The 72,089-nt window shown below is 37.9% G+C and overlaps 1 long non-coding RNA gene across 1 annotated transcript; it reads right to left on the bottom strand.

Moving 5' to 3' along the window:
• Window positions 1-41,035: 41,035 nt before the first annotated feature.
• LOC113912191 lies at window positions 41,036-60,383 on the bottom strand. The gene is made up of 3 exons (XR_003516741.1): window positions 59,998-60,383; window positions 42,737-42,795; window positions 41,036-41,378 (listed from the first exon to the last, which is right to left on the bottom strand). It is a non-coding gene; the product is annotated as an uncharacterized LOC113912191 (long non-coding RNA).
• Between the last annotated feature and the right edge of the window lie 11,706 nt (window positions 60,384-72,089).

The following is a 72,089-nucleotide window of genomic DNA, read 5'->3' as shown; positions in this document are numbered from 1 at the left end:
GAAGGAGAGTGTGAGATAGTGAGATATTATATATGAATAGAAGTACAAATGAAAGATTAGTATTGATAAATTCTATTAATTACTTTCCCTATATTTGGAGAACTTTTAACCTCATATCTACTTTCTATGCCATTAGTCTTTGCTTTGGTCTCCACCTTAGTGCAGTGTGACTTACTGTCTAAACAACTTCATCTTCTAATTCATGATTTGCTGCTTGCTTCTGGCTTGACCCAGTTTGACCACACACAACTGGACTTTTTGTTAAAATTTCATACCCCTTTTAGTTAGATGTCCCAGTGGGAAGCCCAATAAGTCTTGGTCCAAGATACCTCCACCTGAGCTCCAGCCTCAGGTGGATCAGCTGTCAAATAGGATGGAAAAGCAAATAAAATCAAATAAACATTGGTTATCACAATCCAAGTATCAGATAAGTCACAGATTCAAAATATCCATTACCAGCACCTCATTGTTCTTGACATGAAGATTTCTGATTGATGACCAGATTACTGCTTAGAATTTTGCAATTTTTACTAATTGGTTCACTCTTTTCCCCGCTACAGCAATGCAGGTAATAGAAGGTACAGTCTTAACCTCTCAAGTATTTCATTACATTTCATGTAAAGAATGGTTAGGTCTAGACAGCAGAGCTAAACATCCATATCTGCCAATCTAATTGTCCTACACTTTGGTCAATCACATTAAAAATGATTAATTTTTAACTCCTTTTGTAGCTTTATTTTTCTGTGTTTTTATTTATGGAGTGAATACGTAAGTTAAATCTTTGGTTGCAAAGATGACCTGGGGTGCCTGGGTGGCTCAGTCATTAAGCGTCTGCCTTTGGCTCAGGTCATGATCCCAGGGTCCTGGGATCCAGCCCTGCATCGGGCTCCCTGCTCAGTGGGAAGCCTGCTTCTCCTTCTCCCACACCCCCGGCTTGTGTTCCCTCTCTCACTGTGTCTCTCTCTGTCAAATAAATAAATAAATAAATAAATAAATAAGACCCATGAAAAACTGTACTTGGGATATGGAAATCGGTCAAAATATAATTGGTGGGTTTCCATTCCAGTGTTAAGAAAAGAAAGCATGATCCTGGACCAAGACAAAACCATAAAAATGATAAAAGTAGGAAATTTCAGGGTTCATCATTTCTTTGTTCTATTAAAAGAATCACCCGCACCCCTCTATGTTTTTCTTTCTGTCTGGCTTTCTGTTGGTTTTTAGAGTGGTGGGGGGCAAGGGACAGAGTGAGAGGAAAGAGAGAGCTGGAATAATAGATTATTAAAACAAAAACACAGCAGAGACAAGCACTGAGGAATGAGTTAAGTCCTCTACAGATAATGAATTGAAAAATGATTCACCTTCACAAAGAAACAGAGGTCTTTCAACAACATTAAATGTTCTTAGAAAAGTCATTTGCAATGCAGTTTAATTGAAGGGAGTTTAATTTTAATTGTTCATTGCATATTAGAAATAAGAGTGTAATAATAGAGTAGACATTATCAGAGGGACCGTTGGAAAAATACCATGGTATGTTTCCATTGGTTTCTATCATTAGGCTACTATTTCCTCCCTATAATATATGGAGGCATTAACTTATATCCCAATGTGCATTTGAGAAAATTTCTTAACCTGGAAAGTAGGAAAGCTACCTCTCTGAATTGGGAAAAAATAAATAAAATAAAATACAACTCTCTTACAACATTGTTGCTACATAGAGATAACATTTAAATGACTTGATTGATTAGCAGTATACTGGATGACTTTTGTTATTTATTTGACCAAATGAATTGATTGTTTATGCCTAGGGTTAGCATAGTTTTAAGCTCCCTGGTGACCACTCCTATGTGAGAATTCTACCCACTTGGTAGTCCTGCTTTCCCTCAGAGGAAGGGTAATACTGTACTAGAACACATTTTTTTTTTAATTTGTCAAACTTTATGGAAAATTTGTTATGTATAAACATCTCTAGAGAAAAAATTATTCAGTTGGATTACCATAGGATTGACTCATTAATAGCTTAATTTGAATAATGACTAGGTTACCCTTTAGCATGCTTGACTGTAGCAAGATTATTAAAATATCACAGAGAGCTTCGTTTTCCAAGATTAAATCAAAGTTTCCTATTCTTGATCTTATAGCTGTCAGGAATACTACACATTACTAAATTTTGTCTTCTAATTGCAATGTTTTTTTCATGTCAATGATTACATCCAAATACTTAAATGACAGGATATTCATTTTGCTTAATAAATTTCTACCAGTATATAAATACATATAACAAGTATATAAATGCTGATAAATGAGAGAAGAATCCAATGTGGTGAATACAATACAATAAGTGTATGTATATCTGGAATAATCTAACAAGAAAAGTGGCAGAAAGTCCTATAGGTTGATAATATCAAAACATAACAGGGTTACAATGAATAAAAAATAGGAAACAGCCTCCATAATTAAGATGTTAGGAGAAGGTAAGTAAATTAGACATATCTACTCAATGGAATATCACTTGATCATTTTAGAAGAGGTTTTATACCTGAGAAAACCTTTATATCTAAACAGATTTTAAGGAGATGTAACAAAATATTAGCCATATGTGATCATTTGATGATCAAAGCATGGGCATTTTTCTGCCACTCCTTTTAGTTAAAAAAATAAGAAGGAAAAATACAAAGACAATAAATGCTATGAGAACAGATACTTTTTGATCTGTACTGATCACTGCTCTATTCCCTCAAAAAGTGAAAAACATATTTTTTGAAATTAGATTTTGCTAAAAACTTCTTACATATAAATTTGGAGACCCCTATTTTCTTATCTTGTGGAGAAATTAGCATAATGTTAGAAGGACAATGTAATCAATGCAATGACTAAAGTTTAGTTGTATTTCCAAATCTAAGCTTTTTGTTGGTCAAAAAAATTAAAAAGACAGCTGCCAAAGTTATAAGATTAATTTTGAACGTAATGAAAAGATTCTTCTGGAGAAGCAGGGATTTACATAGCTTTTAGTTTTGAAAAATCTTCTCATGTGACACTTCATAGAGAGAAGGGACACAGGGTGATATAATGAAAAAAAATCATGCTCCAAAAACTTCCCTATATTAAATGTCAAGGTAAGATTCCTATAGTGTTTTACTATAAGATGGCTTAACAAAAGCCTAGGACACCATACAAAGTATCTTGGAGAAAGTGATCTTATAGAGGGCCCCAAATTATCATTTAATGTTTAGCTTCTTGGGATACCTTAAGACAGACACAGTGTCTATTAAAGCCTGAAGGGAAAATAGACTCTATATCCTTAATTAAACATAGACCAGAAAAACCAAAGCCTTTGCAGGAATGGAGGGCAGTACCAATAGGGAATTCGTTTTTGAAAAAAATATTGTGAACTCTACTAGAGCAGGGAATTATTGAGGGGAGGCAGGAAGAATTTCTAAAGATAGGTATGGGTCTTAGTGGGATTGTCTCTGCATAGGTTTTCTTCGAGGGCAGAAAATGTCTTAATTGCTGTGTGTTTATTCCAATGCCTTGCATATAACTCATGGTTATTGTTTGTTGTGTTAAAAAAATCAGGGAAAAGAAAGTGTTTATACTATTGATACTTATGAAGGAACTTTCTATTTCACTCTGGAAAAGTCATATTAACAGAGCTGACTGCTCATTTTTCTTACTCAGAAAGTAGAAATTAATATTGATACATTTATTCAGCAAACATATAGTGAGTGCCTGTAATGTACCAGTCCCCTTTGTGATACAGTGATTTATACCACAGAGTCCTTGTCCTTAGGAAGCACTTACCCAAGGACTTCTTCAAAGCTTTGGGCCACCCTGTGTAGAATCAGTGAAATCTTAGGCAAGAACTCTGATATGATTTGTCAAATTTAAAGTGCTGAAAGTAAGCCATAAGAGCAGACTGAGCCATCTTCTCTCAGCAAGAACGTAGCCCAAACCCCAATCAGGGTAAGTTTGAGTATTATTGAGAGACTATTTTTGCAAAAAGCACATCAGAATATCTCAAAAGGCATTATAATATTTGCATTCAGCAGTCTCCAAAATGGCAGCTTTGAGACTTTGAAATCAATGGAGCTCCACTCAGAGGGAAGAATCACGTTGTTGAGAACGTAGCCCAGCGTATCATCTACTGAATGATACCCAACAGAATAAACATGCATTTGAATTGTCATTGTGGTTTGTTGTCTTTCTTTTTTAAAAATAAAACTGAGGAGAAGATGAGATAATGCAGCTAACACTGCTCAGAAGTGCTACATTAGCTCCTTTTTTTCCCTTTTTTTTCTGCTTCTCTTGTCATATGCATTTCTGTTTTACCCACAGATTTACTACTCAGTTTTTAAAATGTAGATATTAGATAAGTAGACTTTTTCCCCAGGGTGCATTAAAATGTTTTTGGAATGCTTTGGGAGACATATTTCCCCCTTATATTATATCTAGACTGAAGACTGTTAATGAAAGATAAGGGATGCCAACTTGTTTTTATTGGACACAATAATTATGTATTTTCTTTTCCCCTTCATTTGTTCATTTGCTTGTCATTTTTTTCCTTCCTTTTTTTGTTTCTTCCATCCTTTTTTTAAATAAGTATTTATAAATCACTTTTCCAGGTACTGGAAAAACAGACATGAAAAAGATAGGTATGATTCCTGTTCTCATAAAATTTATATTTTACTTGGAATAGGGAAAGTAAGCACATTTACAAAAAGAAGTAAGAACAACATAGAAAACAAAACTATATACAATTATAGGGAATGATTTGGATGAGCAAAATCCTGTCATATTTGTTCCTGGGAAAAATATCTTTGATGAACTAATACTAGAAGTGACAACTGAATAACACATAAGAAGCAAAGATCAGGGGTCAGGGAGGTCCAAGTGGAGGAAACAGCAAGTTCAATACCCTGTTTGATTTGTTCAAGCAATAGTAAAATAGTTCACATAGGTGAAGCTGATAACAAAAAAAGGAAAGCATTGTATGAGAAGTGGGAGAGCTAAACAAAGAGTAGATCCTAGAGATTCTTGGAGGCCTCATTGAATGTCCAGATTTTATTCAAATGGGAAGCAATTGAAGAGTTAAGGTGTGGTCACCCTGCATGGTGTGCGGAGAAAGGATTGTTATTTACTGTAGTGGTGAGGGATGGCTGTGAAGATAGATTCTAGGTAAATTTTGGACATAGAGCTCAAAGGACTTGCTAAGGAAAAGAGAAGAAATTAGATCAACTCCTAAGTCTTTGGCTAGAAAAACGAGATGATTGTTTCTCTGAGTGTGGAAACCAGGAGAGAAATAGATTGGGAGTAAAAGGGTTGGTGAGGGCACATAAAAAGTTCTGCTTATGGGTATGTTAAGTTTGAGATGAGGAATAGATATTTAGGCCGAGATAACAAGGATGCGGGTAGACATATAAGGCTGGGGCTCAGGGGCAAGATCAAGGCCGAAAATAGAAACTTTATCATAAATTCATGAGACTAATCACCCTCTTCTCACTTGGGAAGGTGGCATACTTATCCTCCTCATCTTGTCTCTTTTATGATTAGTGGCAGAGGACTGGGGAAAACATTAAGAATGCAGCCTACAAAAAAATCAGTACTTTCCAATGACCGTGACTTCATGAGTGCCATATTATTAATGCTTTGCTTTAGCTCTTCACACAGCAGAAATCACTTACGAATTCCCTAAGGAGTTCCTATCACACCTGCTGGGAACTTACACCCAGATCTCTGCACACAATTTGTAATCTAGTGGGAAAAGAATGGGCAGAGCAATCATGAGTGTTCAGAAATGTTTAAACCAGATCCATGAACAAATTTAGAATTTAGACTAAAAGATCTAGCTTGCTAAATCACTCTTTCTCCCACATACATCTGGGTTTATAGAATTATGCCTCAATTGATCAAGAATTTTTTTAAATTAGTCCACATAGTAATGTGTATAAAGAGATGATCTGTGGAGCTTCTTTTTGAAGGGGTAACCAGAGCCATTAGTTTTTCCTGAATGGAGGACACTGAATGAATGAATGAATGAATGAATGAAATGTAACATCTAAACAGCTACTATTGAAATTTGGGATTTATATCCAAACCTGGAGTTTCTTTTTCTTTAAAAAACATAGGTAACCAAAGATGGATTGAATCTATAGACTCTAAGCTCTATGTGGACGGAAGCCATTTTTAGCTTGTTTAGTGGGTTTTATTTTTATCTTTTGGGGAGAACTAAAGGCCCCTCCACATCAGGGCTTTTACCTATGCTGTTTTCCTTTTTCTGAATTCTTTTCTCTCTTCCTGCTCCTCTCCCCTTTTCCTTTAATTAATCCTGCCAATTTTTTAGAATTCAGCCTAAGCATCACTTCTTCCATGGACTTTTCTTGATCTCACTGAGAAGATCTCTCTTCTATCACTTGATAATGCTCCTATAGAGAAGTTATTAAAATTTCCAGTTATACATTTGTGTCATTGTTTAACTGAGATCTTAATTTTCCATTATAATCTTAACAGGTCCGTTTTGCTCACCATAGTATCTAGGTGAGGACAACAGTAGGCATTTATATAAATCAAATACCTTCATGATTTCCAAAGTGACAAGAATCATGGAATCTCTAAAATGCAAGAAAAAAAAAAAAACAGGCTGTTTTATTCAGGCTGATGTTTAGCTGTACCAACAGAAATTAATAAAACTATCCATGAGATTTTCCCCAGAAAGAAAATTTCATATATACTGTGTCTTTGAAGAAATTAAAGAACACAAAAGCAGCATTTCCATATATCTGTTTTTAAATTGGATTATTCAAAGATTCAAACTGTATTTAATACAATAAAAATCTAGGACACCATCAGCTTCCAGAAAATCTAGATTCAGTGGTTGTACTTTACCCCGTGCACAGAGGGCATGCAATGGCATCTTGGACTTAGTCATCAAGGCACATTCATTTCAAGAGAGGTGAGGTCACTGCTTTCTCTCACTGCACCTTATTCACATGATGTGGGAAAAATATTCTCATACCTGCTCATGAAAAATCTGTCTTTCCCCGCATTGCCTTGGAAATTCACCCTCTGTCACACAGTTTTAAAGGTGTAAGATTTATCCTGTTTCCATAAATTAGTTTTTCGTGATTTTTTTTAATTATGTTGAAAAAGGAATTAGAGGTCTAATTTCCATACTTGGGGGCTTCATTCTTCTAAGTAAAAATGGCTAATTAATAAGTGCCTTTTAGTTTAATATGTATAATAACTTACAGGAAAATGATTGTTATTCCACATTTGCTAATTTACTTTCTTATTACCCCATATTTTTTATAACGTTTTAATGTTTATCAAGCACTTTCACTTCTTTGATTTTCACAAGAGCATTCTGAGCTATGCAGAGATTAATATCCTCATTTTGTAAATGAATGAATTAGGGCTTAAGGAGTTTAAATAACTTCCGAGACATAATAGTGTTTAGTGAAAAGGGTATGCACATTAGAGTCAGGAGAGCTTGAATTTATATATGGATTTTATTAGTAACCGACTTTAGGACCTTAGGCAGCTTACTTATAAACCCCCCTCTCACTCCCCACTCCTGCCAAACTTCATTTATTTCAACTGCAAAATGGGAGTGTTATTCATCTCGAATCATTGTTGTACAGAACAAATAACAAGACATATCTGAATTTAAAAATATATATATTTAAATGGTGCTAAGAGATGCGGAGAAAGGGGAACCCTCCTACACTGTTGGTGGGAATGCCAGCTGGTGCAACCACTCTGGAAAACAGTATGGAGCTTCCTCAAACAGAAAATAGAGCTACCATATGATCCAGCAATTGCACTACTGGGTATTTACCCCAAAGATACAAATGTAGGGATCCTAAGGGGTATGTGCACCCCAATGTTTATAGCAGCAATGTCCACAATAGCCAAACTGTGGAAAGAGCCAAGATGTCCATCGATAGATGAATGGATAAAGAAGATGTGGTATATATACACCATGGAATATTATGCAGCCATCAAAAGGAATGAGATCTTGCCATTTGCAACGACGTGGATGGAACTGGAGGGTGTTATGCTGAGTGAAATGAGTCAATCCGAGAAAGACATGTATCATATGATCTCACTGATATGAGGAATTCTTAATCTCAGGAAACAAACTGAGGGTTGCTGGAGTGGTGGGGGGTGGGAGGGGTCGGGTCGCTGGGTGATAGACATTGGGGAGGGTATGTGCTATGGTGAGCGCTGTGAATTGTACAAGACTGATGAATCACAGATCTGTACTTCTGAAACAAATAATGCATTATATGTTAAGAGAAAAAAAAGAAGAAGAAGATAGCAGGAGGGGAAGAATGAAGGGGAGTAAGTCAGAGAGGGAGACGAACCATGAGAGACGATGGACTCTGAAAAACAAACTGAGGGTTCTAGAGGGGAGGGGGGGGGGGATGGGTTAGCCTGGTGATGGGTATTAAAGAGGGCACATTCTGCGTGGAGCACTGGGTGTTATGCACAAACAATGAATCATGGAACACTACATCAAAAACTAATGATGTAATGTATGGTGATAACATAACAATAAAAAAATTATAATAAATAAATAAATAAATAAATGGTGCTAAGAATTTTTTTTTTTTTACCAAGCCCAGTAGTTTTTCTATAATACCATGCTATATAACAATAAACACAAGAGTAAAAACTGTTCGAGTTACATCCTAACAAATATACTGGAGACTCTGAAACAAACAGCTAGTCAAAGAGTAAAGATGAATGCCTTTAGTAGATCTAGCACAGTAATCAACTGAACGTAAAGGAGCCTAGAATGAATATTTACAGGGTTGGCGGGGTGGGGAGGTGTTGTATTTTCAGATGTGGGATGTTTGCAATCTGAGAACTGAAAGAGAGAAAGAGTCTGGAGGCCTGATCACAAATATTAGTCTCTCCTAGTCTGTGAATGTAAAGCACAAGCCAAACAATAAGGCAAAACAAGAACAAGCCCCGAAGACTCAGTGTTCTTCCTTCTGGCTAAAGGGGAGGGCCAACTTGGGAAGGCAAGTCTTGCTATGTTTACACCTTCTCAGAAGGTCTTTGGATGTGAGGAACTATTATCTGGGCATCTCTTAGACAAAAGAGCTTTAAATATCCAGCAGCTGAGATGAAAGGAGATCTGTGACTCTTAATGGGCTTCAAAAAGAAAACTTTCTTAATGCTCCCTTGAAGACAGACTGAAGCATCCCACTGAGATGTTTAGGAGGTTTCTGTCAGAAGAGACTCTACTACACATCGGTCTGTAACACTGAGAAAATTACCAAAGATTCCTTCACAGAGAATTGGATGTGACCCTCTCACTTCTTTCTCCTTAATCTTTTTTTGCTTTCGAAGTTTTTCAGTCCCCCCTTCAACAAAAATTAATTTTAAACTTAGGAAATGTGCTCAAGGTCATATAGTAAACAGAGGAGACACAAGTTGAATCCACACCTGGCAAAAATCCCATATTATTTTCATTGATCAATGTAATCTGAGAATCTTTTTTTTTTTTCCACTGAAAGGAGATAGCATTTTGCAAGGGATAACCTAAGCCTCAGTGAAATTTTAGGGTGAATTCAGAATGTTTAATTTTTTAATGTTCCTGTTAGAGATGACACCATTTCCCTTAGTTCATTTTAATCGAAATGAGGAAAGCCATTGTATAAATACTAGGCATGGGAGAGAGGGAGGCATTTGAGAATTGTCCTGGAGTGCTACCTCAAGTCCTTCTATTTCTACCTAAACTGTTACCCAATAGACTAATTTCATGTCAGTTGGGAAGCATTTGGTCAAGATTCCTTAAGCCAACAATGTTCATATCCTACCCAAGATAGAAAGAATAATACCAGGAGAGAAAAACACGTCATGGTGGCAATAAGAAAACATTTTCTTACTTTTGTACAAGATGGGGCTCCTAGGCAGTTGTCAATGTTATCTGTATAAATGCAGAGCAATTGTTTAATCCAGGGGTTACCAAGACAGTGACAAGGTCAGGCCAAGAGGGAGTAGGTCACCATTCATTGGGTAATGGCAGATAAAAAGCAGCCCTTATTGCTCTCAAAACACCTGTGAGAATTCAGAAGCTGTGTGTGAGATCCGGCAACACTGCTGGCCCAATGAACCTGCTTCTAATCACCTCTCTTTTCCCAGGAAAGGCTCTGCATGCTGTTGTTTGCAGCGTACTTTCTGGGGCTGGAATGCTTTCTTTCCCAAATGTCAGCTGACGTTCCCTCTATGGACGGCTACAGCCCTTCACTTTCATTGTCTCCAACCAGGCACCTGAAGTACTTGGTAATTGACTTTTTGCGCCATACATCCAAACAAGTTTATAGAGTATGAGAATGCATACATACATATTTGCAACTTAAAATTGCATGCCAAGTTTCAACTAAATATAACTTGAAATGCATAAGACATCAAAACTGGGATTTATTAAGTCATAGCAAAAGGTTGTCTGCTGTAACAGTAAGTAGCAAAGAACATTACCGAGGGTAACTGTGAATGTCTGGCACATATTTTTTTTTTTCCTAATACAGTTGCTTTTGCTAAAATCTATATTTTACATCTTTAAAATCTTTCTGAAAAAGAGGAAGGGAGGATAGTGATATTTGTGACATAGCCATGGGTTACGTGCTATTGAATATTCTGCCTTTAAGCAGTTAAATCAATCAGCAGACAATTACTAAGAACTATCTGGTAAAAGGCACAGGGTTAGTTGACCTGAAGAATACAGAAGTACACAAATTTCTGTGCAAAGCTCACAGCCTGCTTTTTTTAAAAATTTTATTTTATTATGTTACGTTAATCACCATACATTACATCATTAGTTTCTGATGTAGTGTTCCATGATTCATTGTTTGCATATAACACCCAGTGCTCCATTCAATACGTGCCCTCTTTAATACCCATCACCAGGCTAACCCATCCCCCCACCCCCTCCCCTCTAGAACCCTCAGTTTGTTTCTCAGAGTCCATAGTCTCTCATGGTTCGTCTCCCCCTCCAATTTTCCCCTCTTCATGCTTCCCCTCCTGCTATCTTCTTTTTTTTTTTAACATATAATGTATCATTTGTTTCAGAAGTACAGATCCGTGATTCGTCAGTCTTGTACAATTCACAGTGCTCACCATAGCACATACCCTCCCCAATGTCTATCACCCAGCCACCCAAACCCTCCCACCCCCCACCACTCCAGCAACCCTCAGTTTGTTTCCTGAGATCAAGAATTCCTCATATCAGTGAGATCATATGATACATGTCTTTCTCTGATTGACTTATTTCGTTTAGCATAATACCCTCTAGTTCCATCCACATCATTGTAAATGGCAAGATCTCATTCCTTTTGATGGCTGCATAACATTCCATTGTGTGTGTGTATATATATATATATATATATATATATATATATATACCACATCTTCTTTATCCATTCATCTGTGGATGGACATCTTGGCTCTTTCCATAGTTTGGCTATTGTGGACATTGCTGCTATAAACATTGGGGTGCACGTACCCCTTCGGATCACTACATTTGTATTTTTGGGGTAAATACCCAGTAGTGCAGTTTCTGGGTTGTACAGTAGCTCTATTTTTGACTTTTTGAGCAACCTCCATACTATTTTTCAAAGTGGCTGCACCAGCTTGCATTCCCACCAACAGTGTAGGAGCGTTCCCCTTTCTCCGCATCCCCGCCAACATCTGTCGTTTCCTGACTTGTTTTTCTTTTCTTTCTTTTTTTTTTTTGAAGCAAGATATAAGAATTCACAAAGGGAATTATGCTGGTTGCCAGTAAGGTTAGTGGGAAGGCATTCTGGGAGGGGCCAAGAAGATGAGAGGAAGGACACAGTTACGCTTCAGCCTTTATTCTTTCCTTCATTCAGTCAATGTTTATTGAGGCTCTACTCTGTTTCTGGTAGTGCATTAGGTGTAAGGAAATACAGTGTTCAACAAGATCTACATTTTGGTATTTGAAGTGTGAATTTACAGAAGTAGTTAAGGATATGATTGATTAGGAGTGTTGGCTCTGGGGGAAAAAGCAGAGTCCTAGCTTCATCAGTAGCTTGTTAAGTGACCTTAAGCAAGTTCCTAATTCTAATATTTATTTCCCCTATCAGTGAGGTAAGACTGGCAATTGTAGGGGCACCTGGGTGGCTCAGTCGGTTAACTGTCTGCCTTTGGCTCAGGTCATGATCCCAGGGTCCTGTGATGGAGTCCTGTATTGGGCTCTTTGCTCAGAGGGAGTCTACTTCTCCCTCTCCCTTTGCCTGCCGCTCCCCCTACCTATGCTCTCTGTCAAATAAATAAATAAAATCTTTATTAAAAAAAAGACTGGCAACTGTAGTTTCCCTTTAGGGCTGTTATGAAGATTAAATGAAATAATGCATGGGAAGTACTCACACAGTACTTGGCTTATAGTATGTGTCCCATAAGTGTGAATCTGGTCTGCTGGACTCCAAAGTCCCTTTCCCATCATGTTATCTTCCACCTTCCATCTTTCTTTGGTGCTACTTCTCCCCCTTTCAACCCTACCAGTTTTCCAACACTCCTTCTCAGATTACTCATGCTATACAGGCACATGTTTGGCCCTCTTCTCTTACTCCACATATTTTATCCTGGGACACACTCTTCCTTTCACAATGGTTTTAACTACCATCAGTTCACTGGCAATTACCAACTGCTCATCTGTAACTTCATCCAAAACTTCTCTTGTGAGTGCCAAAACCACAGCATCCCTGACATGTTCACACTGTCATCCCAAAGCCATTTAAAGCACAGCACATCCATCTTTTTCTCCCTCTTGGGTTTGAAGACACTGTTGCCCAAGTAAGCCTTCAGGCACCAACTTTGGAGTCAACCTAGACTTTTTCCTCTTCCTCATCTTTCCACCTCCAATCAATCATCATGTCCTGTTAAATCTTCTTTTACATATTTCTTTGCAAATTCACTTCCCTTTCTCTAGTGTTCTTGCTGCTTCACTTATTAAAGCTCTCATCGTCCCAGAAATGGTCATTTGTAGAGGTGACGTGGAGCCCAAGAATCCACATCTTTCTAAATTCAGGTGAGTTCAGTGGCCCAGTCATCAGAGCCTCTAACCTAGACTATGGCCCGTCTCCTTCCAAACCTGCTCCTCATAAATCTGCCCTTGTTTTGGACAACAAGTCTGATCATGACATTCACCTGCTCAAAAATCTTCAAAGTCTCCCTAATATTTATAGAATAAAAGGACCCAGTTTAAACTTTCCATCATGCCAAACAAGGCTCATGATCCTCTCATCTTTCCCTGGTAGTCTAGTCTCAAGTATTACTACTGGCGGTATGGGTGGTGCCTAAGTACGAGGGTCTGGCAGAGAGACTACCTGGGTATAAATCCTGGCAAGTAAAGTGAGGTTAATAATAGCACCCAGCCATCAGGTTCTTGTGTTGATTAATTCACACACACACACACACACACACACACACACACACACACACACACACACACAGAGAGAGAATATTGCCAGATAAGCAGTAAGCAATCATTACACATTGGCTCTCAATACTTCTTCCAACCCTCTTTGCAGCCCCCAACACTCAAGTTCCACCATTACTATCTCTGAATATTCTAAAAACATTTGTTTATCTTTCTATCCCACTCCCTAACCTGATTTGTTTACTTGACTAAATCCTTCTATTCCTATTAAACACTAATTTAAATGTCATCTCATTTTTGAAGCCTCTCTTGACTTAACCAGTCAAATGTAAATACTCTTTCCCTTCACTTCCACTGCTGCTGCTTTAATTCTACTAAATTGTTTGGATGTATTTCTCCTTTCTACAGGGAAAGGGTCTAGATGACTAGAAGAAATGGCTATGTACCAGACAGGTACATAAGAGGCACCAAAAGAGTTTTAAAACATCACCACTTTCTCACATGGCACATCTTCGATTGGGAGGAAGGGCATACAACAGTAACACGCAACAGTATGTAACCACCACTGGTTTTAAGAATTTAAGTTATTGGGGCACCTGGGTGGCTCAGTTGGTTAAGCGTCTGCCTTTGGCTCAGGTCATGATCCCAGGGTCCTGGGATCGAGCCTCATGTCAGGCTCCCTGCTCAGCAAGGAGCCTGCTTCTCCGTCTCCCTCTCCCTCTGCTTGTTTCTCCCACTACTAGTGCTCTCTCTCTCTCTGTCAAATAAATAAAAACTTAAAAAAAAAGAATTTAAGTTATTACTATGAAATCCAGCAGAATTTTTCAAGTTTTCCAAGATTATCTTGTTGGGCCCACCCCCACTGGGGATTCTAGTATTCCTTGGACCCTCCAGAACTAGCACACTGCCTGACCTACAACTTAAACTATTCTTCATAGTATTGAGGCTGCTTAAATTCAAGTTTTTACAGTTAAGGCTTAAACCTGTTGTACAAAGTTGTGTTTCAACTATATTAGGTGGAGAGGAGAAATCGAGTATGACTTGCGTGTATTTTGCTCGATGTTGTGTCGTTCCAGTGGAGAGGTTGGAGGTCAATACACTGCAAGAAGATTTCAGAATCTGAAACTCAGGTATGGTCCAGCAGCATGCTCATGGGTGTATTGAGACTTTGTCCATCAGGTATTTGCGATGGTGAAAATTCTGCTCCATTGCCAGCAACTTCACAGGGGCGTCCAGGCACCCATAATGGGGCACCGGGCTCAAGAGTTCAGCCAAGAAACGGCAATTGGTGAGAGCGAAGCAGGGCAAGCCAGAACCCGGGACACCTGCGTGCACCTGGCGCAGACCTTTGCTGTGACTCTTTTGTCTATGCAACCTATTGAGGCTGTGCCTTTGAGGTTAGAAGCAGCACAAGCCTTTGGAAAAGACGCGCATGTGCCTGTATGACATCTTTGCTGCCATTCTCTGGCTTTTGTGTTTTGGCTACCTGCCACTGCAATGAATGGCTTTCAAATTGTTTCAAAAGTGAAATGGCACTTTTGTATAATTTCACAACAAGGGAGCCACTTTTAATCTTTTTAAACTGACTTAGACACTTGTCAGTTATTTGAAGGGGTTTATAACTTTGTCACCTATGCAGTCATTCAGGTTCTTAAAAAACAAGTGCAGTCGGTAAGAGGAATACTTTTTTTTTTTTTTTTTTTGGCAGAAAATGTAAGCCCTAAAAACATGATTTGACTTGAACTTGATTCTGAGCATTCAGCACCTTTCCTCTAGGATGCAGACCTCCTTCCACCAAACTGAAGGTTTTACATGCTGGGTAAAGGACATCAAAGACTTTTCCACAATTAATCTGAACTCAATTTTTTTCTTTGTGCATTTGTCAAATACCTTGTTCATTTAGTAGGATTTCATCATTTGGTTTAATATCACCAGATTGTTACTTATCATTGGTCTTTAAAATTCATTTTTATTTCTCATCTTTATCATAACACATCTAAATAATTCTGGAATCAGGTGGGCTTCCTTTCATCATGGTGTGGGGAGCAGATTCCTCCATATTATCATATTTTTAAATAAAAATATTGATGGCTCTGGTGCAGAAAAATAAAAAGCTTAAAGGTTTTAGTTTTTGTGTACTTTGGAAGGTACCAGCAGTTTTAGAAACACTTTTAGTGCAACAGGAAAGAAAAGAAAGGGTAAAAAGAAAAAAAATCTCAAATAAATAAAAAACATCTGGTCTGACAACTTGTATAAGTTCCAGACTCCTGCAACTTTAAACTGCCAAGCCTTAAACCTCTGAAAGTCGAGATTTGTAATGGAAATGTTAAGTGACCCTTAAAAGGCTTAAGGGACACTGTCAAATAATTTAGGGTCAAATTTTGACTGAGCTTTAAGTTGTCATAATCTGGTGGGAAATATGTCCCAGGTTTAAAATATTTTTATTTTTGTAATCCTACATTTAGTCATAAAAATCAATGAAATCATAATGGACATTGTTATTTAGAACCATCCTTTTGAGTCATAAGTCAATAAAAATGAGCAAATTTCTTCTTTCCATGATCAGAGAGATGCTGACAGAAAATCCATGCTATTACTATAAAATCAGGTAGACTATGCTCCGGTGCTTTCTTTGTATTTCCACGCAGTCAGTCCCCAAAATTCTGTTAATGAAGTCCAAACTGTCTTAGAGTTATGAAAGGAATTCTATAGTCAAGTGTTGGCAATGGCTTTCTTCAATATTTGATGTTGTTACATCGGCTTCTTTACCAATTATTCTTTAGGTTCAAATCTTGGCAATTCTTTTTAAATTGCCTCCAAAGAAATTTTTGGTAGTTTTTCCTGAAATTCTTGAGGGTCCAGTTTAATCTTGGCTTACAGGAAAGAAATGTCTTACAAATATTCACTTGAATTGACATCAAATATCTTCATGCAAATTTCTGATAGCAATAAGCACGTGTATTTTTGTCAGAACATTCTCAGGTAGGGTAAACAGTGCATGATTTAATACAGCCCAACCTATGAGAAAGTGGTGAGCGGCAAAATTATACCCATGCATAAACAAAATCAAAGAGAGTTATTTGTCACTTAGTATTTTTTTTTCTTAGAAATTAATTCCTGAAAACACAATCAGCTTTTCAACAGAGGTAAATATCAACACAGGAGGAATGAAAGAAAGGTGCAAAATAAATTGTAAGGTTGCCAAAATATTTCATGGAATATTCAAATGATACTTTCAATAATTATTTTAAATTTGATATGGACAGGAAGGTGCAGGGGAACAAAATAAAAGAGCAGGAGAAGACAAGACTATAAAGTGCTATCCTAAGTAGGGAAGGAGTATCTAAAGAGTGTTTGTAGAAAGTATTTATTTCTTTTTTTTTGATCCCCCCTCCACCTTCTTATGAAACATCAGAAACTGGTCACTCCCAGAAGCAAGGTACAGAAAAAGATAAATGTGTGGTCTTATCTGATATGGCAAATTGGTTGTTTCTGTAGTTTTCTTGTGTCTGCTTCCAGTCAAGCATGGCCACGCTGAGGAGAGAATGCTTGGATTTCCTGAATGAATGAAAGCTGGTGTGTGTGTGTGTGTGTGTGTATGCAGCTTGCAAAGCATGTCCCTCTTTAGCATCTCCTTCTTTGCATTTTTTTTGGAGAGGCTGGTACAAGGAGAGAGAGAGAAGAGAGAAAGTGTGTGTGTGTGTGTGTGTGTGAGAGAGAGAGAGAGAGAGAGAGAACGTGAGAGATGGAAGCTTTTAAAGAGTTCAAAATTCAGAGCACTGATATCACCCCTACTTTTCTGTCATTCTTGTCATCATTTAGTTCCTGGTTTTTCTTCTCAGGTTAGCTGTGTGCCAAGCTGCTCTGGCAACCAGGTTAAAAAGAAGTGAAAACAAACAAGGAAGTTTACACCACAAGACATGAAGAGAAAGATCAGCTTGTGACTGAACACCATATAAACAAAGAAATTCCCTGATAGGAACAACCAGCCATCACGGCCTTTGTCCAGCAGCATCTGGTTACAAGCAGCCATCTCTTTAGGGGCAGTGGAGTGAGGCCCTGTGGAAGGGCCTGGTGCCAAGCTCCCCACCATGGTTAATGACTTTGCTTGCATTGATTTAAGCCTAACCCTAGCTATTGGGAGGCAATTTTGCTCGGGTGCCATGATTCTTTCCAAAACAATCAATAGTTATGAATACACACTCGTAAAACTTTTTCAGTGAAGAAATAAAAAATATATGGGCTAAAATGTAATCAAAAATCAGTGTGACCGTTTGAATCTCTCGGAGTATTACTGCATATTACTTCCATTGGTGCAACAAAAGGTCATGCAGTTATATATTTGCCTTTAAAAGCCAGTGAACGCATAATAGTTTTTGCTACTTGGAACAAAAATGATTAAACAAATTCATAAATCAATGAAGCATACAGATGCATTACTTTAATTATTATTTCTGCTCAGATGGTTGGTTTATATAATGTAATTGTTTACTGTTTCCCAGTATTACACTGGAAAGGCTTGGTTGGGCCACTTCATATTTCATACTGTGCTCATTTAAAAAGTTTTTATTTTTTAATGACAGGGAGAAGGCATAGTCTTTGAAAGCTATTCACTGTGCACCCTTTTTGTTGTGGCTGTTTTTATTGTTACTTGCTCTTGGGTTTTCTTTTCTTTTTTTTAACATTTCTAAAATCTGGCTTTCCAACTCAAGAATTTGCATCTCACTTCTTGCTTCTTTTAGCCAGGCTCAGGGAAATCATCGCAAGTTTTTAATCAAGTTGTCTTTGTTATACACTAACATAGGAATTATACCTTTTACTATCAGAGAAGTGGAGCAAATGTAAAGGAGGGGCGACTTTGATGAAGTTACGGTTTCCATAGCAGTTAGAAACATTGCAGTCCCAAAGGATGCTTCTGTCCCGATCCCATTTTAAAACACCACGAATAGCTGAACTAAGTCAGCGAGGAGTGTGTGTTTGGTAACGGTGATGGTAGGGTGTGTGTGTGTGTGTGTGTGTGTGTGTGTGTGTGTGTGTTTTAGAATCTTAGCTATAGAAGGTAAAAATTTGTTAGACTCCAAGGCTTTAATCCTTTTGGGGGCTCTGCTCTGTTCTCTAGGCCCACTGGAGTGGCTGAGACACCACCGTGGCACCTCCATGGCTTTGCAGGGTGGCCCCACCCCTTAGGTTCAGTGGTGGGAGTGGCAGCACGAATAATCTCTGAATGCTTCAGGGTTGTTTTTACTTTGTCTTGAAAAATGGCATGTTTTGCAGACAAATAGCCCTGTGGCCTGGTCCTAGAGAATCCCCGAAGTCCAACAGCCTTCCTGCATTGAGTCAGGCATTCTCAGTGCCCTACATTTCCGACTCACAGTGGCTCTCTTGGTATAATCTTTCTGTCTGGCTTCTGCTCAGACAGCTGCAAGTCATGATTTGCTCTCATGATCTCTGTATCTAGTGGTTGTTCAGCCACGCACTTAGCATTTTCTTCAGCACTGAGAAAATGAGAAAAAATGAGAAGACGGAGAAAACTGAGATCAAACTTTCTTGGCTTTTAGCAATACGGATGAGTTGAGAATTTTCCACGTCTCTCAAGTTATGGTTCCTTTCGTTTAACAATTCCTTCTTCAATCCATCTTTTTCTTCTTGCATTTTTCTATCAGCAGTACGGAGAATTCAGGTCTCAGCTTCAACACTCTACCTAGAAATCGCCTCTGCTAGATATTCAACCTCACCACTCTCATGGTCCACCTCCCCTGAAATACTAGAACACGATTCAGTCAGGTCCTCTGACATTCTATAATAAGGATCACTCTTCCAATAACCAATCATCCAGTTTCCAATCACCTGTTCCTCATTTCCATCTGAAACCTCATCAGAATGGCCATTAAGGTGCATATTTCTACCAACATTCTGTTTCTGATTATGCCTGCATTCTCTAAGTAATGGAAGTTTTCCCTCCAGCTCTCTTCTTTTCCTTCACCTCACGTTTAACATCCATTTTCCTACCAACAGTCCCTTCATAGACATCTCAACTTTTTCGAGCATGCACCTCAAAACTCTTCCAACCTCTCCCCCACATCTTGTCTAAAGCCAGTTCCACATTTTTTAGATATGTTATAATAACACCCCACTTCTCAATAACAACATCTGTCTTTGTCTCCTCAGGCTGCCACAACAGAATGCCACAGACTGGGTGGCTTAGACAGCAGAAATTTCTCACAGTTCTAGAGGCTGTAGAGTCTGATTATCAAGGTGCTGGCCAATTTGGTTTATGGTGAGACCTCTCTGGTTTACAGATGCTGCTTTTGGGCTGTGTGCTCATATAGCAGGAAGACAGAGAAGGGGGCAAGGAGAGGTTTCTTTCTCTTACTATCAGCCACAGTCCTTCCAGTTGGATTAGAGATCCTTATGACCTCATTTAAACTTAATTACCTCCTAGAGACCATATCACCAGATACAGTCACACTGGGGAGTAAAGCTTCAACATATGAACTTTTTTTTATTTTAAAGATTTTATTTATTTATTTGAGAGAGAGAGAGAATGAGAGATACAGAGCACGAGAAGGAAGAGGGTCAGAGGGAGAAGCAGACTCCCTGCTGAGCGGGGAGCCCGATGCGGGACTCAAGCCCGGGACTCCAGGATCATGACCTGAGCCGAAGGCAGTCGCTTAACCAACTGAGCCACCCAGGCGCCCAACATATGAATTTTAGGGGGACAAAATTCAGTCCATGGCAGTCTCTGATGCTGTTGTCATAGAATCTGGAATGTGGAGTATGCAGAATTTGAATGAAGTTCGTATCCTTGAAGTAAAGATGGTTTGCCAAATTGTTCCTTCTGATTATGACATTATAATGCCACAAATGTGGAATGGGTGTTTACGCTAGCCAAAGGATTAGAACAACTGCAAAAATGTGGCTGTGACCTATTTCTACATAAATATGATGGATAACTTTCATTTTGCAAATATTTTGCAAGCCTGAATAAGAAGCATTATATTCCCGGGTAAGTATCCTCCACTCCATCCCCTTTTACCTCCCCACCCCTCAAATACCTGTCACATTTCTCAGCATGCAATTTAGCTTTGGGTTAACAGACAGTACTTTTATAAACTTGCTGCAGAAACTGTTATGGAAAAGCAAAGTATTACTGTTGCTGTATTATATCTTGTCACAGAAAATCAAATGTGAAACAATAGAGGCTAGAACTATAAAAAATTATTTATTCATAAAATTCAGAATCCAAGAGCAGATCCAACAAAAGCTCAAATCCTTTGAAATGGTACTTAGGTAAGTGAATAGAATATATAATGAATATTCCAAACTTCATAATCTCAATTGAATATCTAGATTTTTACTAAGAAATTTTAGAATATGATTAAAAAATTCCTGCAATAAATTTTACACCATTTTACAGTTTTCTTCCTTCCTAGCTTCCTTTTTGCCTTTCCCTCTCTTTCTCATTTTTTTTAATTAAATAATTCTAAATCTTGGACAGTTATGGCTAGTAGGCCAAAAGCAGCTCACCTAAATTTTCCAGGTGCTGTACAGATTCTCTGACATTAATATTTATAAAAAGAAAATTGTTCTATATATGTATTTTTCATTCTGGTTAATGGATAATTTACTTATCATTTCTTTTTCTGCTATTTTAGCAAAATACTATTCGTCTTCCCATTACTTCTGGAAAGGGGCTTGTGGGGTTAGGAATAGAGGCGACGATGTAGCAGGTTGCATGGCTTTCAAAATTTATTGGGCCAAAGTGTGGTTCTTTAAAAACTTTATTATGGGTTGATGGAATCTAGCAGCTATTCTTGAGATTAAATGTATCACCTTGAATAAGACTGAGAGAGAGAGAGAGAGAGAGAGAGAGATCTTGGTTGTGGCCTAGGCTTAGTGATGGACTTCGTGTTTGGGCTGCTATAGCAAAAATACCATAAACTGGGGTGACTTATCAACAATAGAAATTCATTTCTCACAGTTCTGGCAGCTGAGAAGTCTGAGATCAAAGCAGGGAGATTTAAAAGTCTGGTTCATGGCCGGCCCATCCTATCACTGTAACCTCATGTGATAAAAAAGGCCAGGGAACCTCCTTTATAAGGCTCCAGACTTCTCATCAAGCTCCATCCTCATGACCTAAGTGCCTCCAAAGTCCTCACCTCCTATTGCCTTCACACTGTGGGTTAAGTCTTCAACATCTGAAGGGAGGGGAGGTGGTGGGACACAGACTCCAATCTATCGATGACGGTGGCTTACATCTAACTGAACATTCCTTGAGAACAGCCCTAGATTTAGATTTGTTTCAAGAAAGAGAGAAGATGCCATTTGAGTTGTAAGGCTAGGTCATGGAAAGGGTAGTTTCTATCTGGCTCTTCCTCTCCTGCTTCCTTCACTCTGGTGGAAACCAGATGCCATGTTGAGCAGCCCTGTGGAGAGGCCACATGATGAGGAACCAGGGCCTTCTGTTGACAACCAGCATCACCTTCCCAGCTCAGTGAGCCACAGCGGAAGTTCAGTCAGCTCAATGGTAGGCCGGTAAATGTTTTCCTGTTCTCTGAAAAGGAATGCATGTATCTTTATTTCAACATATGCGTATACCCACATTAGTTTCTTATAAAGAATTTATGGTATAGGGGCACCTGGGTGGCTCAGTTGGTTAAGCGTCTGCCTTCGGCACAGGTCATGATCCCAGGGTCCTGGGATCAGGCCCTGCATCGGGGTCCCTCCTCAGCGGGGAGCCTGCTTCTCCCTCTCCCTCTGCCTGTTGCTCCCCCTGCTTGTGGTCTCTCTTCTGTCAAATAAATAAATAAATCTTTAAAAAATTTATAGTATAAAATTTTGCCAATAATGGGGCGCCTGGGTGGCTCAGTCATTAGGCGTCTGCCTTCGGCTCAGGTCCTGATCCCAGGGTCCTGGGATCAAGCCCCATATCGGACTCCCTACTCAACAGGAAGCCTGCTTCTCCCTCTCCCACTCCCCCTGCTTGTGTTCCCTCTCTCGCTATCTCTCTCTGTTGAAAAATAAATAAAATCTTTAAAAATTTTTTTTGCCAATAATAATAAAATATAAAATAGTCTTTATTATAAATTCTATATTCCAACACTTCAGTCTAATCAGTCCTATTTCTTGCAAATTTTATTATCAATTTTTGTATTCATCTCCAACAAGGCTTACAAAATCAGATTTTGGATAAATTGATTAGTGGTCAATTCAGCAAAGAAATCACTCATTGATGAATGAGTGTAGTTTTTGGAATGAATGCTGGTTGATATTTTTGTTTACATCAATAATTAAAACAAAAGCAAAAAAACAAACACATAAGCTGGAACTTCACTTGGTCGTCAATAGCATGAATGACTTCTCTGATGAATTAGAAAGTAGTTTTTGAATACTGGAAAAATACTTCCTCGATTTTTTTTTATGTGATTAATAATGTGACAGCTATGGATACAATATGCTTTTAAATATAGTCTGCATTATTAACATTTTCTGCACCACTTTCCTAAGCCTGGGCAGTTAACAAAACAATAAATCAAGACCCAATTTATAAGGGCTCTCCCTTTCCGTTGTATAAATACTCACACCATGGTCATTTAAAACCTACCTATTTATGTCACAAAATGAGGACGTGGGAGAGATGCACAGTTGCACAAATCTCTATAGTATTTCCATCATATAGATAGAAAAGAACTAAACCTCAAAAACATCGATTGTAGTAAAACAGTAAAATTTATATTAGAAAGTGATTAGTTTTGATTATTTTTTATCTTTGATTTTGATATAATTCATTTCTATGTTGTGATGAGCCCTGGGTGTTGCATGAAAATGATGAATTACTGAATTCTGCTCCAGAAACCAATATTGCACTGTATGTTAACTAACAAAATTAAAAAAAAGTTTAGGACAATTCTTGAAAAAAATAATTTAATGGTAAATTTAATTGTAAAATTTTAATTTAATAAATATATAATTTAATATAACTTCAATAACTTTAATGTAATTTAATTTTTAATACTGGCTATTTAACATTAGCTTGTGAAATTTCAGAAAATTAAGAGCCCTCTTTTGTAAGGCACGTGAGGCTGCTCTGGCTCACCACTGCTACCCGGCCCAGTGGGGGCTTTGGATGACTAAAAATCTATTGAACGGGGTCACTTGGGTGGCTCAGTCGGTTAAGCGACTGTCTTCAGCTCAGGTCATGGTCCCAGTGTCCTGGGATTGAGTCCCACATTGGGCTCCTTGCTCAGTGGAGAGCCTGCTTCTCCCTCTGCTTGATGGCCCCCATGCTTGTACTTGCTTGCTCTTTCTCTCTCTCTGACAAATAAATAAATAAAATCTTAAAAAAAAAAAGCCTATTGAACAGCTTAACAGCAACCCTGTGAGAAAGCCTGAGTTAGAATCACCCAGCTAAGCCACTCCTAGATTCCTGACACATAAACCCTATGAGAGACAAAAATGTTTATTGCTGTTATAAGCCATCTTATGATAATTTGTTATGCAGCAATAGATAGCTCATAATCATACAAACTTTATATTAGCCATAAACTCTCAGTAAAACATAAAAAATCATCATATTTTCTTAAGAATAAGAGAAAAATCTTATCAAGATAAAATAAAAATGGGACACCTGGGTGGTGCAGTGGTCAGACTCTTGGTTTCAGCTCACATCCTGGTATCTGGGTTGTGCGATCCAGCCCCACATTGGGCTCTGCGGTCAGCACTGAGTCAGCTTGAGATTCTCTCTCTCCTTCTCTCCCTGCCAACCCGCACCACCCCCGTGCTCTCTCTCTCTCAAAAATAAATAAGTGAATCTTTAAAAAACAAAGATAAGATAAAAAAGAAAGCATAATTAATTTTGCATTTTGGGGGAAAATTTTACATGCAAGAAAAAAATGATTTTTTTAATGAGAAAATGATTACAAAAACCATCATTTAGCTGTTTGATATGAGTAGTGAGTGTTAAGGGAAAGAAAATCACTAATTACATGATCTGCACAGTGAATTTGGATGCTTCAAAAATAATTGTTTCATGTAGAAAAATTGCTTTATAATTTCTGAGAACTTAAAAGTTGAATTTGCTGATTTTTATTTTGACTTGTTCCAATTTTCATTATTTGATGCAGACACAATATTCTTTTCATTTAAAATATTCTACCAATCACAAATTCATGGGAAACATTTGTTATATAATTAACATAAGATAAAAATTAACAATCCAAAATACTTATTAAAGTTAGAAGACAAAATATATAACATAGCCCATAAACGAGCATGGAGGTTAGTTGGTTAAGGTTGCCTAAACTTAAATATGAACATTGAACAACACCATCATTTTGTGAATCAAATCGTGTCCCATTTGAATATTTGGGTTTCTCAATACGGCAAAAATTGTTTTCCTCTCTTTTTCTTTTCCCTTCCCTACAACCTTACTCACCTTAGGCACACAAAATTGGATCAATCATAAATCACACAAATTGTAACTCTCAACTCACCCCCATCATTAATCCATGCACGTCCTTCATTTATCTATGTATTTATTTACTTTTCTTTGTAATATACTGACCCCAGGTCAATTTGTCACTAAACCCCAAAACTAGACTATTGGCAACAATTTACACTTTTTTGTGTTTTACTTCCTTAAACTATCAGGTAATTATTTTCTACCTGATATACTAAAGTATGAATATTTGTGTCCTCCTCAGATTCATATGTTGAAGCCCTAACCCTCAGGGTGAAGGTCTTAGGAGGTGAGGTGTCTGAGAGGTAATTAGGTTTAGAAGTGGTCATGAGGGTGGAGCTGTCGTGATGGCGTTAGTGTCCTTATAAAGAAAAGAAAGAGCTACTAGACCTTACTGTCTCCAACACATGAAGATATGGCGAGAAGGTAGCCATATGCAAGCCAGGAAGAATGACCTTGCCAAGAACAGAATTTTCCAGCCCCTCTTCATCTTGGACTTCTCAGCTTCCAGAATTATAAAAAAAATGTCTGCTGTTTAAGCCACCCAGTCTATACCATTTTACTACAGCAACCTGAGCAGACTAAGACATGAAGAAACTACAGTTCTGAATTTTGTTAATCTTCTACGGGCTTAAAAAAATATTATTGTATACACTTAAAACTATAACAAATAACTTCTTATTAAAGGGAGATTGTTGTACAATAATAATCAAATAAGTGTAGTTATTATTTTCGTTACATATACCTTATTTTTTTTTGTTTTAGGAAAAAAATGTTACTTGCCTTTTACTTGTTTACTTGTTACTTGTTAACATTTCTAGAAAAACAGAGTGCAATCTGGAAAACATTGATGTTGTGACTGCACAACTTACTAGCTGTATGTCAGGGGGCAAGTTGGCTAACATTGTGGACTTTGATTTTTTTTCATCTTTGGGGGGGGACAATAATACTGACTCCATTAGGCTGTTATGAAGATAAAATAAGACAGTAAATGCATACTTAACACAGGCATTAAGAATTCAATTAGGAAAAATAAAGTTACTTAATGGAAAATTAAAATTTATTATATTACTTCAATTTTCTTTTTTTTTTATAAAGCCTGGCTGAAGGGGTTGACTCAAGCAAATTTGAATTCTACTGACATCTATCTAAAATTATATCCAAATAGCCAGATGGAAACTTTCTAGCTACCATTTGTTGTAAAATGGTGAATTGACCCATGAATCACAGTGAAGGCCTACCTTGATATCAGTTAGTAGAATAGCCAAATTCAGACAAGGCCAATCAGTGTCTTTCAAAATCATCACAAAATAACAGAAAATTGTTGAAAGCCATGTGATAAATTAGAATACAGATCTAATTTGGCTTGATCAATCCCAGTGTAACTCCATGTTTCTTCATATTTGCTGTAATTTCTATAGACTCAACATAGGATCTATAACATATGGACATTTAAGTGATTTTTTAGTGGATTAACTTGGGCGTTTATAATGAGAAGTTTATTAGGGGGAAAATTGCAGGAAATTTTGGTTGTTATTAAAATTGTCTATTCTTAAGTACTTATGCTTGGTATATTATAATTCCAGCTACGTAGTGGGGTGTAAAACAATCTTTGTTTCTCAAGTTCTGTGTCCAGGAAATCTGACTGTCACTATCTCAGAAAGTCCTGTTCCCCTCGTGGAGATAGTTGGCAACCCAGTTTGAGGTGAACACATTTGCCTAACCAACATTAACCACTACTCATCTTCTATTTTTTCCCTCAGGAAATAACTAGTTTTCATGCAATTCACACTTTCTACAGGAAAATGTAAAAACTTAAAATTTGAATGTGCATTTGTTCTAGTTTAAATTTTGATCCAACATCGATATAATTACTAACATTTATCACAGTAATTGGTACTAATTCTCCATTAGTTTTGATGGGTTTTAGCAGAGAGTTACATAACAGATACATAAATGTATATAACTCCCAGTGAGCTCTACAAACCTATTTTTATGGAAATATAGAATCATCTAGTAATGTGATCACATGAAAGTAACATAAGTATCACTTCCATTAAAATGCTTAAGAATCAGAATAAAATATTAAACTGTTACTTCAAACCTGAAAAGAACCTGCTTTTATAAGGAGAATATAAATGTTCAGTTGGTAGAGAAAATTGATGTTTGAAGCGAAAGATGCTTAAGTGTTTAAATGCCAAGCAATGAAATAAAAGTATAAAAATAGGCTTACATAAGAAACAAATCATGGTTTTCTAAAAGGCAAATTGCCCAGCTGATAAATCATTTTTGTTCTGCCTGCCCTGTGTGAATAGGCCAAAGAGATGACATGTCTTTTAAATAAACCTAGGTTCCTCTCTCATTTAAACTCTCTTTGCTGCTATATTTTTTCCAGGAGCTAAAATAGTCCCATGACCTTTCAAAAAAAACATTTTTACTCTTAAAAGAATCAATTTAAGTTTCCTATTAAATCTAAAATTTCAATTTTGTTTCTTCTACGGACATAAGATTGAGCACAATTTTTAAGCCAGGCTGTATAATTTTGGAATACTTAAAACATGCATTCTACCTCAGCTCCGTGTTGTTTCAGGGATACATTATCAAAAAATTATTGTCTTTTGCACCAATTGTTGTAACCACCCATTACCTTAATAACGTAAGCAGGTTTCAAATAGATGCTTAGGACTATGTTAAAAATAAAAATAAGCAGAATAGTACTACACCTTGTTGACAAGGTGAAGAATGAGCTTGTTTGGGAGGTTTTACCTTTAAGACCTTTAGGATTTCATTTAAAAAGACTTTTGGTCCTCAAAAACTTCCCACAAAAGAATGCTGGGTGATTTGAACTTATCAGGCATCAACCTAAATATGCTTTGTTCTAGAATGAAGTTCTATATAGACCATCTCACACTGGGGCATACATTTCTTCTCCTTTTTTTTTTTCCCCTGGGTATGCCTCTATATTCTAAAACACACTGAGAAAACCACTTTCTTATCTGGTGTACCACAGACTCGTACCATCAATTTAATTTGGTCTTCACGTTTTTATTGTCATAGAAACACTGCCAAACTGCCTCTTCTTTTTTTTCTTTTAATTTTAATCATAAATGAGTGTCAGAGATGGTTTTGGCCATAGATAATGTGTGAATGCTTCTTAGAATGAGTAATTTCCTTTGACACTGCAATTTAATTCCCTTCCTATTCAGCCAGGACCATGGAAAGTCCAATCAGATGACCCTGTACCCTAGAAGAGAGAAAAGATTGCTTCTGTACCAGAAGCATTGATGTGGACTTGTGACCCAAGCAGAAGTTGGGCAAAAGGATTTTGACTCTTTAAAAACCAGAGGCTTGGATAGTAGTGATAAGGTTAATGCGTCCTCCTATTGTTAGTTACATACTGAAAAAGCGTGAAAAAGACAGAATAAAATATCAATCTTCTTACATTAAATCTCTATTTTGAAATAAGAATTAATAACATATTATTTGTTGGTGACAGCATCTTCAAATTACTTTCATTAAAAAATGACAGAACACTAACATATAACTTTTCCAATAAAAGGGACCTCTTGTAAAGATAATGTTATTCAAAGTATATTCTTCAGATTTCTCATTTATTCATTTACTACATGATGTTTTTGAGCACACTTTATGTGACCCATTCTTCCAGCCACTGGGTACTGAAATGAATAAGCTCCTTTCAATAGTCTCCGAGGGGGAAGATATCCAGGTAAACATAGAATTGTAACACGATGCAAATCGCGAGTCCCGCTATCATAGAAACATGAATACAAAATACAGAGGAAAGAGCACCTGAACCCAATGAAGCTCAAGGTTAAGCTGAATTCAGAAGAAAACTTGGAGTTTGCCAGTCGGAGAAAAGAAAGAAAGGCATCCCAGGCGGAAGGGTCTGCGTGTACGAAGGACAAATGCTGGGAGACGTCAGTGCTGATACTGTGAATTAGGGAATCACAAGATGCAGGTGGGACCTACAGCCACAGCAGGGAGTCTCCCCTGGAGTGAGGAGACCTTCTAAGGACTGAAGCCCTGGGAACTAAGTAGCAGATGAGGGACTAAAGGTAAAAAGGAGGGACCCAATAAGGAAGAATCAGAAAACTTACAACAGCTAAAATTTCAAGCTATATTTATTTGCTATGCACTGTGGTAGGAAGTGGGGAGACAAAATCAAATCAGTCATGGCTTTGACTCTTGGGGTTCTTTCAGTAAAGGGGAGAAACCAATATAGCAAGTGGTCTGATTATAATGGTGTGTGTGTGTGTGTGTGTGTGTGTGTGTGTGTGTGTGTGTGTGTATAGCATCTATATGGATATGGTGCTTAAGTCACGTGGAATCAGGCTGTCTGAGGTTGAATCCTGATTTTTTTTCAGTTATCGTTAATTGATTAATTATAATCCTAAACAAATTTCTTACTTATTGGTGTACTTCAGTATTCTTTGTGTGAAATGGAGTGCCTTCCCTACAGTGATGTTGCAAAGATGGAACAATATAATCCATGGAAAGGCATTAGTACTTGGCACATATTAATGCTCTGTAAATATCACCTATGACACATACATGCATACACAGGTATTATGGGAACACACGCTACATCTAAATTAGACTAAAGATTCAAGAGAGAGTAAAATTATGAGCTGAGTTTTGTAGGATGAGTATGTTAGTGCCGCAAAGAAGATGGGGAGAAAAACATTCCAGGCGTTAAGATAGTGTAATGAGATGAAAGAATAAGAAAAGAGTTGAAACTCCCAAAACAAGAGTGAGAAGAGGGCATTTTAGGCCTCAGAGATGGAGAGCAGAGTTTAAGGAGAGGCTGTACCATGTACTTGTCAGAAGTTTGACACTGATGTCAAACTCTCGGGGTTCAATTCTAGCTCTGCCGTTTGGAGGTTGTCTGAATTTAGTCAAGTGACATAATCACTCTGTGGCTCAATTTGCTCATCTGCAAAAGAGAAATACCAATATTTCCCATGGGGGGAGTAAGGAATTACATAGAACATTGTCTGCATCGTGCATGCTGAATGCTATGGAATTATTAACTATTGTTACTAAATTCCCAGGCTTATGGTGGCGTTAGCCCAAAGTAACATCTGTGATTGTGTGTGCCCTGAGCATTCTTTGCCTTTTCTTAGTTAAGTCATTTAATTTCTATCACTATGAACGCAAAGATAGCTGCCAGCGAGCATTAACCCTTGTACTATGAATTAATATCTTAGTGCTTCGTCTAGACTAGATACCAAACTAAGTTTGTTGACTGTATGCTAAGAAGAGTGTTAATTGTGGTAAGTCCACATTCCTTCAGGGTAGACAATTTCTAAAATAATCGTATAACTAAATATTTTCCCTACTTAGAGAAGGTTACTGAAAAAAATAAGAATTGAAATTTGAGAGTCATATTTTACAGACTTAAGAATTTTGGCCTTATTTTGACCTCCATTTGCAAATTATTTGACTGAAGACTTAAGCAGAATCACAGAATTATAATGCACATCATAGAACCTCCAATGACTAGAAATGACCATTTGATACAGTCCTATGTTCTAAGAATTCCTTTGAACAGAAGTATATGCCAGTGTATAAAATGTATGGGAACTGTTATTAGCAATTTTTTCGGTTTGTTTTCAACCAGATCCTACAGACCAATAGCAATCTTAAAAGAAAATAAATCTGGACAGTGGAATAACTTGCTGGTGAACTTGGAAGAAGACTGTATATTAGCAGCCATAGAAGCCAAAGGATGGCTCACTTTCCTCCAGTTTAAAACAAATGATATTTTAATGAGAGATCTCATCATGCTAGAATGACACATGCAAAAGTTTATGATCTCTTTCCAGAAGGATCAGACCACCGAGACACCCCAAATGAGGATGTTCTTTCTCCACTCTTGAGGATTATGGTATTTACAGAATAACCTTGTGCACTGACAGCCATAGATACATTGGCCTATCTGCACCTCATCTGACCAACCCTCAGGGATCTGGGCAATGAGCACAAGAAAATTACCAAGGCAATGAACACATATTCCCAACTCAGATGCAACATCAAGGAGATGGCTATAATTAACTGGCTCCATGAAGATTTACAGTCTCACCTGGGTGTGTGTCTGGCCAATATTTGAAACTAGAAAATGATTTCTACTGAACATTAAGAGTGAAATAAAGGGGAGTTTGCAATGACTTACTGTGTAACTATTCCTTTTTCCAATCCTTGGTTAGTATCAGATTCACAGTCCTATTTTTATCAGTAAATTTTTAAAAAGTAGCATTACTACAACTTGCACAAACAATTTTCAGAAATCTGGTCTGAATGTCACAGTCAAGAAAAGGAGGTGAAACAGGTCTGGAAGCGGTGGATTGGCACAGTAGAGGAGAAACTCTGACAAGTCTGCTGAACGTTAATCAGGAAGGAAAGGAATGATAAAGTGAAGGTCATCACAATGGGACTCTGATAGTAACCGTTCTTGTCTCACAAACATCCACACTTAAAGCAGCCTTGCACTTAAAACAGGGACTTGCTGAAGAGAAGGAAGGGTTAGGAAATTTTGAGATCTAGACTCCAACTAATTGTACTATTTACCGAACTTAAAGTTTTCCACTAAACATGGTTAAGAATTGGTAGACTCCCTGAGTGGGAAAGGTGGTGTCTGTCTGTAGCCCCAGGGCTTGGTTCAGGAGTGTAGCTATTAGTAGGATTTAATAAATGTAGAATGGAGGAAGTAAGGAAGGAATCCCAAAATCAGTGAAAACTGAGACAGATCATGGAAAAAAAATGCATGCATTATATTCCTTCTTCCAAAATTAATTTTGAATGACCAATACTAGGGGAACATGGAGGTGGGAGGAGTGTGTGAGGGGCAGTTGGAGTCATGCATGTAAATTACATTTAATTCTATATTTGCTCATCTGCTCCATGGAAGGGATCTTAAGTTCTTTTGTATGTGCAAATTTTATTTCTTACACTAAATTGTGTGTTTTTGTAAACAAGGATCACTGTTTTTGGTTTGGGGGTGAGGGACTGTTTATATGGACTTCATTTTGATATTCTGTGTATGCAGTCAATTAATGAATGGAGGCAGGTTGGTGTACTGGAAAGACACTGGACTAAGTCAGAGATTGCGGGTTCAAGATCCAGCTCTGGCTATGTGATGTTTAATTACTTGCACACTCTGAGCTTTGCAATTTCATCTGCAAAATGGAATAATGATATTCGACAGGTTTCTCTTTCTTTTTTTCTTTTTCTTTCTTTTTTCTTTCTTTCTTTCTTTCTTTTTCTTTCTTTCTTTCTTTCTTTCTCTCTCTTTCTTTTTCTTTCATTCTTTCTTTCTTTCTTTCTTTTCTTTCTTCCTTCCTTCCTTCCTTCCTTCCTTCCTTCCTTCCTTCCTTCCTTCCTTCCTTCCTTCCTTTCTCTCTTTCTTTCTTTCTCTCTTTCTTTCTTTCTTTCTTTCTTTCTTTCTTTCTTCTTTCTTTCTTTCTTTCTTTCTTTCTTTCTTTCTTTCTTTCTTTCTTTCTTTCTTTCTTTCTTTCTTTCTTTTTCTTTCTTTCTTTCTTTCTTTCTTTCTTTCTTTCTTTCTTTCTTTCTTTCTTTCTTTTTCTTTCTTTCTTTCTTTCTTTCTTTCTTTCTTTCTTTCTTTCTTTCTTTCTTTCTTTCTTTCTTTCTTTTCTTTCTTTCTTCTTTTTTGGTTAGAATCAGATGAAATGATTCCCCCCCCACATTTTTAAAAATACAAATCACATGCAAGTATTTTTTTTTTAAATGTGTCTTTGTCTTTTTATCACTGCAGTTATAAGGCTTTGGATTCAAACCTATTTGGTTTCATATTTTGGCTCTTACTTGTCTCAGTCCTTGACAGACCCCACTTCCTTTAATTGTCACCCTTGATATTTTTCTTTTCCTTTTCCTAGGACACTTTTCCTTGCCCCTCAACTTCCACTGTCTTCCTCACATCCGTCCTACGGGAATTCTTACTGTCTGTCTCTGACTGGCAACTAATCCCTCTAAGGTGTTGACTGCTAATTGATGTGTGATAATGACTTAAGACAGAGGTGAACAACCATTTTTTTACAAGTACCAATTCTAGGAAAATAAATGTGTTAATGGGCCATATTAAAAAAAAAGAATACAGTAAAAGTCATCTGAAATCCTAGTACCCATTAATGGCTCCATTTAAATGTTAGCAAACTACTTTGTTTGTTTGTTTGTTTGTTGTTTGCTTTATTAAGACCTTGGGGGAAAATGTATTCATGTAACTTCCCAATGTATTGGCCAGAAAATCATAACTAAAATTGGTGTTTCTTTTAAACCACTGAAATGGTAATATCTGGATAAATTTGGGGAGGTTGAAACATGTAAATAATTTTCTAACCTTTCATCCTAAAATTAGCAGTGTTTAAAAGGAATGAAGCTAGTATGGTAGAAAGACTGGCTCATGGGTCATAATAATAATTATACCTAACATTTTTGAGAATTTATTTTATGTAAAAAAACCCTATAACATGTACTTTACATGCATTATCTCATTAATGCTCACAAGATTACTAAAATATAGGTATTGTTTTTTGAGATGAAGAACCCAAGACACAGGGAGGATGAGCAACTTGCACAGTCTCACAGTGGGTAAATGGTGGAACCAGATCGAAATCCAGGCTGGCAGGCTCCAGAGCCTGTGTTATTAACCATATGCTATTCTGAGATATTGGGAAAGGTTCAATATTTGCTGCTTCTTCAATCCTGTCATGAAAGCCAGATCTGGAGGCTGGGATTGTAAGCAAACCCATATCCAGACAAAATTGGATGGGGGTTACTAATAATGTATTGTGTATTCTTCTTGTGACCAGAATCTAGTATAAGGGATTTACATTTTCCTATTTTCCTGTATAAACAGAGATAGTGAAATCATTTTGTAGTTGGTTAAATTACCATACAAATTTTACTGAACTTATTTTGGTAACAAATATCTTGGAAAAAAGGAAAATTGGAAATCCCCGCCACCTCACCATCCACCATGATGGCATCACTACTGCATGACCACAGTAAGAATTTTAATGATATATTACTGTAAATGTTGAGTGCTTATTGTACTTGATTATTGAGGTGCCAAATTAGGCTCTTCACATTCACTGTGTCGTTCAACACTTGCAAGACTTGTGAGGAGCAGTTACTCTATTTCCATTCTACTGAGGGAAATCGAAGCTCAGAGAGGCTTAGCGACTTGCCCAGGGTCTCACAATTAAGAAAGGATAGAGCAGAGGGCGCCTGGGTGGCTCAGTTGGTTAAGCGACTGCCTTCGGCTCAGGTCATGATCCTGGAGTCCCGGGATCGAGTCCCGCATCGGGCTCCCTGCTCGGCAGGGAGTCTGCTTCTCCCTCTGACCCTCTTCCCTCTCGTGCTCTCTATCTCTCATTCTCTCTCTCTCAAATAAATAAATAAAATCTTTAAAAAAAAAAAAAAAAAAGAAAGGATAGAGCAGAGATTTGAAAGCAAATGTACTCAAATGTGGCTTTGGCTAATTTGTTACATTGGTTTCTCTACCTGTCATTCCTTGTTGAGCAGGTCTTGCTCTAAGCAACTCTCTGACCTCATCTGCTAACACATGTTCTCCCTTGATCACTGAGCACCAGACATGTGGATCTTCTTTCTGTTCTCCAAGTGCTCTTTCTGTTGCTGCTCTTCTGAATGGGATGTTCTTTCCTGAGATCTTCCTGTGTTTGCTCCTCCTTGTCACTGAGATCTCAGCTCAAGGTCACCTCTTCACCTGAGTGAGGTCCCTCACTCCACCCTCATCACTCTCCCTCACATTACCTCAAAAACACTGTCCTCTAAGTACTTACTATTCAATGTTAACTGGCTTATTTATTTGTTTCCTTGTTTACTGAATGTCTCTGCTACTTACAATGTTTGTAATGGCCAAAGTATTATTGACAGTCCCATAGAATCACAGTAAGCATTTGTTGCATGAATGAAGGGATGGTGGATGAATGAGTGCTGGAAGCCCACATCATTTCCAGATCTATCTGCCTGCATTCCTGACCATATTCCTGGCCAACATACCTCACACCACAGTGATTTTTGCAAGCCATGGTGGTTAAGGAAGATGTTACATCCAGCATTTAGCCACCTTCTGCATGAGATTCTTGAGGGAAGTAGAGACCTTACTTAATCTCCATAGCTATATTAAATTTCTATACTGGGAGAAGTCCTGTGCTAGGTGCTGCCAAAAGCAGGAAATTTAACTAATATTTATTTGGTACCAAATGTATGCCAAACCTAGATTATGTGTTCATCCACCCAAAGAAAAAAGTATATTCCATGTGGCCCCTATGCTTTGCTCTAGGAAGTGCCAAACATGTCAAAGAGATAATCATTTTTATGGAAATTGAGGGAAGTGTGTCACAATGGGTAGGGTAGGAAGCTCTATAGTATTAAAGAGTATGGATTATGGAGTCAAGGCTACATGGGGTCAAAGACGAGATACGCTACAGAAGACCCTATGAGGAAAGTCTCCTATGATCTGCAATTCACAGATGGGGAAAGTGAGGCTTAGTGAAACGAGGTAACTTGCTCAGTAGGATAGGTGATGAATGACAAAGTTGAGACAAGGGCATAGGCTGACTGTAGAGCTGTGTATCTAATCATTCTGCTCTAACCTTGAAATGCCTAAAGATGCCATTTAATTTGAAAATATTGAGAAACTTCTATCTACACTTATATTACTCAAATGGGGTTCTTGGACATAAAGTAGACAGGAAAGATTCCTGATAGATTTCAGAGTCAAAATGTACCAAGGGTATGGACTATCACAGAACATTCTCCTGTCTCTCACTTTCCATTTGGATTGGAAATGACATCATTTTGCAGGGGAGGGGGCTGACATGGGGAACACTTAGCTCTGGAAGGCTAAGAAGGTACAAGAGGTGTCTGGGGTAAAGGCAGCTAAAAGACTCGGTCCTCTGGTTTGATGTTGGCTTAGGCTCTGAGAATGAAGCAGTAAAGTGCTACCTGGTATTTCTTCACTTTTTCAGCCTACCTTCTCTAAGAGAGCAGATTCATGATAGGAGCCTCAGTTGGCAATAAAAACTATGCATGTAGGTTATTTCTCTTTGAGTCCCCTATGTAACTGATAGATGTTAAGCAAAACCCTAACATAATAAATGCTGCTCAATAATTTGTTCCGATATCCTCCCTTTACAACATCGTAAACAATGTCTAATAAGGGCTAGAGAAGTTTCTTGACGTGCCCCAAACTATACAACTGGATGATGGTAGAGTTCGTTTTAGAAACTGGTTTCTTAATTCTCAGTCCACTGTTCTTCCTAGTGTTGGACTCTAAGGTCACTTCATTGGGAAATATTACAATCTCATGATGATTCATTTTTCTCTGAGGAGAAAAAACAAAACAGAACTAGAGACAAACATACAGTTTTATAAAATGAAACAACAAAAACAAGAACTTCTGAACTTAGTGTTTTCAAATTTTACGTATAAGTCCACCTCCTTCCCTTTTTTTTTTTTTTTTAAGTAGGCTCCGCGCCTAGGGTGGAGTCCAATGCACAGCTTGAACTCAGGACCCTGAGATCAAGACCTGAGCTGATATCAAGAGTCAGACCCTTTACCGACTGAGCCACCCAGGCGATCCTCCCTCCCTCTTTTTTTTTCCTCCTCCCTCTTTTTAAAGCAAACTTTCTTGCTTTAATGTTTTACTAGAGAAAATAAGGCAAAGGCACTTATATTTCAGGTTTTTGGTTTGATTGCCTATGAAGCATTATTGCTATGCATTTAAATATATATTTCCTCAGAGGAGTCTGACATTTTGGCTACATTTCAAGCTTGTATAAGTTTCAAACGCCATGTAACCAACAGGAAATGGCAAATAAAAATATTTACCTGAGAGTAAATTGTATTTTCATGAGGAAATTTAATGTTTTTTAAACTTTTGGAATATAGATAACACTAAATCTGATGAATATAAATCAATTTGGCCCCATGAGGTACTTACTTATCCAACTTGACTGGCATATGAAAAACTATGAAAACTCTGTAAAGATTCTTACATTTTTTCCCCTAATCTCTGCAAAAATCTTTCCTTTACTGTCAAATATACCAATAATTAAATGGAACACTCCAGAATTTAGGGCAAAAAGTGTGTTATCTATCAGGAAAAATAGGGGTACCTGGATGGCTCAGTCAGCTAAGTCCCTGTCTTTGGCTCAGGTCATGGTCCCAGGGTCCTGGGATCGAGTCCCGAGTCAGGCTCCCTGCTCCAAGGGAAGCCTGCTTCTCCCTCGGCTGCTCTCCCTGCTTGTGTTCCCCTCTCGCTGTGTCTCTGTCAAATAAATAAATAAAATCTTTAAAAAAAAAAAGGAAAAGGAAGTGAAGTTGTGAGAGGAATTACTCTAGAAGCTTGAATGTAAATATTTGTTTTGACTTCTCTCATGATAGTTCTGAAGGTAAAATCTACATTGTGATTTTGCACTTAAATGAAAGGTGTGGGGTTGGACAATTTTTTTTTCATTTGAGCTGGAAAGCTGATACCATGACATCTCTAGCAGTAAGCACTCTTGTGACTTGCAGAATCCATTTGTCACATTGAACTACCCAGTGTGACCCGGGCCCATGGAAAGTATGCGTGCATGTGGGTGTAACAGGGATTTCACTTGTACCCAGGTCACCAGCTACAACTTATCTGGCATAGTGATTTACCTACTTTTATTTGTGTGTATATTTTCTAAAATTAACTGGCCAGTTTAATTTATGTTCCAATCAGATGTCCAATCATTCAGTGAATTTACCCTGGTTAAAATACTGTCATATAATCTTCAGGGAAGTGATATTACGTTTTTCATCATAATGCATACTAAGCACTCACAGTTTCAACTTTTTTTTTATATTTAGTAAATATCAATAAATCTATGGCACGTAAAAGGGCACTGCTAACATGGCAGCTATTTGATTTCTATACTTTTTCAAATATATGTACCTCTTAATTCAATAATTCTTAAAGGCAATCCTCATTGTGGTTTCCCATTCATGATATCTGACCTTTCCTTAATGTCAAACATCATTTTCCACTAGCAAGGGAATAAAGTATATTATTTATATAAAGCTAATAATTATTTGGGGAAAATAAATATAACATAGAGGTAATAATCGTGAAAAAGATGAGCACTTATTCACTGCTCTATTATGCCTGTAACTTGATATATTATTTTCTATATTTGTATTGCCGGCTACTGTGGTCCCAATATAAAGAAAAAATAACATACCCACAAAGGGTCAAAATTTACCTAATCATTATTTCAGAGCCAAACTAGTAACATGAATTAATTCCCAAACCATCCATTTTGCTTGCAAATGTAAAATCTCTCTGTAACTTATTTATTGTCATTAGTGTTCTTGCTTATTTCTTATTATTCAGGGCAGTCCCATACTACTTGATTTTTAAAAAGGAATTAAATGAGAAATGACTATAAGGAAGTTAAGAGATCTAAATTTCAAAAATCTTCCCCTTTTCAATTGATGTTTTGGTTTGATGTCGATGTAAGGTAAAATACTCATTATCATCAAATATTTATTGAGAGTTTACAATTTACCAGACATTGTGCCAGGCACTATGGGACATGCAAATAAGTTTAAGACGTGGTTCCATCATTCATGAAATGTAGGATTCAGCCATGTATGTACTTACCAACCAAATTAATCTATGTCGTTAAACTTTAAAGTATTACCAATAACAGTTGTTAACATGTGTTCTTAGAACATCCTTTGGGCAACCCTTACATGTTTTCTCAGATGCACACAGCAAGTAATAATAAATGCAGATCTTACACACTTTTTTTTTTCACTTCTCCATGGTGCAGATGTCAGCCTCCTAAGGTGTGAAACCGTTCTTTCCAGGACACGATTAGAATACATTTGTTGTTGACTGATACATCTGTTGGCAGTGGGTAGTGGTGATGATCAGGTACACCATGGGTTAACAGCTTGTGTGTACTTCAGTGGTAATGTCATGGTATAAGAGGAAAGATCCATTAATTTGACTGAATTTCAAAGGTATCCCAGTTTAAAATAATATTTGACCTAAGAATATCCAAGCCCTCCAGATAATTAACCCCTACAGTGTTCTTTGTCTCTGATAAAATAAGATATCGTAGATATTTTTGGATTAAATTTAGATAAATTAGAGTTGCATTCTATGTATGGTCTTCAGCTGTGGAATATTCTCCAAGGAAGTGTGCAAACATGTTAACATAAAAAAGTGTGACCTCTCTTTTTTTTTAATCGGCTATCAGCTGCAGATGTCATAGACCAGGCCGTGGGTGATATGTGCTTCATTCAGTGGCATTGATGCTTTTAGAAATCTGTTTGAATTAATCCCTATTGGGTCAGCATTTGAGATTATGTTATGACCCTGTTTTTCTGTAAAACATCAGCATATTTCAGAGAGTTTTGGTCATCTTCATCATAATGATGGCCAGGAAAATCCATATTTTAATACCCCTTAATCTTGTGATGCTCTAGTTTATTAGCTTATGGCAAATACCAGCTAGACACTAAAAAGCTTCTTGGATGACCAAAAACATTGCCATTTATACATGAGCAATTTAATCAAAATGAATTTTTTTTTTTTCTATTTCACCTTAACTCAAAATAAAAACTAATCATCAGAAATGTGAAAAGCCACAGAAAGACATCTGCGCTAGCAGAGTTGTCAGATGACAGTCTGTGAAGATCATAGTTTCTAGAGCAATATAATCATGGGCTGGTAACTATCATATTTGAGGTGAAACAGAATAAAAACACGTATAATGTAAAACCAACAATTTTTTTCTCTCTGATTCTCTTGAGCTGTGAAAATAACCATAGGTGCCTATCATCTCAAAGTTTCACAAGTGAAAAATAAATTGACACCTATAAAAAGAGTCGGTGGTTGGAACGGGTTTGATTAATCAAAGTATTTTAAAGTTGCGGTTTAAATTTGGAAAATTTACTTCTAAAATACAACGCTGTTCAAGCAGGCAGATGAAGGTAAAGGATCTTAGCTAGCAGAATCTCCATCTGGATTTTGGAAAAATAGTTTGCATTAGATTTGGGGTTACAGGTCCCCAAATAAGCCACCTTGAAAGCATTTTTCAAGGAGCAAATTTCAGGACAGTATGGAAGAAACTATTACCTGCCCTTATACATATCCTCTTTCTCTTCTTAAGTAAGAGAATCCTTATATTGTTGGGAACAGCAAAGTGTATGTCTACAAAACTATCTTTCAGCTTCTTTTCAAAATAGGGGTGGAAAATGAGATATAAATACGAGTCTTTGGGTATGTAGTGGTGGTGGTATTTTGAGAAAAATGCAATAGGATGATCTGGCAGGCCATTTTCTCCTTGCCCTGTCTGATGTTTGGAAAAAGAATGTAATGGCTAGAGCATTAGTGCTATCTTGCAAACAGGAGAGAAACTTAAAGAAAGCCAATACACAGGGTGGCAGAGCAGAAAGACAACAGGACCATGGGTGACTCGTAACTGTGGAACCACCATACTATTCATGGGCAGACTAACTCCAGACTCCTTTGCATGAAAAAATATTAGGTGGTTTCAGCTGCTATTAATTCAGTTTTACATGATAATAACTAGACCCAATCCTAATACAGATTGATAGATCCTCTATAGATCATGTAAAATGTCATTTACTAGCAAATAAGGAAGGAAATAAAAACCTTATTTAAATAGTCCAGGTAAAGGGCAGACTATAAAATGATAATTAAGTACATCTGTACCCTTTGATGTTTTGAGTCGGAGCAGTGTCAAATAGCACTTTTTTTCTGTGTGTGAAAAGAAGGGGACGGTGGCTAGAGATAGCTTATTGTTGAGTTGGGTAGCTATAGATATTGAAATTGAAGTGATCTTTATCCCTGGTAGTTAGCCATGTTCAAGTATTGAAATATTGTTCTCTCCGTGTTATTCAAGTGGAAAGATAAGATGTTTACCTTGGTTAATTACTAAATTATATTTTTATGGTATGCCTAATCAATAAGGTTTCAATATTATGAATTCACCTTAGAGTAAGTTTTCCAAGATAGTATACAAATTTATTACATAGAAACTATAATTCAGGAAACTAGACATTATGAGGGTAAAGACAGAAAAAAGGAAACATAATTAAGCTTCCAATCTAGTACTAAGACTTAATTTTTATTTTATTTTATTTTTTTAGGGACAGGAAGTTGGCCTGAGTTTTGTGTTTACAAACATCTCAGATTTAAGATTAAATCAGGTTTCATTTTCAGGGGACAACAAAATTTGATGTTGCCTTTATGCTTTAGTGATAGTTCTTCTGGCATTGATGAAGATCTTAACATTGGACTTTCTCAGACGTCTTCCTTTCAACGAAAATATAAATCCACTCTTCTTTGGATTAAGATTATAGCCACCTAACATGAAGCCGTCGAGTGTGTGGTCGGCAGGGAGTCTTCCCCTTCAAGGTTTACTGAGAAGAAATGCTGGTGCCAAGTCTCTTTTGAAAAAGAAAAGGTTTGAAAGTTGTGATATCCCATAAATGCTCTTTACTTTCAATGAAAGATAGTAAGCTTGTTCTCTGGGACACAACTTTATAAAAACCTTTTTGTTTTTTGTAGAGCATGTAGATGTTTCGAAAAACTGATTTTAGCCACCATGGTGCAGGGTCAAATGGGGGCCATCAAACTCCTTCCCTGGGTTATTCAAATCTAACACTGAGCAAGATAATAGCTCAAGAAGCAACTAATGAGCCTTGTCCACAGTACTGAGATTGTGTATCAGGATGACCCATACATTTTAAACAGTCTTTGTATTGATTCACAACTCTTTCAAAGTTTAAAATTGGGCTGCGTTGTATACAAGAGCAAAGTCATAGAGCAATGATCGTTTAACATACAGAGGGCATGACATTTGATTATATCTAAGCTTCTTCAAATGCCAAGAAGAATCTGGAGAAAGATATTTGATATTGACTTTTAAAATGTCCACATAGATAAAATTAATAAATCTTATTAAAGTTTATTTAGAGATATTGATTTTAAAGTAGAAATGCACCCACAAAGAAAGTCCCATGATAAAGGCTAATGTGTAAATTCCTTTAAAACCCATAGTTACTGTAATTATATTGAGCATTTTACAAGCAACTAGGGACTTCTTTGGATAGATGACTGAAATTTAATCAGTTTCTGGCACAGGCTGCCTTTCTTTCCCACCTCAGATTTCTAAGCACTATTTCTAGGGCAGACCTGCTCAGATAGTGAACCTTTATTATCACATTTGATCTGTCTTTGAGCACTTTCCAAAAGAAAGGCTTCCACAGATCTCCTAGAAGATAAAGCAACAGGATGATTTTTCTCAATAGACATGTCCTTCCTCCCACCCCATTCCATTCTAAGCAAACTAATTCAGCTCTACAGTCTGGATTTTATAATCACGAGGCGTATTATGTATGAAATGCATAAAACATCGATGTGCTAATGTCAGCACCGGAGACTATCAGATGAAGAAATAGGCATATCCCGTTGTACTCCTGGACATAGGTGTTTGCCCTGAGCCTCTTTAAAAAAAAAACAACTCATTTCGTTTCTCAGCATTTTGGGTTTTATTTGTATTAAGTGGCTTAGTCCTGCCAGTCTGCTGAAGGGAAATCTGGGCTTGATAATAGTTTTTTAGGCAAGGAGGAACTGGAAGAATGATCACAAATGATAAATGTGAAAATTAAGCTACCTCTAGAGTTTATGTTTTACAAGTATGAAATCACTCAGTTTATCTCCCAGATGATTTAAACATATCTGATTATTTCTGATGTGTCAAGATGTAATAGTTTGAAAGTCTAAGTAGAATTCCTAGACTTACCTTTATTAAAACCCGAGGATCTGAAGATATAAGTGTCTGGATTGATGAATATATTTCTGCTGTGGAGGAAAATAACAGCCCTGAGTCACTGCTTGTTCACATCTTCATTAATGTGCTTAATATATTTCTGTCCTTAGAACAAATTAATATGTTCTTTTTAACTTCTTTTATATTGTAGTTCGCTTAAACTCAGATTCTTCGAACATAGCTCGATTGCAGTGTGACATCTGAGTTCTAGAGATCAACTGATAGTTGTTAAAGATCATGAAGAATGGCCCATTAAAACTGTTAGTATATGACAAATAACAACGTTTGTGTTTAGTGTGGAAATTTATCAACTAGACAGAGCACTTATTCCTGAGAACCGAACGAAAGTCTACTTGAACCAACTTATTAATCAGTCAGTGCCCTAGTCTTAACGGACTGTCTTATTAAAGAGCTTTAGATATATTAAAATTGAACTCTAATGTGATAGGTGCTATCCCTGAACCACGATCACAAAGCACACAATTATTACTAAAGGCTAAAGTCTATGAAAAAGAAAAATAAGCCTCCCCCCCACCCCCCGAGGACTGGGATGCTTTGCCTCAAATCTCTGGCTCTGATTAGGTACAGTGTCTATCATGAGATGCTGGCTACGTGGCCAATTCTTTCTCTCACTCTCCGCTTAACGCAGGATCACATACCAAGTTATTATGACAAACCTAAAGATAGAGTGATTTGTCCACCTGCATGTATTTATACAGACCACACTGCAGAATGGTCTTAAATTTACAAAGCTTTTTCAGGGGGGAAAAATGAAGCAGTACCAGTGGAAAAAAATGAAAGACTGTTCAGGCTGGCAAGTGGCATTAATTCTCAGTGAGATGCTCCAGTCCTAGAAGAAATCATCATAGCTTCTCATTCCCTGGGGAGTCTGTGAGGATAGATGCCCTTAAGAGCTGTGAGTCATGGGGTTGAGTACTCCTGAGAGCTGGGTTGGGTATCATCTCAAATGACAACGTCAGTCAGAAGGTATTGATTGTCTGGGAGTGCTAGGTGGAAAACGATGCTTGAGGCTAAGTTTAAGCACAGCAAGAAAGCAAGACATAATAAATTAGTGACATTTGCATGAGGAGAATTTAGGGTCATAACAGAAGAGAAGTCTCCAATTCTAACCTATGTAGTCCATTTCTGGCATGGTGCTGACCTTAGCTTACCCAAGAGGGAAAGCTAAGCACACACTTCCGTAAACAGCCAATAGTTTCTCTGTGTAATCAATAATCCTTCTGGTAGAAAGGTGCTGGGTACATGTCCAGTAGCAATCAGCAATTAAATGGTTTACCAAACACCTGCAGTGACCTAAGTCAGAATCTTCTTTGTTTTCTTCTCAAGGTTTTATTCTATTTATTTATTTATTTTTAAAGATTTTATTTATTTATTTCAGAGTTGGGGGGAGATAGCATGAGCCGGGGAGGGAGGGGTAGAGGGGGAGGAATCTCAAACAGACTCTGCACTGAGTGAGGAGCCCTATATGGGGCTCCATCTCAATGACCCTGAGATCAAGACCTGAGCTGAAACCAAGAGTTGGCGGCTTAACAGACTGAGCCACCTAGGCACCCCTCTTCTCAAGGTTTTAAAATATGATTCCTGGAATTGAACACAATATTACTGAAAAAGACCCAAGTCCTTTGATCTCTGCCAGTAGACCTACTGTGAGGGGAAACTTACCCCCTTCCAAGCCAGTCTTCATTTTTTTTGGATGGTTTAGTTATTAAAAATCATTCTTTCATGGACTGAGTTGAACCTGAACTTCTTGTAAATTTGACATTGTGGTTGTGGATCTGTTTTTTTGAAGAAGACAAAATAATTCTGCTCTCTCTTCTGCCTGACAGTTCACCAGATATTCACCCAAATAATATGAAAACTTTATAGTTTTTGTTGTTTTTAAGATATTTATTCATTTATTTGAGAGAGAGTGCCAGTGAGGGGTGGGGCAGCAGAGGGAGATGGAGAGAGAATCTCAAGCAGACTCTCCACTGAGTGTGGAGCCCCATGGGGGGCTCAGTCTCATGACATTGATGAGATCATGACCTGAGCCGAAATCAAGAGTCAGATACTTGTCTGACTGAGCCACCCAGGAGCCCCTGTTGTTTTTTAAACAACTGATCCTGCTTCTCAAACTTATTGTGGCCAAGCCAAGGCATTTGAACTTCTGCTTTAAAGTTTCTTCACTTCTCAGTAATTAATTTCCTTACATATATCAGAAAATGGGGGTCTTGCTCAGTACCATATTTTGTTCTCTGCACCCACATTCAATCCATCATCAGATTCACTTGATCCTACCTCCAAAATGTGTTTGAATCTGTGTTATTCAATTTTCTTTTCCAGTGTAGGTCAAATGAGCCTTCTCTCTTGCCTCTTCTACCACAATAGCCTCTGATGTAGATCTTTTACCACCTTTAGCCCTTTTTCCATACATTATCCACACAAAGCCTGAGTGATTTTTGTGAAAGGCAAATCTCCTTACTTTACTCTGCGCTTAAATGCCTCCACAGTTACTCCTGGCATTTAGAATAGAAGACTTAATGTGTCTCCAAAAGGCTACAACAATCTGGACCTTGTTTCTTCTCACACCATTTTTCCTTATTCATTAATATGCTCTAATCACCCTCTCCTTTTTCCATTCCTCAATTTTGCTAAGCTTTTTTCCTCCTTAGGGGCTCTGATTATGAGACTTTGCATAGCCATTATCATTGCTTGGAATGAAGCCTGCCCTCCCTCCTCCCACACCTTTATTTATTTGATTTAAATGTCACTTTTTCAGAGAGCCTTCTTTGACATTATGCTCCATCCCAATTAAATCAGTTTATTTATTTTTTCACTGTAGCTTTTCTTTTCCTTTCTTATCGCTATTTGTTATTTAATGTTCATTTGTGTGATTATTTAAAGTCTTGTCACCTCTTGACTTTAAAGTCCATTAACTAAGAGAGAAAAGATCAGTTTCTTATTTTCTCTGTTTACCTCATGCTTAAGCACAGTGTTTGTAACAAGGTGTCAATAAATATTTGTTGAAAGATATCTATATCAATTATTTCTTACATTTCCCTTAGTCTTTTCTTTTCTAGACCAAATGTCTTGGTTCCTTTGTTATTTCTCACATGACAGTTTTTAAACTCCTTTCCAACTTGGACACATTTTTTTGACACATTGTGTTTTCCAATTTTTTCCTTTAAATATGGAGGACTAATTACAGTATGTTAGATGTGATCTAATAATTAGAGAATTTAATGGGACTTTTCTTTCCAATGTCCTTCTTACAATGTCTATTAATTTAACCTAAGGTGGTGGTATGCTGTTTTAGCAGCTGGATCTCACCATTGGTGCATATTAAGCTTATGATTAACTAAAACCCATAAATCTTCTTTTCCCTAAGGTTCCTAGTTAGAGAGCTTCATTTTAAATTGTGCATTTAATGTTTTTAACTGGTGTTCAGAAATATCATTTATCTTATGCTAAGTTATACTTATTGCTTATTGTCACATAGAGTACTGATTATCCTTTTCAGGTTGGTCTCATGTGTGATCTGGATAAACGTATTTTCTTTGTTCACATTCAGTGTAACAAAGGCAAGGGCCAAAGATAAAGCTTTGTGTTTCAGCCCTTTCTTATCCCCAGGTAGGGGTCAAGATCCCAGTATTTGATTTATTATATATATTAGCTTATATAAATAAAATGTTTATATAAATAAAAATACATTAAATTATATATGTAATTTATGTACATAAAATTATGTAGCATGTATCATGGACATATGTAATAGAATTCATATAAATATAATAAACTTATTTTAAGTTTTTAAAAAATTTTAGCATTTGCTTTTTAAAATACATTGATAAGATGGTAGTAGTTCATCCAAATATATAGTCAAAAGCATTTTCTTTCTTTAAGTTTTGAAATAAGTGTTATGTCTCCATTATTTTAAAATTAATTAAAAACAAAAAAGTTGTTAAAGTCTAATCATAACTGCATCCTATGGAGAAGTTCAACTATAAATGTTAATATAAAGATTCAAAGAATAATTCCAAGAAAAATTTGACCAAGAAGGCCTAGAAGACAAAATGATACATGGGTCTTATTTTCCTCTTTAATTATTGCCTTATTCCAAGAGATAAAATTAATGAATGCAATACAAACTCATGATCATTGGACTCATGATTATCTTAGGCTCTACAGAATCATTCCCTAGAAACACTCATTATTCCAGTTCCATTTAAACGCATCTGCTGAGCTCCACCTCTATGATCAGCGTCCTAGAAATGTTATTCTCAGACACTTTGGCCTGCTGAGATCAGAGGAGGAGAAATTGATGGAATTCTCCTGGTTTGATGGAAAACTTACATATTTCACAGCGTCTCTTAACTATCATGCACCTCATTTAAAAAAAAGGGGGGGCGGCGCCTGGGTGGCTCAGTTGGTTAAGCGACTGCCTTCGGCTCAGGTCATGATCCTGGAGTCCCAGGATCGAGTCCTGCATTGGGCTCCCTGCTCAGCGGGAAGTCTGCTTCTCCCTCTGACCCTCCCCGCTCTCATGCTCTCTCTCTCCCTCTCTCATTCTGTCTCTCAAATAAATAAACAAAATCTTAAAAACAAAACAAAACAAATCTGGTTTTGTATTTACAATTATGTTGCTCTGGTGAGCCATGTCAAGACATGGAGATGGAGAACAAAATTCCATTGGGTTTACTAGAGAAGTGTAAGTCTGAAACTTGCACTTAAAAATTCTTTCAAACTTGCAAACATCTTAAAATTGATGGGGAATAAAATGAATGTTCATGCAACAGAAGGATGGAAGTAGGAGAAAGCAGACAGACAGCATCAGAGAATGAATGTGGTTGGATATCACGACTGCAGTAAGAAGAAAACATTAAAAGTATTTCTTCTGTATTTTTTTCTAATATAAATCCAATTTTAAGTTATAGAAGTGTTATTAGGTATATTTCCCAGATTATAAAAGGAAGCCTGGATTTGTAGGGCCCTACCACTGCTATTATTACCAGTATGGTCACTTCTGTAACTACTACTATGTTAGTAATAGACATCACTTATTGCACTAACTTATTGTGTCTAGGGGCACCTACCAATTCTTTTTTTCATATCATTTCATTTATCTCTACAACAACTATGTGAGGTATTAGTAGATGTCAGCACTATTCCCATTTTGCTGATGAACATGAGGTTTAGGGAGTTAAACAACTTGCTTAAGGTCTTAAGCTTCTACACGGCAGAGCCAGAAATGGAACACAAATCTTTCTGGATCTGAAGCTGTGCTCTTAATCTCTAAGCTCTAGGGAAGTAAATTTTTTATTTATCCAAATTAGCTACTTATGCTGACATTTATTAATCAGAGACTTGCCAGATTTTGACTTCACTCTTTCTCTTTGTGGAATGATAAAAGGGCATGGTATTGCCAAATGCAGAGTTATCAATATTACTTTTGAAAGATGTAAAGGTAGTTCTGGATTCTCACTGATTAATAATAATCAGTAAATTAACAAAATACTTAATATTCAATTGTACAGATGTAGCTTTATAATTCGATACTGTTATTGACCATATTCACGACCCAAAACACAGAGATCAAAAAAAACATAGAACAGAGAGGAAAAGAGTGACTGAAAGGCATCCATGTTCTTTAGAGGTTGACAGTGCTCTTCCCTACTTTATTGAAAGTCTAATATTTGGCATATTAAGCATGAACAGTCATTAGAGCTTGGAAAGTTTACTAATGTGAAGTAGAAGTATGCTTCATTTACATATGTGTATATTTATGATAATATAGTTGAATGCCTTCCTTAAAATGTATACCTTATTGAAAAAATATATATATACAGGCAATGATGCCATGTTTCACACAGACATGATTGTGCTTGAAAACACATCCAGCTACATAGATATAAGTAAATATGCAGGCAGGACCCCCTACTTACAAATGGTTGTGTTTCAAATATTTTTTAAAAGTTATCCTTTTAGCCAGCAACTACAATTTATTTGTTTAATCCACAATACCTGAGGTAGTATCTTAAGTGCTATTTAAGCTAAACCCAAACACCCTGTACAGTATTGTTTCTAGAGATAAGCTTGATTTCATTCAACACCAAGTCTTAATAAGACAGTTATGCCCCACAAACCATGCTAGATGTTAGCAATAAAAAGTACAATTTTCAGGAAATCTATGGTCTAGGATGGGATACAGAAAAGCAAATCAATCAAGTTTAGAGGGATATAGTGGTGTGATTACACAAAGGTGTATAATCATAATCAGATGACAAACCAGCAGAGCTATTCAGAATGCAGTGATGACTGCCCTGAGGGTTCTGAGGGATGAAGAGAAGTTAGCCAGATGCAGGTCAGGATGATGGAACACTGGGCTATGGGAAAAGAGATGCTGTAGAGTTGAGATACATAATGAAGAAATCTCCCTCTTTCTTACAAGGGAGGGTTTTTCATCCTCAGAGCTATTGACATTTTGGGCAGGATAATCCTTTGTTTGCAAGGCTCTCCCATGTACTTAGCAGCATGCCTGACCTTTGCCAGCTAAATATTAGTAATACCAACACCCATCTCTCCCCACCAACACCAACAAAAAAATGAGAACTCCTTCTGTAAGCAAAAAGAGAGACAGCTATCTTTGGGCATTAGATTAACTTGCTAACTCCACATAGACAAAAAAAAGGGTGGGGGTTGCAAATCGTATTTGCATTCTCTTGATTTGCTCTCTAGATGCCCTAAATTGGGGTGGGTGAGAGATAGTTACATGGTTTTCTACTTACTGCTCAACAACCTGGGACTCAGTATTTACAATTTAGGGATTGACTATTTCCAGGCATGAGTGTAGGTATATACACACACATTCACCACAGAGACATAAATCAGAACATTTCTGATTTGGCCATGATATTTAGTGACTATCTAGCTTTCATTCTTATATCTTATCAGAAATAAAGAAACAAACAAACAAACAAACAACACTACTTCATAAACTTACCGGAATACATTATATGTCTTCTGGCCAAAATAAGAGTTGAATCAACCTTACAAATACCATGATACTGCATGAATTACAAGAGTCTCCTTAAAGGGGGAACATCTGCGTAGTGAAGTTTGATTACACTCCTCTTTAAAGAAAGAACAAGCCATGAAAATGATAAAATATGATTGGCTTAAAACACAATATATCCAACTTTAATCATTTTCTAAATCCAAAGATATTTTTAGATGAAAGCAAAGGAGGTCATTTCCAAATCATTTTGTGAAACTTAAGCCTACCCAGAGGAAAGGTAATTTTGTTTGATCCTGAACATCAAGTGAATTTGTTCACCAAACCATTTATTCCAAAAGGTAATTAAAATAATGTAAAATTGATGCAATATATGTTTAACAAAATTAACTAATTATAATCTGCTTAAGCCATTTAACCTTTATAGTTCCTATAAAAATGTTTGATTTTCTTTGGAAAAATAAACAATGTGCTTTAAAAAGGTGGTGCCTTCTTGTCTTTCTTCTCTTTTCTCCTTTTCTTTCTTTCTTTTTTTTTTTTTTTTTTGATGATCTGTTAAGGTGCCAATATAGCAAACAGAATAGACAAATAATTCAGCGGGGGAAATAAGATTTCCCCTTAAGTCAAGAGCACATGCAAAAAGGAAAAGAAATATTTTAAGGTAAGCAAGTCAGACTCTTTCCTTTTTGGTAGTAAGTTCGGTTACACGAAACATTGGTGTTAACACCTGAGTACTTACATCAAACTTCCAAATATATATGAAAAGTCTATCAGTTTTTCCCCTTCAGGTATGCAGATTGATGTATGGCCCAAACAACGATATCCCGCAACTTAGCATTTGTTTGTTTTCAACTGCTTTTCATTTATTCAAGTCATTGTCAAACTACCTGAAAAAAGTTCAACCAATTGACAAAGCCTAACTGCCACTGGCTATACTTATTTTATACATATCCCTTCTAATCACAGACAGAAACACTGAGTAGATGTCAAAATTTGGAAGGGTTTATAGGGGTTTTTCAGTGTCTATGAGAAGTAGAAAGTAGTTATGCAAGGGAAGAAATGTGCTGTGACATCTCCATCTTTTCAAAAGAGTGGAGGAACAAGGAACTACCTTGAGGGGAAAAAATGGTAGAACTAACCATAGGTCCTCAGGGACTTCCTAATCCACATCTGTCTATTATTAATTCATTATAACTTAGTATGTCACTCCTAAAACCAAGTGACATTATAAAAGACACCTAATGGTAAGAGTAGTAACTTACTGCTACACAGAGACAAACAAGTTAGACATTGGGAAAAAAAAAAAATCTGAATATTTTTGATCACAGTGAAGCAAGTCACCCATTATCCTGAGGTTAATTTGTTGACTCATGATTTCCACTTATCCAATGATACTGAATCACATGAACAAACCTCTACATCTAATCAGATTTTTTTTATTGAATTGTGACCTTTAATCCACCTTCTTCTTGATTATGAATGACAGTGACCTTTATCTAATTTAAAGCAGACACTCTGATGCAAAAATATGCAAACTACACATGTAAATTCTGAATCAAACTGAAGATGTGCATAATCTACTGGGGAGAAATTATTTCAGAAGACATTTATATTAAGGCTGAATGGGGTATTTGAGAGTAAGTGAATTAGTCAGCAAACGAATGATTGGTCCGAAGAGTTGCAAAGACCAAATGCTGTTTATATTTTCTCAGCTTATATTTAGAAAACTAAAATGTCAATATACATATCAATTTTTATTTTTTCTACTCAGCATTTTTATGGCATTCAGGAAGGAAGTGATCCCAATGTAATAAAGTCAGACAAAATGATTTGTCGGAGGGGTTGGCACACTGTGCCTGACTATTCAAGCCATTTTCATTTCAATTCATTTTCTGCTGCACAAAAACCTGGGGGAATTGAGCCATGGCACGTGCAGCCTGTCGCTTTCTTATCCTATTTTATCTCCTTAACGAAAAACTCGGTGGCCAGTCACAGCTGGCCAGCAGTGGTATCCCTAGGATATATTTAGTAGCCGATACCTCAAGGAAAAAGTTACAAGGATCAAAGAAAAGCATGTTTGCATTGAGAATCGGATCCACACCCTCTACCAGACCGACATTCCTTGATTCCCCTTCTTTGCACCGGCTTTTTCCTTTTTCTGGGGATTAATACAGATGGTTCTGAGCTGCCATTATGGAGGGCAAACCCTGCCCTGGGCACAAATGAAAATGCAGGCTAATCCTGTAACCCACTCTCCCCTCTCTCGAACTTGTCAACTTTGTTTTCTACCCGTACAAAAATGCCCAAATGTAAGCATATCACGTATGTCTAAAACGCATGATCTGCACGTCTGTATTGTATTACTTAGGGCCACATGTATATGGGTTTATATATGACCAAGATTATGCCACAGCAGAAGGCCATTGACAGCATTTTGCTGTCAGACCCCACCAAACCATACCTGGAAGGAGAATGTACTTTCCCGATTAACACCAGGGGGTTGTCAGATTGCTGTATCTCAAATAAACAGATTTACCCTGACAGATAATCAGCATTTTGCACTGCCTAATACATGTTTATCTTCCACTATTGACATAATTACACTAAAAGTGCACTTAATATAATCTTTCATAGGAAATTAAACATGTTTTAATGATATACTTATAATGGATTGGGGACAGAGTTGAGGGAGAGAAATATCAATACTAGATGTTTTGGGAGAACACATACATGAAGCAATGATGAGGGGATCAATGAACATTGGGAAAAATCAATGACAGCCTGTGTTTAAGGAATTCATTTACATAGTTTCCAAAGAAATTAGAAAAATCCTACAAAGCTGTGAAATGCCCTCCTGATTCTCTCATGTCCCTGATGCTTCTTGCTTTCTGATGTGGGTTCCGTGCTCATCTTGCACACAGAAGCAGCTAAAAAAAAAGAGTCCTCTTAGGAGGGATTTTAGATTTGACTAATTCTTGGTCAATCCTTCCAACAGTTCTCAATCTGGCTTTTGAGCATGGGTACTGGAAACTCATAGTGGTCTGCACAGAACCTACTCAGAAGGAATTCTGCAAAGTTTGCGGCCCGAGCCCATTACCCGAGTGCCTGGGAGCACTCACGGGCAGGCCGTTTCAAAACGCTGTGAAAATTAACACATGCTGGGCATTAGACATCAGGCCTTAAGGATATATTCAGTCGGGACCTGAGAAGCACAGTTAGGTGAAAGTAGTAATTCCAATTAAAATTATAAATATAACCCCAGCATGAGAAGCATCTTTCTTGAAACATTTGCTCTTCGTGGCTGTGATCGGCCTCACTGCGCTCTGAGAAGACCTGAGAATTTTAAGTATCACTATCTTTAGATACTAGTTTAGTAAAAGGATCAGTGTTTTGTTGTCCCACAAATCTCTTTTCTTTTCCTAGCTACAAATTAAAATTAAGCCATTAAACATCAAAATACTTATGTCTGTGAGAGGGGTCCAGGGTCATGTAAATGTGATTTCGGACAAAAAACAAAGTGAATGTGGGGAAGTATTGTGGAACGTCTTTCATAAGCTCAGCATTGTTTGGGGGCCTGTAGCAGATACTTAATTTTTTACTAGATACCTGAGAAGTGCATACTTTTATTTCTAGTTTACAGGCGTGGAAGCTCTAACTCAGAGAAATGAAGTGCTATTGCCAAAAGCTGGGATTCCAACCTAGGTCTGTCGGTCTGAAGCTAGTGCTCTTTCTGTTTCACTATGCTTCCTCTGTAAATTCAGTTCACGTGATTTTAAATGCCTTTGATTGTTGTTTTCCAAGAAGGATGTTGATTTAAACCATGGTCCTCTACTTCTTTCATTAATCAGAAATAGGCATCTACAGTCTCCTGCAGGCTGCTCTGTCCTCACTGAAGCCAACAGATTCCCGGTAACTAGGATGCAATGGCTTTTCATTTGCTCAGCGGAAGGATCTAACAAATAGTCTTTACCATCTCCATGGCTAAGCGTGGAAACATGAAATGACAGTGCTGAGACCACCAAATGCCCCTAACATGAGGCCAGAGAACCCCAGTGAGGAGGGGCGGCCATGTGGTTAGAGACCGCAGCGAATCTTCTGAGGAACTGGGAGATTTTTTGTTTCCCTGGGTTTGGGACTCAGAAGGGGAGAGATGGTAGACCTTGCTTTTGCCCCAGGTTGGTGACCCCCGAACTGCTTCTCCTGTTTCACTTCTACCAGCACTGGTTCCTGAATCCTATGACTGACTCCACGCACCCCAGCCTTTTTCCAGGAGCACGCTGGCTGATGGTCACGCCTTTGAAGCTGCCCACTCCTCTGACAGGGCTCCATCTCCACTCTGCTTAGGTGTTGATGTCTGCCTGAGGAAGAGGGGACTTGCCAAATTCTTTTTAGAATTTGATTTATGGTTGTAAGCTCCCTGTGTGGGATCTCTTGTTGGATTGACTATTTTAAGAGTTTGCTTTAAAAGCCACCTTATATCTTCTTTGCTTTCATCCTTACTTAGGACCCTAACCCCGCTTCGTATATCCATTCCCAGGGAGCCAAATCTTCAGGCCAAAGAATAATTTCTCTTTGAGATTAATTACAATTTCTCTTCCACTTATTGTGTATGGAGATTTAATGATAGGAATTAAAAAGCTGTAAACTGGTTCATAAGAAAGGCCAAGGTCTGCATTCTTTAAAACCTTCTAAACTCTTCCCTCCTCATCCCTCAAGACATGTCTCTCTTCCCCAGTCCTTCACCATCTTCTGCCTTATTTTTCTTTGTCTTTTTTGTTCTCTTCCTGCTCTTACCTTCCACCTTAGTTCTCCCACCAGTCACCTGCACCTTTAAGTTCCAAAATGAGAAGTCATATACATATAGAGAGAGCACATGTATGTAATATATATCACATATCTATATATAAATATAGACATAATTTTATCTACTAGAATAATCTCCTTTCCTATTGCTATTTTTTTAAATTGGGCACGAGTAAACTATCATATGCTATCAGAGCATGGGTCAAGTGTCTGGAATCTAGCTAGGTCTTAAGAAATGTTCCTCACTTTGCCCTTGAAACAAATTTAAAATATATATATGACATATATGTAGTACATATGTAACCTAAGCTAACTAGATTTTTTTAAAATTCCATCAATCATTCAAATATTAATCAAGACTGATCTCTGGCCTTCACACTGGGCCAAGTTCTGTGAAGGACACAGAATAAGTATGATTTTTACCCATAAGTAGTTTACAAGCTACTGGGGATACAAGACTATGACCCATAAAACAACCAGGAAAATAGGAGAAAAGGACACAGTTAGAGGCTGAATTCTGTAATGTAAACTGGAGGCACAGCCAACAGACAGGAAAGAGGTCACAGTGACTGTGGGAAGGGCACTTAACTAATATTTCTGGAAGAGGATTGATAGGAAAGTAACATATATAACAACAGCTGGAAACAAACAGACTTTCCAATCCTGGTGGAAGGCTTTGTACAAGTGTTGGCTTTGCTTTCCAAACTGTAAAGCTTACTAGACAGTGAAGCTTTGTTTTTATTTGAGCTCGGATGTATTGCTAACTGTCCAGTCAGTGCTAATACATTTGAGAGTTAATTTATCTGAATATTTTTTGCTCATATCACATGCTTTCCACAATGAGAAAAATCTTTTGATTTTACTTTTAATTTCAGGAAATTGACATCTTTTTGGATAGGAAATTCTATTATGCAGCTGAAGAATTTAGCAATCAGGGACAGTCTTCACATGGTTTTAGGTCAGTTTTAACTTCCTTGACTGTTTATATCAATACACAGCTCGTAACCACCATGCCCTGTTCTCCTCCCGCCCCCTCCTTTTCTTTCAAAGTAGGAATATCCACCAAGTAATGGAGAAATCCAATCTGAAAGGAATGTCTCACAGGCTAAGAAACTCACTCAGCAAGAGATGATGGAAGAGTAAGCTCAAATTTAAATTAATTCCCAACCTTTCCTGTACCAATGGTCGATGTCTAACTTAGCTAATCCAGGCAAAACTGATATATTAAAAATAACTTTAAAGATAGGTTCTCAGGCTTTCTGCCTGCAGCAGATAGGGGTTCTGGATATATAGGGCAGTCCATCTGCCTGATACTTCAAATAAGATCTAAAAAGAATGCTGGTATCACAGGATGGCATCAAAATTGTTTTTCATTTGTTACTCGAGAAATGTGTAGCTTGCTCAATTGCTACTGACCCACGTTCCCCACATTTCTGCCTCTTGATTATGTGTTGGTGTTGTTCAGATTTTTGTTTACATTGCATATTGGATATTCAGAGGTCAAACGAACACAGTCTTTGAATCAGATTCCTCTGAGTTACATGCATAATAGTTCATCTTCTCACACTGCGTAGAAAAACACTGGGAAACAGTTCAAGCTCTCCCAAATAAACAGACAGAAGTAAAGCCGCAAATGCTTCCCTGTATGGACCTGTCCTTGCTCATTTCTCCTTGAGGAGATAACACCTTCTAACGCAAGGACAGATAACTATTTCAGTGCAGAGTCTGACCATTTAAAGATGAATTTTCACTCCATTTGTTTTCTTTATCTGCTTTTCTAATGTGTTGGTATATTTCAACTTGAGAAATTTTCATTCAGATGTGCCCAACAGAAAGAGAGGCTTTTCTTCTACCCAGGATACTTTGAAGGGTGATATGACAAGATGGAAGAGTATGTTTTTTTCTGATGGGAACAGTTGTTTGCATGAAAATTTTAATTGTTACCAGAACTTCAGTGGAGTTACAAGGAAAGGTAGTTAGATAAAGCCTCAGGTTAATTTCCATCATTACCAAACACTTTGTACCACTTGAAAAATTCCAACCATATAAAGAGATGTCAATCTTGTTCTTTAGACAAGAAAAAAAAAAATGAAAAATAAAGGTGGGGGGGACAGTGCTTCAAAGGCTGTCAGTAGACAAGTCAGTCAATTACAGATCTGATTTAGTTCTTAACTCCTTGAGGTAAAAGACAAATGTTCTGTAATGTTCTTGGCATGCATTAAATGAAACAACTTAAAAAAATACCAAACAACCTCTGCTGTAATGGTAATACAGACAGATGTAAAGAGCTCCGGCGAGAGTTGAAAAATTGGAATCAGATATTAGAATCAAGACTATAAACAGGGCAATAGAAACGTTTTTGCTATTGGTGGTGGGGGGGTATCCTTATTATATTTAGTTATCTGAGCTAATTAGCTAGGGAGGCATTGTTGTGTGCTGTTTTGAAACCAGTATCAGAATAAATGGGTTTAAATTCCAATTCTACCACAACTGCGACGCCTTGGTTAAATCACTGACGCTCCCTATACTTCAATGTCTTGATCTGTGAAATGAAGATGATGGTCCCATCCACCTCACAGTGTCTTGCAGATTAAAATAATACACATAAAGCAATTAGTATCTGCTGAGTGTTCACTTGATAATTGTGATAAATCCATACACAGCAATGTTTCAAGATTGAGAAAATACGTATGGCACGATGTAGTCCTTCTTGAGGAATTTTGCACATCTACAGATGATATAGGCATTGAATGTCTGCTGATGAAGCACATCATTTCCCCTCAAGCAGGGATGCGTTTCCCGGGCACCACTGAACACTCCCGAAGTTACAGAGAACTTATTAACACCCTCCATAGTATCCCTTTAAGATGATAATTTATCTTTTAAACTGCACTCAGTAAAACCAGCAGAAAAGAGCCAGGTGGGAATAACAACATGGTATTATATACAGCTACAGGTTTTACCAGATCTATAGATTCTGCTGCAAGGCACACTAAAATGGAGTAAAATGTAACTTATCTCGAACAGTTGCTTGAATGAGTTACTGAAGGAATGGCAAGTTTACAGACGAATCGAAAGAAACCCATGGGAGTTAAAGGCTGTGACCTTTTTATTTAGGATGCACAGTAAAACCTAATTTAAGGCATACAAGTCATTAGGTCTTTGGAGAATTTCCTAGGAGGTTTACAAACAAATGTGAAAGTCTATAAAATATGTGATTTTGAAATAGCTGTGAAATGATGGGTTGAAATTCCATGGGGGAATGCCATCATACCCATCAAATACTGGTAATTTGGTTGAAAAGAGAACGCCTCGTTGTTTGCATTTTCTCTCTCCCCAGAAGATCTCCCTGGCCACTTTTTATCTCTCTGCTCCCCTTGACTGCTGACAGAGTATTGCATGGCGTTCCTTTGTTCTGAAGGGGCATCCTTTGGTTTTGCACTAGTCTCAAGTTCACACAACCAGACAATCTCACACACCTTTCCATCTGTTTAGGTTTTCCTGTGTCGGGTGCTCTTCTCAAACTTGTTTTAAATATGAAAGAATCACCCTCTACCATTAGTGATGAATCCATTTCTTTCCCTGTAATCCTGAAGATGTGAATGGAATCCTCCAGTGACAGTGTCTGGAAAGAAGATATTCATGGGCAACTACATGATTCGAATAGATACATTCAATTAGCCCTTCCTGGAGAAGCCTCAGTTTACTTTACCACTCAGTATTTCAAAGAGTTTTAAAGAAATTCTAATTACTGCATAGAAAATAAGTCAAATTCTTCTTCTCTTCCCTGCGTAAGGCTTTTATTACTACTGCTATAAAACATATATCCCCCCCTTTTTTTCTGTTGCTATCCTAGCAGAGTAGCCTGCATACCAATAGGATCACTAAAATGCCACGAAGCAGAACATATTCATCTGTTAAATTCTATGTACAGTAACCTAACAAATGCCAGAGACAGAAAGATTGCCCTCTGCACAGTAATACTTGTGTGGATGTCTTCTTTATGCTAACAATGACAGGGCTTCATGCCTTGTACTGTACTCAAAAATCAGAGTGCATTTTTTTTTTCTTCAGTAGAAGAGTCTGTATCAAAAAGAAAAAGAACTGCACATTTTTGGCACGGAGATATTTTATGTGGATAATAAATTTTTTCCCTTGAACTCCACTAACTACAAGTATCTACCTGGAAGATGAAATCTAAGATTTATGTCATCAGAACTATTCAGTATACCAGAGGATCATTTTTTCTTCTTTTCAGGACTGTCAACTTTGTTTACTGTTTATGTTCAATTCCATACTACACAAGAGATTAAATGGTCTTGTCATAGCTACATGTCAAAACTTCTTAGGAAAATAAGATAATAAATGTAAAATTATATTAATAGGGAGTGCTTTCAAAGACATATTACATTTATTGAAAACTAAATTATAACTGGAATGTTATAATTATATTTGTACTAATCAAAAAGAGATTTTCGATTCTATAATTTTATGGCATTTAGTATGTTTTAAAATTGGAATGACTAAGGAATGATTAAAATATTATTACAAGTAACTTCAAGGAAACACATATGAAGTCATGTAAGCCCAGAAATTGACTTCATAAATCAGCATGGATATCGTCAATTCTGTTAGCCTCTTAGGTGCATTTTTAATCTAAACATAACCATTTGGCTATTGAAATCAGCCTTAAAAAATGACATCAAACAATGCTGTACAAACATAAGCTTTTTTGTTAGCCCTGCAACATTAAACTTTTTTATAATCTAATTTCAATCTCAAAACAATAAATAAGCGCATGTACAATCACAGGAACTGAATCCTGGCTAATTATAATACTTCTGCATAGCCTCATAATAATTTGTAAATTGTGAAGAATAAATCTATTTGACAGGCCTGTTAGCAATAAGGCCTTCAGCTTCTTGCTTCGCAGCAGAATGAAGTAAAATCTATCCTTTCTCTGGCTGTTGTTAAAAACATTTCAACAGTTAGTTCTTTTTCACAGAAAACAGTGCAGGTAGGTGCCAGGTTAAAAAAAAAAAAAAAAATTAACACGATTGCATTTTACCCTTGACTATGCTTGGCCGGGATGCATGAGAAGTTAAAACATACTGAGAGATTATTATTTTTTTTTTTTAAGAAGGAAAACTTGAGAGAGGATTGTATTTCTAGATGAGAGAGTGGACACTATCATCTTTCTGACATTGTAAAACTGAAGCTGGCTGCAGGGAAAATAAACATTACAATACCCGACACTTAAACAATTGTACCTCTTCGGTTAAGTAACAAAAGCGTGAGCACCTGGAATCCCAGCATTTGTGCCTAATGCCAGCAACAATATAAAGCATTCAAGTGACATTTGATAATGAGCAGACAGTGGAGGCATTACACACGTTTTTAGAAGAATCAGACTTCCTACCTTGAAGAGACAGATGGAGGTAAGTTCCTTTATAAAAAAAAAAGTTGTGAGTAAAGCCAGGCGGCAGCTGCAGTAAATTGAGTCCTTTCAGTCACTGTATACATACAGCAGTTCTGCAATAAGGGGAAAAATATAATGGGAGGAGCGGCTGTGAACGAGTGACCTCCTCAAGCTGAGTCCTCTCTGTGAACCAAGCATGGAAAACCTCTGCTCCTGATTTGCATGGATTATCTCCACTTGAACAGATACAGAGCAGATACATTTAAATTGAGCTGGCACAATGGCAAAAAGATGGAAGAGTGACTGAATAAGGGACAGCGCAAGAGAGGGAGAGAGAAAGAGAAATAGACACGAGATCGGAGAGCGTGGATAAGCTGGTGCTTGCAGAACTGTGTCTCAGAAGAGCTACAGCTCCCTCTTCATGTCACAGTTGTAAGATAAGCAATGTTGTCATTAAGAACTGGTTAATCATAGGGAAAAATATACCCAGAGTAGCTGGTGCTCTAGCTGAGCCGGTTTTTGTGAACCTTTGAGGAGTCTTTCTGTTTTGTCATCAGGATTTTAGATGGTATGTAGAAAATCTTTTATTAGGAGCCAGGTAAACACATTTGGATAAAACTCTTTTGAGTTTTGATTGAGATCAGAGCTTTGACTTGATTGGCGTACGTGTATGTCAGTGAAGGAACACAGACAATTTGTTAAGGAGAATGTGTATTTTGAAAGAGAATTAATCCCTGTTAACTTTTAAAGAGGTAGTGCTATAGACTGCAGTGCGAAAAAGAAAATAGTGTTTGAATATTTATTAATGATTATTAATTCCCTGAAAGGACCCAAATGCACAACTGAAAGGGAATTTGGTGTTTTGTTTTGTTTTTTAAATCTCCTTAGATTGTTAATTGGGTTTTCTTTCCCCCCTTCATGTTGTCTTTTGCTGGCATTTCAGAATAGAAGAAATCCTTCTTTCTCTACAGTACAGATGTATCTTTAAACAGACAATGATTGTTTGCTTTTCCATTTAGCATCATCAGCGTTTTATATATCCCTATTCTTGTTTTAAAAATGAGAAAGAGGGAGTGGAATATGATTGTAACTCTTGCCAACAGTCACTCAGTAAATCCGTGGCAGATCTCAGAAGAAAAGAATAACCCTCAGTTAGCAAGTTAACGTGAAGCCTGCCTTCTCTTTGTGTAAAGGTGTCTGCAGATGCCCAAACAGGCAGGCAATTAGGTCAATTCAAAGGAAAAATCAGTCAAACCAGTTGGTTGACTGAATTGATCATAGCCTTGGGGAAGCCATTATTAACTTGATGTGAACCAAATGACATTGGTTAAATATATTTCAACAAATGACATTAAAACTCTCAACATACACATGTGTGGGATATTTGCAAAGAGTAGTAAAGGGACCAGTCAGATTTTTGCTGCTGTTGGGAACCCATATCCTGTCAGGAAAGAGAAAGAATTTAAAAACAATATACTTCCAGGAACTCTGCCTTGGTGGACAGAAGTGATACTTTAAAAGAAATCTAAGGGAAAATGCCAACACACATTTTCATGAGATCTCATGAAGATCTGGAATTTCTGAAGTGTGCAGATTTAGTGACTATAACAGTGTTTAGGAAACAATTGCTTGAAAGTAAAAGGGTGAAGACAATAGTTATTTTATGTCTCTGACATCCAATGGTCTGATTGCTCTCTGAGTGGATGAGTGAGTTCTCAGGTTTCTGATATCAGTTTGGATACAGCTTGCACACAGGTTGGCGTTGGAAGGTTATTGGGGTCTTAATATTACTTTTCAGATTGTAAACTCTTTGGAGTCAGGGACCATATAATATTCTTTAAAATATCTCCCCATGGGGTGCCTGGGTGGCTCAGTCATTAAGCATCTAACTTTGGCTCAGGTTGTGATTCCAGGGTCCTGGGATCAAGCCCCGCATCGGGCTCCCTGCTCAGCGGGAAGCCTGTTTCTCCCTCTCCCACTCCCCCTGCTTGTGTTCCCTCTCTCGCTGTGTCTCTCTCTGTCAAATAAATAAATAAAATCTTTAAAAAAATTTTTAAAAATAAGTAAAATATCTCCCCAAATATTTCAAAAGTGTCCTTTACATATTTGAGATATTTTGTGAATGTTTATAGAGAAGATACTGGAAATAACTGTAAAGCACTCATATTCTGTATACCAGTTGTTTAAAGTAAAAATTGGATTCATAAATTGTGATGTCTTCTGTACCTCCATGAAATAAAAGGAAATAAAATAAATACCATGAAAATGTCTTGCCGTATATGGGATTATAATAACAGGGCAAGTAGTGTTAGATTGTATATTGGCGTGGAAGCTTAATTAGGTGTCCCCTTCCTCATACCAGGGGGTACCTTTCAGAAAGTGTGTTTAGGATTTGAGTCACAACTTTCTAGGCACCAGTGCTGAGACAATTATCAGCCTTTGTGTCCATGGGCAAGTTACCTAAGTTGTGTGTGAAATGGGGATAAAAAACGCCTTTTATTGGAGCACCTGGGTGGCTCAGTCAGATAAGCGTCTGCCTTCAGCTCGGGTCATGATTCCCGGGTCCTGGGATTGAGCCCTGAGTCGGGCTCCCCACTGAGTGGGGAGTCTGCTTCTCTCTCTGCCCTTCCCCCTCCTCGTGCACTCTCTCTTTCTCTTTTCTCTCAAATATATAAAATCTTTAAAAATCCCTGTTTTTATATGGTTGATGTAAGGAATAAAAGAAAGGGCTTACCGTAGCACCTGGGTAAATACCTAATCAGTGTAAGCTATTATTCAATTATTTTATTTTTTTTAATTTTTTTAAAGATTTTATTTATTTATTTGAGAGAGAGAATGAGATAGAGAGAGCATGAGAGGGGGGAGGGTCAAAGGGAGATGCAGACTCCCCGCTGAGCAGGAAGCCCGATGTGGGACTCCATCCCAGGACTCCAGGATCATGACCTGAGCCAAAGGCAGTTGCTTAACCAACTGAGCTACCCAGGTGCCCCTTGTTCAATTATTTTAAATCTGTTTCCATTCAACATGGTTGTCTCTCTCTGAATTGGGAAGTGTTACTACGGTGTCTATTGGATGTAGGAAAAAAAAAAGATGACTTATTTGTCTGTTCTTGGCTTTTTCTTGCCATTGTATGAAGAAGGCTCCTTCCTGGTCCCTGACAACCAGAAAGACTGGTGCCTCTACCTTTTTATAAAAGACAGAAATAGAAGTACTATTCTCAGGAGAGCTAGAGAGTGTTGTAGCAAGCATATCCAACCTTCTGTACAGGAATAGGAAATGGCTTGTGTGGTACAAAGTGAAGGGCATCCAGAAGCTCCTGGTCCAGAAATATCTTCCCATCTGTCCTCTCCTATTTCCTGAAATGCCACCATTAGAAGTTTATTTCTATGTTTTATTGGCTTCCCATTCTCTCTTTCAATGCACATACTACTGGCAGAATTTAACACATTAACAAGTTTACACTTAGAGTAACACATGAATTCATAGTTATTTTAATTATTGTATCAGAGATACTTTCTTCTAGTAACTAGCTAAGACCAACAACGCTGGGGAAAAGCCAGATTTCAATGAAGGTGGAGAGACAGCTCGTTTGGTGTATACCAGGCAGTGTGTGGGGATGCGATCCTAACGAGAGTAGTGCTATAGCTGCACTTGGGCACGCTTGGATCCACCAGGATGTGAGAGATCCTGCAGCAGGCGCTCAGAGAGTAACGTGCAGGTGCTCGCCACCCAGCCCCCACCCCCAGCCCCGCCTGCGTGTGCTGGAACAAGGAACAAGGGTGCATTCATTCATTCATTCAGCAAATATCCACTGAGTGTTTTGTTGGCAAGAAGCTAGGGCTGCCTATCTCAAAAGAGATGGTCCTTGCTCTCATTTTTATTGGAGATGCTGGAAGCAAGCGTGGAAACAGACTGATTCTAATATTGGACATCTGTACAAAGGAAAAGAGTACAGAGCGAAGAAAGCAAGGAAGGCAAGCGCAGTTGGAGTGATTAAGGAGGCCTTTACAAACTAGGCAATGCTTGATGTGACTCCTGAAGGCAGAGTGGGCGCTGTTGGACAAGCAAGGGGAGCTGGCAAGGCTGCAGGTGTGTGCCAGGTCGAGTGAACAGGGGTACAAAGGCAGGGCGGCATGAGAGAGACAACCAGCTGGGAAAATCAATTGAGTATGCTCAGAGCCGAGGATAGAAGGATGAGTGGGAAACGTGGAGAGATGTGACTGCAATGTTAGAAAGAACCGAGGAGCAGGTCACAGGAAGGAGATACGGGGCACAAGCACGACAGATCCTTTGTACCTCTGGGCCTCAGCCTTGGACCTTCATCCCTCCTCTGCCTCTATATGTCTCGTGCATGCACTCACCCGGGCTCCCCAGCCCTGGGAACACATACAGAGGACAAGGTTTAAATGAAAAGGAGTGCTATCCCCAGTGAGAAAAGGGGGATGTATTGCCAATTAGATTAGAGATTTAAGTCTGTAGGGAATTGAAATATTCTGAAATCGTTTGTGAGGGGCCGCCACCCCATTCTGTAACCTACAGTGCTGAATGGCATATTCATCTATGAATTAAAATTAATTGTGTTTGGAGACTTGGGGATGTAGCAAATCAGGGTGGGAATCACTGCTGGAGCCCTGAAACTCATTTAGCATATAAAAAATACAGCACTTTGAAATCCTTAGTGAGACAGATTACCAGCATTAGTGCCATTAATACTAATGATGGTTAATAATTGGAAAATCATATTTATAAAAACAGTAACGATAACGGCATCAAACCGGATAGCAAACCTTCCAACTCTAATCTAAAATGCTATATTATAAGCTTCCTGTTCTCTTCTGTTGCTTGAATCTTAGTTATTTTGACACATTTATCCAGAAAATATCAAAGTTTCTATACTTAACCCAAGACAAATTGCTTCTTGTAAATATTACACTTACAGTAAAATTCACTATAAGATAAATGATTACATAGATATTGGACCCAGTAGTGGGAAATATATTTGAATTCTAATAAGGAGTGGTTCAAGCTTAAAAACAATTAATAACTGTCAATTTCCCATAAACACAATGACAAGTAAGACCTCCAAAAATGGCATGCAAACCACAAATGATTAAAAAATTATGCTGATTAACAGAATGACTGAATACATTAGAATTCTTTTAAATTATCTTCCGCTTGCTGCCTTCGTGCTGCCTTCCACCCACCCAGTGGAGATGACAAGAGATCTGGTTAGTCCAGCATTCAGCCCTTTCCCCAATATTTTCAAACTACTTCCAGTTCTCTGGGAGCCAAGGAGGGGTGCCACTTGGATCTCCTATCAGGAAAAACCTTGGGGCTCTGCAGCAAGGTGGGGGAAGGGAGCTGACAGCCAGCAGGCATTAACACCCGCACAGTTCCCCTCCTCAGGCAGCTCTTGGACAATGACCGAGTGTAATGGGGCTCTGAAGGCCGGTCTGTGTTGCCCAGTGCAGGACTCCTCTGAGGCTTTCCCTGCCCAACCCTGCCTCTCGCAGCATTTGACTTTTGCAGGCTTGGGTCCCTCATAGACCTCTTAGACCCCCAACTCCTCTCAGTGTTTGCTTCCCAGCAGATGCAAGTTCCTAATAGTCAACAATATATTCACTTGATGCAGAACCAACTTTTTTTTCTTTTTTCTTTTTTCTTATTCCCTTCAATTTCCAAAGAACTGAACTCTTACTCTTCATTTATCGATAGGACCCCTAGAAATCTCCTCACTGTGTTTTAACTTTCCAGCTGTTTTTGTTCTTGGAAAAAAAAAAAGATTCTTTGGAGAGCTGAAGATTCTCCAGAAGCTGCTCTCATGGAATGGCTTCTCAGATTCCTACTGTGTTTCCACACCTCTGATGTACTGAGTACAAAACACAAAGATGCTACCAAACACAGAATCGAACAGTCCAATAGGCTTATTAGACTAACTGTAGCAGACAGACAATCAGCACAAACAACATGTTGATGTATTTAGATCAATAAGGCTCTGGAAGACATTCAGGTTCAGTGCTGAAAGAAGTTCACATTAAGGAGGGTTTGAAAGATGTAAGAGAGTCTAAAAGGAGTTAGGGTAAGGCAGATAGGTAGTGTAGGGGAGGAAAAACTTTCCCTTTTTCTCTCCTAGGTTCTTTGGATGGGCTAATAATTAAATTGATGTAAGACAGATTAGCCAAATTTAATTTCCTACATATGGGAGCCCATAAAAATGTGAGTCCCAAAGGCAGTCAGGCAACTGAGGCTTATATAACATCCTGAGCTAAGGAAAGGAGTTGGGGATTGGAGCTACAAAGAGAAAGAAAGTCATTACAGGAAGGCAGAGGAGGTGTTTGGAAAGCAAAGATTTCCAAATCTTTGGAAACATAATAGGGCAATCCCTGTTGTTAGGTAAAAAAGTTGTCTCTGGTGATGGCTATTTTCCTGGTACAGACCCCTTTCCAATGTAAATTTAAGCAGTTGACAGGGAAATAAAGAGCTTTTATTGCCTTTCACTCAAAATAATCCTCGTGCCAAGGAGACATTTTGGGGTGACAAAACCTACTCTCCTTCAGTAGTGTCAATTCTTTATGGTGCATGGAGTAACAGAGAAAAACGGATGGGGCTTTGGGAATGAAGTCATTAGTGAAAATGAGCACTGAGATTTTAAATTCAGTAGTTATCTCTGTCACCAAGGCACTCCATGTTTCCACTGCAAAAGGGTAGCAACTTGCCTCTGCATTCCATTTGTAAAACACTTGGAGTTTCCCAGACAATAGTATTGTTTAACAATAAAGGCATAGCACCATTAATGAATCCTTTGTATGAGATTCTAAGATGAACATCAGTGAAGAACAAAAGAGTGCTTTTGGAAAAACTTTGCATTCTGCAAGGGATTCCAAAGGAGACCTGTGTGACTTATGCAAAGAGGAGATTTACCTGAACTCTAACCCTTAAAGAAAAATGGCTCTTTATAACACCCATTACAAGTCAAGAGGTAAGTGTATTGTTAACTTGTATATACAAATACAACTATTCCAGAAGCGATCTAAAATAAATCATTGTTTTAGGTTAATTTAAAGCCAATGAGTATCTAGCTCCCTTAAAAAGTTATTCCAAATATGTATTGTGTTTAAAAAATTTAGAAAAAATGCTTGTTTTGACCATTTCTTGCGAATGCCCGCATTAGTTCAGATTTTTTTTTCTTATTCTTTCACTCATTCATTTCTTTAAAAAAATATGTATTCAGTATCTATTGTTTTGGGATACAGCTGTGAACAGGAGAGCCTTGTGTCCCTGCTTATAGGATAGTTCTCAGGAAAAAGAGACACAAAAACAAGCAGTTATATCAAATGATGCTATAGATTGCAAAAACCACACCAATACTTAGTAACTTCTCCGATAGGTAGGGGGAGTCTATTTCCTCATCCTTTGATGCTGGACTGGTTTTGTGACTTGCTTTGACTAAAAATGGAGGAGAAATTGTGCCAATTTGAACTTAGTAGGCTTCAAGAGGCCTTGCAGCTTTCACTCTCACACTCTTTGAACCCTTGGACTGCTTTGTAAAGAAGTTTAGGCCAGCCTGTGGAGGATGGGAGACCACATAGAGAGAGCCCTCAGTCATCACAGTCATCTCACCTGAGGCTGTTATGAATCAGCCAGCTCATGCTGACCCGCTAGATAATTGTAGATGCATGAGCAAGTCCGGACAAGATCAGCAGTCTGTGGCCCAGACCAGAAGCATGGTCAAGATAAGCCGGTTGTCAATTTGCAAAACCATGAGCTAAATACATGTTTTTTTTTGTTTGTGTTAAGTCACTAACTTCTGGGGGTAGTTTGCAAAAGCAAACTAAAACAAATGACCAAAAAAGTTATAACAAGGATAAACTTAATGTGCAGAGCATAGAGACAGGTTGATCTAACCTACTAAAGTCAGAGAAGGCTGCCAGAGGGAAATGACATCGATCCTGAGACCTGATGGATGAAGACTAGCAGCTAGCTAATGTCCCTGACCCCCCCAAATATAAAAGCTTTATAGGAACAGAGGCATTCCTACCATATCCATCAAAAGTAACTCACAAATATTTAAGCCCAAGACCTTGGATTCACCCTTGACTCTTACCTTTTATTTTACATTTCAGATGTAATCTTTTGTAATTCTGTCATCTCTACTTTTAAAATTTGTCTAGAATCCAACCACTTCTCACCACCTCCATTACTACTGTTCAGGTACAGGCCACGTACTCACCTGAATTTTTGCTTTGTGTCCTATGGTCTGTCAGATTCTACTGCACTGTTGTCCTTCCCTAGTCCGTTGTCAGCATGGGAACTAGAATGAACCTGCTAAAACACAAGTCAGATCTTGCCACTCCTCTACTCAGAACTCCATGTAATACATTGAATATGGACCCGCAAAAGATATGTTCACTTGTTAACCTCTGCCACCTGTGAATGTGACTTTATTTGGGAAAAAAAAAAGTCTTTATAGATATAATTAAGTTTAGGATCTTGAGATGATTATCTGGGTGGGCTCTAACTCCAATGACAAGTGTCCTTATAGGAGACAGAAGAGGAAAAGACACCGGAGTGACACAGGGATCACGTGAACACGGAGACTGAGATTGTGTTGATGTTGTCACAAGCTAAGGAATGCCTAGAGCCAGCGAAGGCAGGAAGAGGCAAGGAAGGAATCTCCTTTAGAATCTTGGGAGGTAGCATGGCCCTGCGCACACCTTGATTTTGGACTTTTGATCTCCATAACTAAGAAAGAATAAATATCTCTTGTTTTAAGTCACTTGGTTTGTGGTAATTTGCTAAGACAGTCCTAGAAACCAATATACTTCCAAGGGCTCCTTGTCTCATTCAGACTAAAGCATAAATACCAAAGTCCTTGCATTGACCATCGAGTCCCTCCCTGGACTCCTTTCCCCCTACTTCTGACCCCTCTGACATCCTATCTAACACCTTCTCCCTACCTTCTCCACTTGGACCTCTGGCCTACTTGCTGTGCCTCCAACACAAAAGGCATGCACCTTTTTCAAGTCCTTTGATTCACTGTCCCCTCTATCTAGCATGTCCTTCCCCCAGATACCTTGCTTGCATGACTCAAGATTTTTATGAAATGTCTTTTATGTGGTGAGTGCAGAGAGCGATCACTTTATTAAAATTCCATTTACTGCCCAACATTTCCACTCTCAGCTCAATCTTGTCCCCCTATCCTGACTTACTTCTCTCTACAGCATTTGCTATCCTCTGAGCTAATATATATTATACTTATTCATTTGTTTGTTAACTATGTTCTCAAGTAGAATATGAGCTCCAAAAGAGAGAAATTTGGGAGTTTTTCTCATTGCTTTTTGCCCAGCACTTAGGAGACATGGCCAGTAAATAATCGTTTATTTTACTAAATGATGTGTTTATGAGTTGAGGAAAGTATATGGAAAATCTAGGAACTCTCTACTTCTGCTACTGGGGAACATTTCCAAGTCTCTCCGGAGTTCCTATTAGCTGTCGAATAGCATTCATACTGCTAATTCTCTGGAGTAGAAGAGGATTGATTCTCTAATTTTATAGGATAATGACACTGTTCTGTTATGGCAAGAAGATCATATACAATTTGTACTTTGAAACCCCTTGGTTTTCACTTGTCACTTTATATTTGGCTTCATACCAGGCTCCAGAACTCTCAGTGAAATAGTAATGAGGGAATAGCAGCAGCGTTAGCAACAGGTAATGCAAGTTAAAATTTAGGGGCTTAAAGAAGGTTTGAAGGGAACAGGATCAAAAGGTGGATATGCATGTAAAGCGGTCTTGGGATGAGGGACAGAGAATGCGTCCTTTGCTGATTTTCTTTGGTGGTATTTCAAAGAATTTAGGGCATATTTTTACAGAATGGCAACTTCTAAGCATCAATTACATATATACTTGGTTGTATAAACACATAAAGAGTTTGCACTGATCCTGCCAGTTCATGCTTCCTACACAGGGGGCTATGAACTTAAATATCAACATTAATGCACTTGCATATATATACATAGAGAGAGAGAGAGAATCAGTATTCCTTTCTCCAAAATGTACAGGACAATATAAAGTGTCACAAGACATCTTTAGCACCGTTCTCAGTCATCAGAGGAAGAAAAATGGATAAAACAGAAGGCTCCAGAAGTTTCTGTTACCATATCTATGTTATCTGGCTTTAGTAATTTTGCTTTCTTTATGTAATTCCAGAGATGTTTGCATAGCAACAAAAACTGAGACAATACTTCTATCGTTTGAAAAGCAATGGGAGAGCTGAAATGAAAATATAAGCAATCAGCAGGAACATAAATGAGAGGCCGTATTCCAGAAGTGGAATTAGTTCAACTAAACCAACGTCTAACATAGTCGAGGAGTTAAGAGCGTTGTGGTATTTTAATTAGGGTTGGAGTTTGGGTTTGATTCAAATAAAAATCCTCAACTGCTTATCCCCGGCATACCAGGACTGCCCAAACATCTTGGTCTGCAAATTTAGGCTGGGAATAGCGCCCAAATAGGATTTCTGAAAAGATTTTTGGGATTTTCTTCTTTGACTAAGGCCTGAAATTCTGCAAGGATTGCAAGAATAGTCTTTTTTTAATTTTAATTTTTATTTTTTTAAACTTTTTATTTATTTATTCATGAGAGAGAGAGAGAGAGAGAGAGAGAGGCAGGGGGAGAAGCAGGCTCCCAAGGAGCAGGGAGACTGATGCAGGACCCGATCCCAGGACCCTGAGATCATGACCTGAGCCGAAGGCAGACGCTTAACCATCTGAGTCACCCAGGCGCCCAAGAATAGTCTTTTTTTTTAATGTTTTGGCTAGAAGCTGGGAGTGGAATAACACAAGAAAAATGTTTATGTGTACTTGCAATGAAAAGTTACCTATAATGCTTATATATTTAAGCAATGTTTGAGTGGAATTGTTTTATTTATTTATTTTTTATTTTGCTCAAGACAAGAATAATAGAGAAGCAGACTTAACTATCTGCTTCATTTTGATGGTAGATTAAATGAATATCTATTTAAATATCCAATTCCAGCAAACTGGAAATTGGTCATGTATGGGAAAACAAGAAATTCAGTGGTCAGTGGGAGTTTTAAAAAACACATTTATAGTATTTGAAAATGCCCTGCAGGATGACTAGGAAAGATGGCGGAGGAGTAGGGGACCCTATTTCAACTGGTCCCCGGAATTGAGCTGAGTATCTACCAGACCACTCTGAGCACCCACGAAACCAGCCTGAGATGTAAGAAGATCTGGATCTCTACAAACAGAACATCACAGGCAGTTGGTTTCAAGGTACGAAGTGGGGAGCCGTGATTCCCCGGGCAGATATCGGAGGATAAACGGAAGCAGGAGGGAGCCTGGCTGTGGGGATCCTACACTGCAGGTGAGTGACAGCCTCGTGCGCTGGGGACAGGGCAGAGACTCGCAGACCAGTAGTGGTGGGGAAAAGACTTTAGGGCAGCCCCCGGGGTGGAAACCTGGAGTGCCAGGGTCGCGCATGTGATCTGGGGGCGGCTGGTGGTTTTAGAAGCACAAAGGGCAGAGACGTGCACCCACCTGGAGGCAGGACTGGGGGCGCTGCGGAGGGGCGCATAACGCAGGCCGCTGCAATTTATAGCAGCACAGACAGAAATGGAGACAGTGTGGCCTGGAGAGCTCACTGAAGAACAGACTGCGGTCTCTCTGCTCTGAGGCAGAGGGTTGGAAATGGTCTCTTCTGCTCTGACTCACGGAAGAGACACGGAAAGCCACCAGAGAACAAAAGCCCCCAAAATGATTCCTGCTGAGCCCATCCCCCACCCAGGGGGGCAGGGCAACTCCGCCCATACAGGGTTGCCTGAGTAACAGCACAGCAGGCCCCTCCCCCAGAAGACAGGCTGGGAAAACAAGGGGCCAGCAACCCTAAGGTCCCAAGAAAACAGATGCTTCTTGCTTGGGTTCTGGTCAATAATTTGGACTCTATCCATTCCCTCAAACCCCATCAACAGAATGACTAGGAGGAGGAGCCCCCAAAATAGAAAAGACTCAGAGATTATGACTTATGCTGCAGACTTACAAATGGATGCAGATATGACCAAGATGTCATAG

This window comes from Zalophus californianus, chromosome 4 (assembly GCF_009762305.2).
Source record: "Zalophus californianus isolate mZalCal1 chromosome 4, mZalCal1.pri.v2, whole genome shotgun sequence".
In the NCBI taxonomy this organism is placed as follows: domain Eukaryota; kingdom Metazoa; phylum Chordata; class Mammalia; order Carnivora; family Otariidae; genus Zalophus; species Zalophus californianus.
This window is presented reverse-complemented; position numbering and strand designations above follow the sequence as displayed.